Raw genomic sequence first — 72,089 nt, forward strand, 5'->3', positions numbered from 1 at the left:
TAATCCAACTAGCATCAACTACAAGGAGTAATTAACACTACTAGCAACCTACTATCACCAATCCCGGACTTGGAGACAAGAATTGGATACAAGAGATGAACTAGGGTTTTGAGATGAGATGGTGCTGATGAAGATGTTAGTGGAGATTGCCCTCTCCCAATGAGAGGAGCGTTGGTGATGACGATGGCGATGATTTCCCCCCTCTGGGAGGGAAGTTTCCCCGGCAGCACAGCTCTGCCGGAGCTCTAGGTTGGATCCGCCAAGGTTCCGCCTCGTGGCGGCGGAGTTTCGTCCCGAAAGGTTTCTTCTAATTTTTTTTCTCGAGGAAAGACTTCATATAGGAGAAGATGGTCATCGGAGAGCCACCAGGGGGGCCACGAGGTAGGGGGGGCGCCCTGGGGGGCGCCCCCCACCCTCATGAGAAGGGTGTGGGCCCCCTGGTCTTCATCTTTGGCGAGGATTTTTCATTATTTATTATAAGGTGTTCCGTGGAGTTTCAGGACTTTTGGAGTTGTGCAGAATAGGTAACTAATATTTACTCCTTTTTCAGCCCAGAATTCCAGCTGCCAGTATTCTCCCTCCTTATGTAAACCTTGTAAAATAAGAGAGAATAGCCATAAGTATTGTGACATAATGTGAAATAACAGCCCATAATGCAATAAATATTGATATAAAAGCATGATGCAAAATGGACCTATCATTTAGTAATAAATAAATTATTTAGCCTCTGTTTTGGTTGTGTTTTTTGTGTTTAATTAGTGTTTGTGCCATGTAGAACCGTTGGGAAGACTTGGGGAAAGTCTTGTTGAACTTGCTGTAAAAAACAGAAACTTTAGCGCTCACGAGAACTGCTGTCATTTTTATTTGGAGAGTGATATTTAGTTAATTCTTTTTGAAGATGATTAATAGATAAATTCCTCACGTCCAGAAATTTATTTTAGAATTTTTGGGGTTCCAGATCTTGCGCTAGCTACAGATTACTACATACTGTTCTGTTTTTGACAGATTCTGTTTTTCGTGGGTTGTTTGCTTATTTTGATGAATGTATGGCTAGTAAAATAGTTTATAATCCATAGAGAAGTTGGAATACAGTAGGTTTAACACCCATATAAATAAAGAATGAGTTCATCACAGTACCTTGAAGTGGTTTTTTGTTTTGTTTCGCTAACGGAGCTCACGAGTTTTCTACTTTAAGTTTTGTGTTGTGAAGTTTTCAAGTTTGGGGTAAAGATTTGATGGATTATGGAACAAGGAGTGGCAAGATCCTAAGCTTGGGGATGCCCATGGCACCCCCAATATAATCTAAGGACACCTAAAAGCCAAAGCTTGGGGATGCCCCGGAAGGCATCCCCTGTTTCGTCTACTTCTATTGGTAACTTTACTTGGAGCTATATTTTTATTCACCACACGATATGTGTTTTGCTTGGAGCGTCTTTTATAATTTGAGTCTTTGCTTGTTAGTCTACCACAATCATCCTTGCTGTACACACCTTTTGAGAGAGCCATACATAATTTGGAATTTGATAGAATACTCTATGTGCTTCACTTATATCTTTTGAGCTCTATAGTTTTACTCTAGTGCTTCACTTATATCTTTTGAGTTATATAATTTTGCTCTAGTGCTTCACTTATATCTTTTAGAGCAAGGTGGTGGATTTGTTTTATAGAAACTATTGATCTCTCATGCTTCACTTAGATTATTTTGAGAGTCTTAATAGCATGGTAATTTGCTTAATAATAAATATGCTTGGTATTCAAGATTTGTAAAACTTTCTTTTGAGTGTGTTGAATACTAGGAAAAAATTGATGATTGATAATTGTTTTGAGATATGAGGATGGTGATATTAGAGTCATGCTAGTTGAGTAGGTGTGAATTTGAGAAATGCTTGTGTTAAAGTTTGTGATTCCCGTAGCATGCACGTATGGTGAACCGTTATGTGATGAAGTCGGAGCATGATTTATTTATTGATTGTCTTCCTTATGAGTGGCGGTCGGGGACGAGCGATGATCTTTTCCTACCAATCTATCCCCCTAGGAGCATGCACATGATACTTTGCTTTGATAACTTCTAGATTTTTGCAATAAGTATATGAGTTCTTTATGACTAATGTTGAGTCCATCGATTATATGCACTTTCCTTCCTTCCACCATTGCCAGCCTCTCTAATACCGCGCACTTTTCGCCGGTATCTTACACCCACCAAATACCTTACTCAAAACAGCCACCATACCTACCTATCATGGCATTTCCATAGCCATTCCGAGATATATTGCCATGCAACTTTCCACCATTCCGTTCATTATGACACGCTCCATCATTGTCATATTGCTAGCATGATCATGTAGTTGACATTGTATTTGTGGCAAAGCCACCATTCATAATTCTTTCATACATGTCACTCTTGATTCATTGCATATCCCGGTACACCGCCGGAGGCATTCATATAGAGTCATATTTTGTTCTAAGTATTGAGTTGTAAGAAAAAAGAAGTGTGATGATCATCATTTTTAGAGCATTGTCCCAAGTGAGGAAAGGATGATGGAGACTATGATTCCACCACAAGTCGAGATGAGACTCTGGACGAAAAAAAGAGGCCATAAAAAAGGAGAAGGCCCAAACAAAAAAAATGAGAGAAAAAGAGATAAGGGACAATGTTACTATCCTTTTACCACCCTTGTGCTTCAAAGTAGCACCATGATCTTCATGATAGAGAGTCTCTCATTCTGTCACTTTCATATACTAGTGGGAATTTTTCATTATAGAACTTGGCTTGTATATTCCAATGATGGGCTTCCTCAAAATGCCCTAGGTCTTCGTGAGCAAGCGAGTTGGATGCACACCCACTTAGTTTCTTTTGTTGAGCTTTCATATACTTATAGCTCTAGTGCAACCGTTGCATGGCAATCCCTACTCACTCACATTGATATCTATTGATGGGCATCTCCATAGCTTGTTGATACGCCTAGTTGATGTGAGACTATCTTCCCCTCTTTTTGTCTTCTCCACAACCACCATTCTATTCCACATATAGTGCTAGATCCATGGCTCACGCTCATGTATTGCGTGAAGATCGAAAAAGTTTTGAAAATGTCAAAAGTATGAAACAATTGCTTGGCTTGTCATCGGGGTTGTGCATGATTTAAATACTTTGTGTGGTGAAGATAGAGCATAGCCAGACTATATGATTTTGTAGGGATAGCTTTCTTTGGCCATGTTATTTTGAGAAGACATAATTGCTTTGTTAGTATGTTTGAAGTATTATTATTTTTATGTCAACATGAACTTTTGTCTTGAATCTTTTGAATCTGAATATTCATACCACAATTAAGAAGAATTACATTGAAATTATGCCAAGTAGCACTCCGCATCAAAAATTCTGTTTTTATCATTTACCTACTCGAGGACGAGCAGGAATTAAGCTTGGGGATGCTTGATACGTCTCCAACGTATCTATAATTTTTGATTGCTCCATGCTATATTATCTACTGTTTTGGACATTATTGGGCTTTATTATGCACTTTTATATTATTTTTGGGACTAACCTATTAACCGGAGGCCCAGCCCAGAATTGCTGTTTTTTGCCTGTTTTAGGGTTTCGAAGAAAAGGAATAACAAACGGAGTCCAAACGGAATGAAACCTTCGGGAACGTGATTTTCTCACCGAATACAACTCAGGAGACTTGGACCCTACGTCAAGGCACGTAATAGGAGGCCACGAGGTAGGAGGCGCGCCCTACCCTACCAGGCGCGCCCCCACCCTCGTGGGGCCCCTGTTGCTCCACCGACGTACTTCTTCCTCCTATATATATCCACGTACCCCCAAATGATCATATACGGAGCCAAAACCTAATTCCACCGCCGCAACTTTCTGTATCCACGAGATCCCACCTTGGGGCCTGTTCCAGAGCTCCACCGGAGGGGGCATCGATCACGGAGGGCTTCTACATCATCATCCAAGCCCCTCCGATGAAGTGTGAGTAGTTTACTTCAGACCTATGGGTCCATAGTTAGTAGCTAGATGGCTTCTTCTCTATTTTTGGATCTCAATACAATGTTCTCCCCCTCTCTCGTGGAGATCTATTCGATGTAATCTTCTTTTTGCGGTGTGTTTGTTGAGACCGATGAATTGTGGGTTTATGATCAAGTCTATCTATGAATAATATTTGAATCTTCTCTGAATTATTTTATGTATGATTGGTTTGCAAGTCTCTTCGAATTATTAGTTTGGTTTGGCCTACTAGATTGGTTTTTCTTGCCATGGGAGAAGTGCTTAGCTTTGGGTTCGATCTTTTGGTGTCCTTTCCCAGTGACAGAAGGGGCAGCAAGGCACGTATTGTATCGTTTCCATCGAGGATAACAAGATGGGGTTTTTATCATATTGCATGAAACTATCCCTCTACATCATGTCATCTTGCTTAAGGCGTTACTCTGTTTTAACTTAATACTCTAGATGCATGCTGGATAGCGGTCGATGAGTGGAGTAATAGTAGTAGATGCAGGCAGGAGTCGATCTACTTGTCTTGGACGTGATGCCTATAGACATGATCATACCTAGATATTCTCATAACTATTCTCAATTTTGTCAATTGCTCAATAGTAATTTGTTCACCCACCGTAGAATACTTATGCTCTTGAGAGAAGCCACTAGTGAAACCTATGGCCCCGGGTCTCTTTCTCATCATATTAATCTCCATCACTTTATTATTGTTTTGCTTTTACTTTGCCTTTTACTTTTTACTTTGCATCTCTATACCAAAAATACCAAAAATATTATTTATCATCTCTATCAGATCTCACTTTCGTAAGTGACCGTGAAGGGATTGACAACCCCTAAGCGCGTTGGTTGCATTGAGCTATTGTTTTTGTGTAGGTACGAGGGACTCGCGCGTGGCCTCCTACTGGATTGATACCTTGATTACCAAAACTGAGGGAAATACTTACGCTACTTTGCTGCATCATCCTCTCCTCTTCGGGGAAATCCAACGCAGTGCTCAAGAGGTAGCAAAGGTCTTTCCCTTATCTTTGAGGGGAGATGCATCGACATGGTATAGGCTATGTGATGATATGAGGTCTTGGAATTACGAACGATTGAGATTGGAATTTCATCAGAAGTTTTATCCTATGCATCTTGTTCATCGTGATCGCAATTATATATATAATTTTTGGCCTCGCGAAGGAGAAAGCATCGCTCAAGCTTGGGGGAGGCTTAAATCAATGTTATATTCATGCCCCAATCATGAGCTTTCAAGAGAAATGATTATTCAAAAATTTTATGCTCGGCTTTCTGGTAACAATCGCACCATGCTTGATACTTCTTGTACTGGCTCTTTTATGATGAAGACTATTGAATTCAAATGGGATTTATTGGAAAGAATTAAACGCAACTCTGAAGATTGGGACCTCGACAATGGTAAGGAGTCAGGTATGACACCTAGTTTTGATTGTGTTAAATCTTTTATGGATACCAATATTTTTCGTAAATTTAGCACTAAATATGGACTTGACTCTGAGATAGTAGCTTCTTTCTATGAATCTTTTGCTGCTTTTGTTGATCTCCCCAAGGAGAAGTGGTTTAAATATCATCCTCCCATAGAAGTAAAAGTAGCTGCACCTATTAAAGTTGAAGAAAAGACTATCACTTATAATGATCCTATTGTTCCTACTTCTTATGTTGAGAAACCACCTTTCCCTGTTAGGATAAAGGATCATGCTAAAGCTTCAACTGTGGTTCGTAAAAGCAATATTAAAACATATACACCTCCTGAGCAAGTTAACGTTGAACCTAGTATTGCTATTGTTAAAGATCTCTTGTCTGATAATATAGATGGTCATGTTATTTATTTCTGTAATGAAACTGCTAGAATTGCTAAACCTCATGATAAAGATAAACCTAGACCTGTGGTAGGCATGCCTGTTATTTCTATTAAAATAGGAGATCATTGTTATCATAGCTTATGTGATATGAGTGCTAGTGCTAGTGCAATACCTTATTCCTTATACAAAGAATTTATGCATGATATTGCACGTGCTGAGATGGAAGATATTGATGTCACAATTAAACTTGCCAATAGAGATACTATTTCACCAATGGGAATTGTTAGAGATGTTGAAGTCTTGTGTGGGAAAACTAAATATCCTGCTGATTTTCTTGTTCTTGGTTCCCCACAAGATAGCATTTGTCTCATTATATTTGGTAGACCCTTCTTAAATACTATTAATGCTACCATAGATTGCAAAAGAGATGTTGTTACTATCGGTTTAGATGATATGACTCATGAATTTAATTTTTCTAAATTTAGTAGACAACACCGTGAAGAAGAATTACCTAGTAAGGATGAAATTATTGGTCTTGCTTCTATTGTCGTACCTCCTAGTGATCCTTTAGAACAATATTTGCTAGACCATGAAAATGACATGTTTATGAATGAAAGAAGGGAATTATATGACCTATTCTTTAAACAGGAACCTATTCTTAAAAACAATTTACCTATTGAAATCCTAGGGGATCCTCCTCCACCCAAGGGTGATCCCGTGTTCGAGCTTAAACCATTACTCAATACTCTTAAATGTGCTTATCTTGATGAGAAAAAGATATATCCTGTTATTATTAGTGCTAACCTTTCAGAGCATGAAGAAGAGAGATTATTGAAAACTCTGAAGAAGCACCGTGCTGCTATTGGGTATACTCTTGATGATCTTAAGGGCATTAGTCCCACTCTATGTCAACATAAAATTAATTTGGAAGATGATGCTAAACCAGTTCGTGATCATCAACGCCGGCTGAATCCTAAAATGAAAGAAGTGGTAAGAAAGGAAATACTAAAGCTCCTTGAGGCAGGTATAATTTATCCCGTTGCTAATAGTCAATGGGTAGGCCATGTCCATTGTGTCCCTAAGAAGGGAGGTATTACTGTTGTTCCTAATGATAAAGATGAATTTATTCCTCAAAGAATTATTATAGGTTATAGGATGGTAATTGATTTCCGAAAATTAAATAAGGCTACTAAAAAGGATCATTACCCCTTACCTTTTATCGATCAAATGGTAGAAAGATTATCTAAACATACACATTTTTGCTTTCTAGATGGTTATTCTGGTTTCTCTCAAATACCTGTGTCAGCCAAAGATCAATCAAAGACTACTTTTACATGCCCTTTTGGTACTTTTGCTTATAGACATATGCCTTTTGGTTTATGTAATGCACCTGCTACCTTTCAAAGATGCATGATGGCTATATTCTCTGACTTTTGTGAAAAGATTTGTGAGGTTTTCATGGACGACTTTTCCGTCTATGGATCTTCTTTTGATGATTGCTTGAGCAACCTTGATCGAGTTTTGCAGAGATGTGAAGAAACTAATCTTGTATTGAATTGGGATAAGTGTCACTTTATGGTTAATGAAGGTATTGTCTTGGGGCATAAAGTTTCTGAAAGAGGTATTGAAGTTGATAAAGCCAAGGTTGATTCTATTGAAAAGATGCCATGTCCCAAGGACATCAAAGGTATAAGAAGTTTCCTTGGTCATGCCGGTTTTTATAGGAGGTTCATTAAGGACTTCTCAAAAATTTCTCGGCCTCTGACTAATTTATTACAAAAAGATATACCATTTGTCCTTGATGATGATTATGTAGAAGCATTTGAAATACTTAAGAAAGCATTGATCTCTGCACCTATTGTTCAACCACCTGATTGGAATTTACCCTTTGAAATTATGTGTGATGCTAGTGATTATGTGGTAGGTGCTGTTCTAGGACAAAGAGTTGATAAGAAACTAAATGTTATTCAATATGCTAGTAAAACTCTAGACAATGCTCAAAGAAATTATGCTACTACTGAAAAAGAATTATTAGCAGTTGTATTTGCTTGTGATAAGTTTAGACCTTATATTGTTGATTCTAAAGTAACTATTCACACTGATCATGCTGCTATTAAATATCTTATGGTAAAGAAAGATGCTAAACCTAGACTTATTAGATGGGTTCTCTTACTACAAGAATTTGATTTGCATATTGTTGATAGAAAAGGAGCTGAGAACCTCGTTGTAGACAACTTTTCTAGGTTAGAAAATGTGCTTGATGACCCACTACCTATTGATGATAGCTTTCTTGATGAGCAATTAAATGTCATAAATGCTTCTCATACTGCTCCATGGTATGCTGATTATGCTAATTACATTGTTGCTAAGTTTATACCACCTAGTTTCACATACCAGCAAAAGAAAAAGTTCTTCTAATATTTGAGGCATTACTTTCGGGATGACCCACATCTTTATAAAGAAGGAGTAGATGGTGTTATTAGACGTTGTGTACCTGAGAATGAACAGGAACAGATCCTACGCAAGTGTCACTCCGAAGCTTATGGAGGACACCATGCTGGAGATAGAATTGCACATAAGGTACTGCAATCTAGTTTTTATTGGCCTACTCTCTTCAAGGATGCCCGTAAGTTTGTCTTATCTTGTGATGAATGTCAAAGAATAGGTAATATTAGTAGACATCAAGAAATGCCTATGAATTATGCACTTGTTATTGAACCATTTGATGTTTGGGGCTTTGACTATATGGGACCTTTCCCTTCCTCTAATGGTTATACACATATTTTAGTTGTTGTTGATTACGTTACTAAGTGGGCAGAAGCTATTCCAACTAGTAGTGCTGATCATAACACTTCTATTAAAATGCTTAAAGAAGTTATTTTTCCACGATTTGGATTCCCTAGATATTTAATGACTGATGGTGGTTCACATTTTATTCATGGTGCTTTCCGTAAAATGCTTGCTAAATATGATGTTAATCATAGAATTGCATCTCCTTATCACCCTCAGTCTAGTGGGCAAGTAGAATTGAGTAATAGAGAACTCAAATTAATTTTGCAAAAGACTGTTAATAGGTCTAGAAAGAATTGGTCCAAGAAACTTGATGATGCATTATGGGCCTATAGAATTGCATATAAAAATCCGATGGGTATGTCTCCATATAAAATGGTCTATGGAAAAGCATGTCACTCACCTCTCGAACTAGAACACAAGGCTTATTGGGCTATTAAAGAACTTAATTATGATTTTAAACTTGCCGGTGAGAAGAGGTTATTTTATATTAGCTCACTTGATGAATGGAGAACCCAAGCCTACGAAAATGCCAAGTTGTTTAAAGAAAAAATTAAAAGATGGCATGACAAAAGGATACAAAAGCGTGAGTTTAATGTAGGTGATTATGTATTTCTATACAACTCTCGTTTAAGATTTTTTGCAGGAAAACTTCTCTCTAAATGGGAAGGTCCTTACGTTATCGAGGAGGTCTACCGTTCCGGTGCCATAAAAATCAACAACTTCGAAGGCACAAATCCGAAGGTGGTGAACGGTCAAAGAATCAAACATTATATCTCAGGTAATCCCATAAATGTTGAAACCAATGTTATTGAAACCGTAACCCCGGAGGAATACATGAGGGACACTTTCTCGAACGTTTCAGACTTCAAAAAGGAATAGGTATGTGGTACGGTAAGTAAACCAACTCCAAAACAGTCTTTAAGGCAATATTTCTTCGTTTTGGAATATTTAGAAAAATAGAAAAATAAGCAGCAGGACGAGAAGGACACGAGGGCTCCATAAGAGTGGAGGGCGCCCCCTACCCTACTGGGCGCGCCCCCTACCTCGTGGGCACCTTGTTTGCTCTCCGGACTCCGTTTTTTTACACGACACGTATTTTGGTCGGTAAAAATTCATTATATAACCTCCCGGGGGTTTTGATTCCCGTATCACGCAAAAATCTCCGGTTTGTGTTTCGAGCTGTTGCTGCTTCAGATTAGAGCAGGATGTCTTCGCAAGAGTCAGTCGGGGAGAGCCAGGTGTCTCACCCGGCACCAAAATCAACGACAAACAATCATGTTGACCCCTTTTGGCCAGCCACGGAGGAAGAGATGGAGGCTAATTTGAAGAGGATAGATGCCATGGAAGAGGATCAAGAAGTCACTTCATGCCTCCAAGCTGGATTCACAATGGGAGAATTGCAGAGCTCAGCTATTCCAAACTCGGTTATCCCTTCCAATGTTAGATTTCTTTCTTATGAGAATATGAAAAAGAGTGTCACTGGTTCTCCCGCAGCTATGCAGCACCCTTGGGTGTAGGGAGCTTTGGCTGTTACAGGAAAACTCCGAAAGGAAATAATGGACCTCAAGCAGCAAGTCAACAAGCTTGAGGAGGAGAATCGTATCTTGAGGGGCATCATCGCCAAGAACATCACATCACCATCCCCGAAAAGAGAGACATAATCACATGGGTATGGGCACTCCACTTGGCAACTGCCAAGCTTTGGGGAGTGCCCCGGTATCGTATCACCATCACTTTTATCTTTACCATTTTTCTTAGTTCGATCCTTTTGGTAATATCTTGATCTAGTAGAATAAAAGTTCTTAGTATGATCTAGTTGTGAGTTTTGCTTTATTATTCTTCTATGTAATCGAGTCTGTGAGCTATATAATAAAGATTAGTGTTGAGTCAAGGGCTTGATTATTTTGCCATGATCCTAAGTGAATAAAAGAAAAGAGAAAGAAATAAAAAGGAACAAAGAGATCATATGAGTCTTATGGAGAGTAATGAGCTCACATAGAAAGAGTATGATGAATAAAAGTTATTGAGGGTTGACAAACACAGTTTTGGTCATCGTTGCAATTAATAGGAAGTAATGAAAAAGAGAGGTATTCACATATAAATATACTATCTTGGACATCTTTTATGATTATGAGCACTCATTAAAATATGACATGCTAAAAGAGTTGACATTGGACAAGGAAGACATCGTAATGGGTTATGTTTTCTTACATCTGAGATAAATTATATTGTCTTGGATCTTCCAACATGATGAGCTTGCCTTTCCCCCTCATGCTAGACAAATTCAATGCACCAAGTAGAGATACTACTTGTGCTTCCAAATACCCTTAAACCAGTCTTGCCATAAGAGTCCACCATATCTACCTATGGATTGAGTAAGATCCAGCAAGTAAGTTGTCATCGGCGCAAGCAATAAAAATTGCTCTCTAAATATGTATGATTGATTGGTGTGGAGGAAATAAGCTTTATACAATCGTGTGATATGGAAGTAATAAAAGCGACAGACTGCATAATAAAGGTCCATATCACAAGTGGCAATATAAAGTGACATTTTTTCGCATTAAGATTTTGTGCATCCAACCATAAAAGTGCATGACAACGTCTGCTTCCCTCTGCGAAGGGCCTATCTTTTACTTTTATCTCCTACATTGCATATGAGTCATGGTGATTTTCACCCTTCCTTCTTATACTTTATCCTTTGGCAAGCACAATATGTTGGAAAGATCCTGGTATATATGGCTAATTAGATGTGAGTTTTCATGAACTATTACTGTTGACATTACCCTTGAGGTAAAACCTTGGGAGGCAAAACCATAAGCCCCTATCTTTCTCTGTGTCCGATTAAAACTCCATACCCATAAGTATTGCGTGAGTGTCAGCAATTGTGAAAGATTATATGATAGTTGAGTATGTGGACTTGCTGAAAAGCTCTTATACATTGACCCTTTCCTATGTTATGATAAATTGCAATTGCTTCAATGACTGAGATTGTAGTTTGTTAGTTTTCAATGAAGTTTACGATTCATACTTGATATTGTGATTGAATTATTACTCTAGCATTAGATATTATATGACAAAGAGTTATATGAGTTGCTGTTCTAAGAATAATCATGATGCCCTCATGTCCGTATTTTATTTTTATCGACACCTCTATCTCTAAACATGTGGACATATTTTTCAATTTCGGCTTTTCGCTTGAGGACATGCGAGGTCTAAGCTTGGGAGAGTTGATACGTCCATTTTGCATCATGCTTTTATATCAATATTTATTGCATTATGGGCTGTTATTACACATTATGTCACAATACTTATGCTTATTCTCTCTTATTTTACAAGGTTTACATAAAGAGGGAGAATGCCGACAGCTGGGATTCTGGTTTGGAAAAGGAGCAAATATTAGAGACCTATTCTGCACAGCTCCAAAAGTCCTGAAACTTCACGGAAGATGTTTTCCAAATATATAAAAAATATTGAGAGCAAGAACTTCACCAGGGGGGCCACACCCTCTGCACGAGGGTGGGGGCGCGCCCTACCCCCCTGTGCACGCTCCCCTACCTCGTGGGCCCCCTGGTGGCCCTCCGGTGGCCATCTTCTGCTATATGGAGTCTTTCGATGGAAAAAAAATCATAAGCCATCTTCTCGGACGAAAATCCGCCGCCACGAGGCAGAACCTTGGCGGAACCAATCTAGGGCTCTTGCGGAGTTGTTCTGCCGGGGAAACTTCCCTCCCTGAGGGGGAAATCATCGCCATCGTCATCACCAACACTCCTCTCATCGGGAGAGGGAAATCTCCATCAACATCTTCATCAGTACCATCTCATCTCAAAACCCTAGTTCATCTCTTGTATCCAAATCTTGTCTCTAAGTCCGGGATTGGTGCTAGTAGGTTGCTAGTAATGTTAATTACTCCTTGCAGTTGATGCTAGTTGGTTTAATTGGTGGAAGATCATATGTTCAGATCCTATATGCATATTAGTACCCCTCTGATTATGAACATCTTTATGCTTTGTGAGTAGTTACTTTTGTTCCTGAGGACATGGGAGAAGTCTTGCCATTAGTAGTCATGTGAATTTGGTATTCGTTCGATATTTTGATGAGATGTATGTTGTCTCCCCTCTAGTGGTGTTATGTGAACGTCAACTACATTACACTTCACCATTATTTTGGCCTAGAGGAAGGCATTGGGAAGTAATAAGTAGATGATGGGTTGCTAGAGTGACAGAAGCTTAAACCCTAGTTTATGCGTTGCTTCGTAAGGGTCTGATTTGGATCCATATGTTGCATGCTATGGTTAGGTTTAACTTAATACTTTTTTTGTATTTGCGGATGCTTTTAATAGAGGTTAATCATAAGTGGGATGCTTGTCCAAGTAAGGATAGTACCCAAGCACCGGTCCACCCACATACCAAATTATCAAAGCACCGAACGCGAATCATATGAATGTGATGAAAACTAGCTTGACGATATTCCCATGTGTCCTCGGGAGCGCTTTACATCATATAAGAGTTTGTCCAGGCTTGTCCTTTGCTACAAAAAGGATTGGGCCACCTTGCTGCACCTTATTTACTTTTGTTACTTGTTGCTCGTTACAAATTATCTTATCACAAAACTATATGTTACCACTTATTTCAGTACTTGCAGAGAATACCTTGCTGGAAACCGCTTATCATTTCCTTCTGGAGAAAATTCCTTATTTGACACTGTCTTAAAATCCGATTACTTATTTGACACTGGAAAAGATTTTCTTCCTTATTTGACACTAGTCCTAAATTTTATTCCCTATACGACACTTCCGTCCATTTTGAGCCTAAATGACACCTAAAAAGACGATTTTGCCCCTCATGCGGTATGTGTGTGCACGCGCGTGTGCTGTTGCGTGTGTGGGTACACACGCACATGTGTGCTGCTGCTGCATGTGTGTCTGCATGTGTGCCGTTGCGTCTGTGTTTGCTACTGCGTGTGTACGTGTGCGCGCATGTGTGTGCTGTTGCATGCCTATGTGATGCCTGCGTGTGTGCTGCTGCTGCGTGTGTGTGTGTGTGCTGCTTGCGTGTGTGTTGCTGCGTGTGTGCGCACGTGCATGTGTGTTGCTACGTGTGTGTGTGCGTGTGTGTGTGCACGTGCGCGTGCGTGTTGTTGCGTGTGTGTGTGTGTGTGTGTGTGTTGGTGCGTGTGTATGTGTTGCTGCGTGTGTGCTTCTACCCTCGCACTGGTATTGTGTGTGTGCGCTATTGCCCTCCACACACATACCACATGAGGGGCAAAAGAGTCTTTTCAGGTGTCATTTAGGCTCAAAATGAACGAAAATGTCATATAGGGAATAAAATTTAGAACTTGTGTCAAATAAGGAAGAAATTTTTTTCCAGTGTCAAATAAGGAAGCAGATTTTAAGATAGTGTCAAATAAGGAATTATCTCTTCCTTCTGCTCCTCATTGGGTTCGACACTCTTACTTATCGAAAGGACTACGATAGATCCCCTATACTTGTGGGTCATCAGCGGTCGATGAGTGGAGTAATAGTAGTAGATGCAGGCGGGAGCCGGTCTACTAATCTTGGACGTGATGCCTATATAATGATCATTGCCTGGATATTGTCATGATTATTTGAAGTTCTATCAATTGGCCAACAGTAGTTTGTTCACCCACCATTTGCTATTTTTCTCGAGAGAAGCCACTAGTGAAACCTACGGTCCCCGGGTCTCTTTCTCATATATTTGCCTTTGCGATCTACTTTTCCTTTGCATTTATTTTCAGATATATTAAACCAAAAATACAAAAATACTTTGCTGCACTTTATTTTACTTAGCGTTCGATCTATCAATATACTACTATTTTCTCTCACGTCCGTTTGCCAATTTGTGGCACCGTTACCCGAAAGGGATTGACAACCCCTTTTACACGTCGGGTTGCGAGTAGTTGTTATTTGTGTGCAGGGGTTGTTTACGTTGTGTTGCTTGGTTCTCCTACTGGTTCGATAACCTTGGTTTCTTCACTGAGGGAAATACCTACCATCGTTGAGCTGCATCATCCCTTCCTCTTTGGGGAAATACAGACATAGTCCTAGCCGACATCAAAAGGAATTTCTGGCGCCGTTGCCGGGGAGGTGTTACCTCTTGAGCACTGTGTTGGTTTTCCCTTGAAGAGGAAAGGGTGATGCAGCAAAGTAGCATAAGTATTTCCCTCAGCTTTTGAGAACCAAGGTATCAATCCAGTGGGAGACTAAACGCAAGTCCCTCATACCTACACAAACAAATAAGAACCTCGCAACCAACGCGATAAAGGGGTTGTCAATCCCTTCACGATCACTTACGAGAGTGAGATCTGATAGAGATAATAAGATAAATATTTTTGGTATTTTTATGATATAGACAAGAAAGTAAAGATTGCAAAATAAAATAGATTGGAAACTTATATGATAAAAGATAGACCTGGGGGCCATAGGTTTCACTAGTGGCTTCTCTCAAGATAGCATAAGTATTACGGTGGGTGAACAAATTACTGTCGAGCAATTGATAGAAAAGTGCATAATTATGAGAATATCTAGGCATGATCATGTATATAGGCATCACGTCCGCGACAAGTAGACCAAAATGATTATGCATCTACTACTATTACTCCACACATCGACCGGTATCCAGCATGCATCTAGAGTATTAAGTTCATAAGAACAGAGTAACGCATTAGGAAAGATGACATGATGTATAGGGATAAACTCAAGCAATATGATATAAACCCCATCTTTTTATCCTCGATGGCAACAATACAATACGTGCCTTGTTGCCCCTGCTGTCACTGGGAAAGGACACCGCAAGATTGAACCCAAAGCTAAGCACTTCTCCCATTGCATGAAAGATCAATCTAGTAGGCCAAACCAAACTGATAATTTGAAGAGACTTGTAAAAGATAACCAATCATACATAAAAGATTTCAGGGAAGAATCAAATATTGATCATAGATAAACTTTATCATAAACCCACAATTCATCAGATCTCGACAAACACACCACAAAAATAATTACATCGAATAGATCTCCAAGAAGATCGAGGACAACTTTGTATTGAGATATAAAGAGAGAGAGAAGAAGCCATCTAACTAATAACTATGGACCCAAAGGTCTGTGGTAAACTACTCACACATCATCGGAGAGGCTATGGTGTTGATGTAGAAGCCCTCCGTGATCGATTCCCCCTCCGGCGGAGCTTCGAAAAAGGCCCCAAGATGGGATCTCTTGGGTACAGAAGGTTGCGGCAGTGGAAATAGGGTTTTCATGGTGCTCCTGGATGTTTTCGGGGTATATGGATATATATAGGAGGAAGAAGTAGGTCGGTGGAGCTGCGACGGGCCCATGAGGGTGGGGGCGCGCCTCCCTGCCTCATGACCACCTCGTTTCTTTCTTGATGTCTACTCCAAGTCTCGTGGATCACGTTTGTTCCAAAAATAACTCTCCTGAAGGTTTCATTTCGTTTGGATTCCGTTTGATATTCCTTTTCTACGGAACACTGAAATAGGCAAAAAAAAAACAATTTGCACTGGGCCTTGGGTTAGTAGGTTAGTCCCAAAAATAATATAAAAGTGTATAATAAATCCCATTAAACATCCAAAACAGATAATATAATAGCATGGAACAATAAAAAATTATAGATACGTTGGAGACGTATCAAGCATCCCCAAGCTTAATTCATGCTCGTCCTTGAGTAGGTAAATGATAAAAACAGAACTTTTGATGTGGAATGCTACCTAGCATAATTCTCAATGTAATTTTCTTTATTGTGGCACGAATATTCAGATCTAAGAGATTCAAGACCAAAGTTCAATATTGACATGAAAATGATAATACTTCAAGCATACTAACTAAGCAATCATGTCTTCTCAAAATAACATGGCAAAAGAGAGTTCATCCCTACAAAATCATATAGTTTGGTCATGCTCCATTTTCGTCACACAAGAATGCTCTCATCATGCACAACCCCAATGATAAGACAAGCAATTGTTTCATACTTTAGTAATCTCAAACTTTTTTCAACTTTCACGCAATACATGAGTGTGAGCCATGGATATAGCACTGTGGGTGGAATAGAATATGATGATGGGGGTTATGTGGATAAGACAAAAAAGTAGAAAGTCTCACATCGACGTGGCTAATCAACGGACTAGGGAGATGCCCATCAATTGATGTCAATGCAAGGAGTAGGGATTGCCATGCAACGGATGCACTAGAGCTATAAATGTATGGAAGCTCAACAAAAGAAACTAAGTGGGTGTGCATCCCAACTTGCTTGCTCACGAAGACCTAGGGCATTTGAGGAAGCCCATTGTTGGAATATACAAGCCAAGTTCTATAATGAAAATTCTCCACTAGTATATGAAAGTGACAAAACAAGAGACTCTCTATCATAAATATCATGGTGCTACTTTGAAGCACAAGTGTGGAAAAAGAGGATAGTAGCATTGTCCCTTTTTATTTCTCTTTTTTTTTCTTTTTTTGGGCCTTTTTTGGCCTTTCTCCTTTTTATTTTTTTATTTCGGACAATGCTCTATTAATGATGATCATCACACTTCTATTTATTTACAACTCAATGATTACAACTCGATACTAGAATAAAATATGACTCTATATGAATGCCTCCGGCAGTGTACCGGGAAGGGCAATGAATCAAGAGTGACATGTATGATAAATTATGCATGGTGGCTTTGCCACAAATACGATGTCAACTACATGATCATGCAAAGAAATATGACAATGATGAAGCATGTCATAAATGAAACGGTGGAAAGTTGCATGGCAATATATCTCGGAATGGCATAATAGGTAGGTATGGTGGCTGTTTTGAGGAAGATATAAGGAGGTTTATGTGTTATAGAACGTATCATATCACGGGGTTTGGATGCACCGGCGAAGTTTGCACCAACTCTCAAGGTGAGAAAGGGCAATGCACGGTACCGAAGAGGCTAGCAATGATGGAAAGGTGAGAGTGCATATAATCCATGGACTCAACATTAGTCATAAAGAACTCACATATTTATTGAAAAAATCTACAAGTCATCAAAAACCAAGCATTACACGCATGCTCCTAGGGGATAGATTGGTAGGAAAAGACCATCACTCATCCTCGACCGCCACTCATAAGGAAGACAATCAAAGAACACCTCATGTTTCAAATTTATTACACAATGGTTACAATACGTGCATGCTACGGGACTTGCAACCTTCAACACAAGTATTTGTCAAATTCACAACTACTCAACCAGCACACTCTAATATCACCATCTTTATATCTCAAAACAATTATCAAGTATCAAACTTCTCATAGTATTCAATGCACTTTCTATGATAGTTTTTTTTATACCCATCCTGGATGCCTATCATATTAGGACTAATTTTATAACCAAAGAAAATTACCATGCTGTTCTAAGGGACTCTCGAAATAATATAAGTGAAGCATAAGAGATCAATAATTTCTATAAAATAAAACCACCATTGTGCTCTAAAAGATATAAGTGAAGCACTAGAGCAGAATTGTCTAGCTTAAAAGATATAAGTGAAGCACATAGAGTATTCTAATAAATTCCAGTTCATGTGTGTGTCTCCCAAAATGTGTGTACAGAAAGGATGACTGTGGTAAACTAAAAATCAAAGACGCAAATCATACAAGACTCTCCAAGCAAACCACATATCATGTGGTGAATAAAAATATAGCCTCAAGTAAAGTTGTCGATGGAAGAAGAAGAAAGAGGGGATGCCTTCCGGGGCATTCCCAAGCTTAGGATTTTGGTTGTCCTTGAATTTTACCTTGGGTTTCCTTGGGAATCCCCAATCTTAGGCTCTTGCCACTCCTTATTCCATAATCCATCAAATATTTACCCAAAACTTGAAAACTTCACAACACAAAACTCAATAGAAAATCTCATGAGCTCCATTAGTATAAGAAAACAAACCACCACTTAAGGTACTTTAATGAACCCATTATTTATTTATATTGGTGTTAAACCTACAGTATTCCAACTCCTCTATGGTTCATACGCTCCGATAGTAGCCATAGATGCATCAAAATAAGCAAACAACACACGAAAAACAGAATCTGTCAAAAACAGAACAGTCTGTAGTAATCTGTAGGTTTAGAATACTTATGTAACCCCAAAAATTCTTAAATAAATTGGTGGCCGTGAGGAATTTGTCTATTAATCATCTTCAAAAAGAATCAACCTAATCGCACTCTCCAGTAAAAAAAAATGGCAGCAAATCTCGTGAGCGCTAAAGTTTCTGTCTTTCACAGCAAGATCGCAAAAACTTCCCCCAAGTCTTCCCAAAGGTTCTACTTGGCACAAACACTAATTAAAGTCATAAAACCACATCTAAACAGAGGCTAGATTAATTATTTATTACTAAAAAGAACCAAAAAACAATAAACAAAAATAAAATTGGGTTGCCTCCCAACAAGCGCTATCGTTTAACGCCCCTAGCTAGGCATAAAAGCAAGAGTAGATCTAGGTATTATCATCTTTGGTATGCAATCCATAAATGGCTCTCATAATAGATTCATAAGGTAATTTAATTTTATTTCTAGGGAATTGTTCCATGCATTTCCTTAATGGAAATTGGAATCTAATATTCCCTTCTTTCATATCAAAAATTGCACCAATTGTTCTAAGGAAAGGTCTACCAAGAATAATAGGACATGTAGGATTGCAATCTATGTCAAGAACAATGAAATCTACGGGCACATAATTCCTATTTGCGATAATAATAACATCATTAATCCTTCCCATAGGTTTCTTAATAGTGGAATCCGCGAGGTGCAAATTTAAAGAACAATCATCAAATTCACGGAAACCTAACACATCACACAAAGTTTTTGGAATCGTGGAAACGCTAGCACCCAAATCACATAAAGCATAGCATTCATGATCTTTAATTTTTAATTTTAATAGTAGGTTCCCACTCATCATGAAGTTTTCTAGGGATATAAACTTCTAATTCAAGCTTTTCTTCAAAAGATTGCATTAAAGCATCAACCATATGTTTAGTAAAAGCTTTATTTTGACTATAAGCATGTGGAGAATTTAGCACGGATTGCAACAAGGAAATACAATCTATCAAAGAACAATTATCATAATTAAATTCCTTGAAATCCAAAATAGTGGGTTCATTGCTATGTAAAGTTTTGACCTCTCCAGTCCCACTTTTACCAATTTTTGCATCAAGATCTAAAAACTCCGAATCATTGGGACGCCTTTTAACTAAAGTTGACTCGTCTCCAGTCCCATCATTATCAAGATTCATATTGCAAAACAACGATTTAATAGGAGACACATCAATCACTTTTAGATATTCATCCTTATCATCAAGTTCTTCCGGTTTGGCGGCCATCTTATTAACTAAGGTGGCCTGCTTATCCGAAATTTGGGCTATTAAGTTTTGAAGATGAGCGAACTGAGATTTCAGACCATAAAATTCTGTATACATATCATTGAGCTCTTTATTCATGTACCCCATAAAACTTTTTTGCTCTTTAAGCTCGTTTCTGAAGAAATTATTATGCTCAAAATGTAAGGACATAAAACTTCTAACGTTGTTTTCAATTTCTTCCAACATTCTAAGGTGAGGATCAACACTTTTTGGTAAAGACATCGTGGCAAACAATCCAACACACAAGCAAGCAAAAGGCAAGCGAAAAAGAGGTGAACGGAAAAAGAGGGCGAGCGGAAAAGAGGGCGAATAAAATGGGAAGGGTGAAGTGGGGGAGAGGAAAACGAGAGGCAAATGGCAAATGCGAGGGATAAGAGTTTGTGATGGGTACTTGGTATGTCTTGACTTGTGCGTAGATCCCCCCGGCAACGGCGCCAGAAATCCTTCTTGCTACCTCTTGAGAACTGCGTTGGTTTTTCCTTGAAGAGGAAAGGGTGATGCAGCAGAGTAGCATAAGTATTTCCCTCAGCTTTTGAGAACCAAGGTGCCAATCCAGTAGGAGACTACACGCAAGTCCCTCGTACGTACACAAACAAATAAGAACCTCGCAACCAACGCGATAAAGGGGTTGTCAATCCCTTCACGGTCACTTACGAGAGTGAGATCTAATAGAGCTAATAAGATAAATATTTTTGGTATTTTTATGATATAGATAAGAAAGTAAAGATTGAAAAATAAAATAGATTGGAAACTTATATGATAAAAGATAGACCCGGGGGCCATAGGTTTCACTAGTGGCTTCTCTCAACATAGCATAAGTATTACGGTGGGTGAACAAATTACTGTCGAGCAATTGATAGAAAAATGCATAATTATGAGAATATATAGGCATGATCATGTATATAGGCAGCATGTCCGCGACAAGTAGACCGAAATGATTCTGCATCTACTACTATTACTCCACACATCGACCGCTATCCAGCATGCATCTACAGTATTAAGTTCATAAGAACAGAGTAATGCATTAGGCAAGATGACATGATGTAGAGGGATAAACTTAAGCAATATGATATAAACCCCATCTTTTTATCCTCGATGGCAACAATACAATACGTGCCTTGCTGCCCCTGCTGTCACTAGGAAAGGGCACCGCAAGATTGAACCCAAAGCTAAGCACTTCTCCCATTGCAAGAAATATCAATCTAGTAGGCCAAACCAAACTGATAATTCGAAGAGACTTGCAAAGATAACCAATCATACATAAAAGATTTCAAAGAAGAATCAAATATTGTTCATAGATAAACTTGTTCATAAACCCACAATTCATCGGATCTCGACAAACACACCGCAAAAAGAATTACATCGAATAGATCTCCAAGAAGATCGAGGAAAACTTTGTATTGAGATCCAAAGAGAGAGAAGAAGCCATCTAGCTAATAACTATGGACCCGAAGGTTTGTGGTAAACTACTCACACATCAACGGAGAGGCTATGGTGTTGATGTAGAAGCCCTCAGTGATTGATTCCCCCTCCGGTGGAGCTCCGGAAAAGTCCCCAAGATGGGATCTCTTGGGTACAGAAGGTTGCGGCGGTGGAAATAGGGTTTTCGTGGTGCTCCTGGATGTTTTCGAGGTATATGGATATATAAAGGAGGAATAAGTAGGTCGGTGGAGCTGTGAGGGGCCCACGAGGGTGGGGGCGTACCCTGGGGCATGCGCGCCTCCTTGCCACATGGCCACCTCGTTTCTTTCTTGACGTCTACTCCAAGTCCCCTGGATCACGCTTGTTCCAAAAATAACTCTCCCGAAGGTTTCATTCCGTTTGGATTCCGTTTGATATTCCTTTTCTGTGAAACACTGAAATAGGCAAAAAACAGCAATTTGCACTAGGCCTTGGGTTAGTAGGTTAGTCCCAAAAATAATATAAAAGTGTATAATAAAGCCCATTAAACATCCAAAATAGATAATATAATAGCATGGAACAATAAAAAATTATAGGTATGTTGGAGACGTATCAGGAGGATCTTCAACATATACCAGGTTCCTAATCAAAAATCTCATCTCCTCGCAATTTACATTATTTGCCATTTTCCTCTCGTTTTCCTCTCCCCCACTTCGCAAAAATTTGTCATTTTTATTCGCCTTCTTTTCCGTTCGCCATTTTCTCGTCGGATATTTTATTTGCTTGTGTTGCCATGTGTCTTCTATATGCTTGCATCTTCGCTTGCTAAAAATCTGTTGATATGGATCTCCATCCACTTGCTAATCTTTTTAAAAGATCTAATCATGATGAACTAGTTGTTGGTGAGTTGAATGCACTAGTTTATCTTATGAAGTTTTGCTTGAGAATCGTGAATCTAAAAATTGTGATGAAGAAATTTATGAAGTTATTCATGATAGATCCTTGAATGAAAAGCATGATTGCAATGATTTTACTATAAATTCTATTAATTTCAATTGTGTTAATGATATGCAAAACCCCAAGCTTGGGGTTGTTGATCTTGTTATGTCCACTACTCATTGTAAAGATCTTGTTATGCCTCGTGATGAATATGTTATTTATAATAATGTTTGCAATAATATTGAAAGTGGGTCTGGAAGAGCGTCGACTTTAGGTAAAAATAATCCCACAAATTTAGAGAGTGTTCAATCTTATGAATTTTTTGATAAAAGTGGGTTTGGAGAGGTCATGACTTTAGTTGATGTTAATCCCACTATCTTGGAAGATTTTAAAACTTTTATGCATGTGGATCATGAAAAGAAAATTTTATATGATTGCTATATTGTTGAATTTGAGTATGATCCTACATGTAATTATTTTGAGAGAGGAAAATACGGTTGTAGAAATTTTCATGTCACTAAATTACCTCTCGTTTTGTTGAGATTTTCAATGTTTTATTCCTCTCCTTTGCATATGCTAGATATTTCATGTCTTGATAATTTGTTTGCTTATAAAATTCCTATGCATAGGAAGTATGTTAGACTTAAATATGTTTGGCACATGTTTTATGATGCTCTCTTTGTGTTTAAATTATTATGTTTCATGTGAGCATCATTGAAATCGCAAAGCCTATCTTAATGGCTATAAAGAAAGAGCTTGTTGGGAGGCAACCCAGTGAATAAAATTTATTTTTGCTTTTTGCTTTATGTTCTTGAGTGTTTGCACAATTATGCTATTGTTATGATTTTGTTTTTTATGTTTTAATTAGTGTTTGTGCCAAGTAAATCATTTAGGATCTTCTTGAGTGATAGTTGTTTGATCTTGCTGGAAAAAACAGAAACTTTTGCGCTCACAAAAATAATTCTCATTTTTAACCAGAGAGTGAAAAAATACCCATTCCTTTTGTAGTAGATCAATATATACAAATTGCTCAGGTCGTCCTAATGTTTCAGAAATTTTGGAGTTACAGAAGTATTCGAAATAGTCAGATTGCTACAGACTGTTCTGTTTTGACAGATTCTGTTTTCTTTGTGTTATGTGCTTATTTTGATGGATCTATGGTTTTCTTTGATGAGTTTTTGCCATAGAAAACTTAGAATACAGTAGATATAATGCAAAAACAAAATATGAATTGGTTTGATACAATACTTATAGTAGTGATTTGTTTTCTTATACTAACGGATCTCATGAAGGTTTTGTTGTGTTTTGTGTGATTGAAGTTTTCAAGTTTTGGGTTATCTTACAATGGATGAAGGAATAAGGAGTAATAAGAGCCTAAGCATGGGGATGCCCCGGCATCCCCCGCTATTATCCAAAAGAGGGCAAGCAACTAATCTTGGGGATGCCCCCGAGTGGCATCCCCTCTTTCTTCGAACGACCATCGGTATTTTACTCGAAGCTATATTCTTATTCGGCACATACTATGTTTTTTTCTTGGAGAGTCTTGTATGATATGAGTCTTTGCTTGTTTTATTTTGTGTTTTAAGTCTTGATTCCTTGCCGTACACACCTATTTGAGAGAGCCAAAATTATGTCATGACTTGTTAGAATTGCTCTCCATGCTTCACTTAAATCTTTTATGAGCTATGGACTTGCTCTAGTGCTTCACTTATATCTTTTTGAGCATGGTGTGCTTTAGTGTTTTTGGAGAAATGCTCTCCTACTTCACTTACATTTATTCGAGAGTTAATAAAACTTTCAAGAAATTCTCTCTTGCTTCACTTAAATTAATTTGAGAGAAAGAAAAAAACTATGCTCATGATCTTCACTTATACTTGTTTGAGCTTGTCAAAAGCAACATATGAAAATTATTGCCAAATTGATAGATATCCAAGAAGGATATAATAAAAACTTTAATGAAGATCATTGGACAAAATAAACTTGATTCCTAGTAATATTTTTGAGATATGATGATGTGATATGTCAGTTATGTTGATGAGTAATTATGCTTTAATAAGAATATTCATGTTAAGGTTTGTGATTCCCTATGCAAGCACGAAAGTCAAAAATTATGCAATGAAATTATATCCTACTTGTGGTGCATTATTCGGTGTTAATTATGCTTAATGCTCGCTTATGAGATTATTCATTTCTTGGTTGGTCGCTTCTCAATCTTTTGCTAGCCTTCATTTTGCACTAAGTATGACCTCTACTTGTGCATCCAAAAACCTTTAAACCAGTTTTGCCACATGAGTCCACTATATCTACCAATATGTGGTATTCTTTTGTCGTTCTAAGCAAATTTGTATGTGCCATCTCTAATTTTCAAAAAAAATCTCTTTTGTGTGTTTGTTTCGCTCGCGGAGCAGTGAGGGGTGGCTAATATTTTCCATGCTAGATGTGTTATTCTCACAATGAGTGTTTATTCACTTGTCATTGCACGAGAGTAAGGCAAAGGTCTTAGGGATGCCCAGTCCTGAAATAAAAATTGAATTTACTTTATGTTGTCAAATAATAAATTCCTTGGGAAGTGATGGTATGGAAGGCACCCGTGGATATGGTTAGCCATGGAAAGTGAAAGTATGGTGGAAAAAGGAATACACTTTATTTTCTATTTGGGAACCGCCTACAATATTCTAGCATTGAAAGTGTTGAGAACTCTAAGTCATTTTTGTTGGTGGGATGGATACACCTCCCAAAATATTTTTATCTCTAAATTTTTCTCTTTGAGCTCTAGCACCTCTACAAATCCCTACTTCCCTCTACGAAGGGCCTTTCTTTTACTTTATGCAATTTTTCTTTTGAATTTGAGTCTCCATCTTCTCTTATAAAAGCACCAACTAGGAGGCAATATAATCATACTTGAGTATTGGGTGTAGTTAATATGCGAGTGTGTTTCATGAATGGATCAATGATTGAGCATGATGGGCTAGGGATAGCTTATTTTAGCATTGATATTTTGAAATACATGGTTGCTTGTTGATATGCTTGAGTATTTAAGTTATCATGTCAAAACTAGACTATTGCTTTGAACAATATAAAAGTCCAAATGTCCATGCTATAAGGAAAATAATATGATATGACATGATAGCCAGCATTCCACATCAAAAATTCTGTTTTTATCACCTACCTACTCGAGGACGAGTAGGAGTTAAGCTTGGGGATGCTGATACGTCTCCAACGTATCTATAATTTTTTATTGTCCCATGCTGTTATATTATCAATCTTGGATGTTTCATAATTATTTTATAGTCATTTTATATCATTTTTTGGTACTAACCTATTGACATAGTGCCAAGTGCCAGTTGCTGATTTTTGCATGTTTTTTACATCGCAGAAAATCAATACCAAATGGAGTCCAAATGCCACAAAACTTTACCAAGATTTTTTATGGACCAGAAGACACCTAATGGGCCCTGGCTGCGCCTGGGGGTTCTCCGAGGAGAGCACAACCCACCAGGGCGCGCCAGGAGGCCCAGGCGCGCCCTGGTGGGTTGTGCCCACCTCGGTTCCCCCCCCCCCCGACCGCCTCTTTGCTCTATAAATACCCCAATATTCCCCAAACCCTAGGGAGTTCACAAAATATTGATCCAGCCGCTGCAGAGTCCAGAACCACCAGATCCAATCTAGACACCATCTCGGATGGAGTTCACCACCTCCATTGGTGCCTCTCCAATGATGCGTGAGTAGTTCTTTGTAGACCTTTGGGTCCGTAGTTAGTACCTAGATGGCTTCCTCTCTCTCGCTGAATTCTCCATACAATGGTCTCTTGGAGATCCATATGATGTAGCTCTTTGTGGTGTGTTTGTTGGGATCTAATGAACTTTGAGTGTATTTCTTGTCTGATATTTGGGTTTTGTTTGGCCAACTTGATCTATTTATCTTGCAATGGGAGGAGGTGCTTTGTAGTGCGTTCGCTCTTACGGTGCTTGATCCCAGTGACAGAAGGGGAACCGACACGTATGTATCGTTGCTACTAAGGATAAAACGATGGGGTCTATCTCTACATAGATAGATCTTGTCTACATCATGTCATCGTTCTTATTACATTACTCCGTTCTCCATGGACTTAATACACTAGATGCATGCTGGATCGCGGTCGATGTGTGGAGTAATAGTAGTAGATGTAGGCAGGAGTCAGTCTACTAATCTTGGACGTGATGCCTATATAATGATCATTGCCTGGATATCGTCATGATTATTTGAACTATCAATTTCCCAATAGTAATTTGTTCACCCACCGTCTGCTATTTTTCTCGAGAGAAGCCACTAGTGAAACTTACGGCCCCGGGTCTCTTTCTCATATATTCGCCTTTGCGATCTACTTTTCCTTTGCATTTATTTTCAGATCTATTAAACCAAAAATACTTTGCTGCACTTTATTTTATTTAGCGTTCAATCTATCAATCTACTACAATTTTCTCTCACGTCTGTTTGCCAATTTGTGGCACCGTTACCAGAAAGGGATTGACAGCCCCTTTTACACGTCGGGTTGCGAGTAGCTGTTATTTGTGTGCAGGGGTTGTTTACGTTGTGTTGCTTGGTTCTCATACTGGTTTGATAACCTTGGTTTCTTCACTGAGGGAAATACATGCCGTCGTTGTGCTGCATCATCCCTTCCTATTTGGGGAAATACCGACATAGTCCTAGCCGACATCAAGCTTGCACACTTTGTTAGCACCTTTAGGATCGAAAAAACCTTCTGGTTGGATCATATAAAACTCTTCTTTAAGAAACCCGTTAAGGAATGAAGTTTTGACATCCATTTACCAGATTTCATAATCATAAATGCGGCAATTTCTAACATGATTCAGACAGACTTAAGCATCGCAACGGGTGAGAAAGTCTCATCGTAGTAAACCCCTTGTACTTGTCAAAAACCTTTTGCGACAAGTTGAGCTTTGTAGACAGTGATATTACCATCAACGTCTGTCTTCTTCTTGAAGATCCATTTATTCTCAATGGCTTGCCGATCATCGGGCAAGTCCACCAAAGTTCATACTTTGTTCTCATACATGGATCCTATCTCAGATTTCATGGCCTTAAGTCATTTCTCGGAATCTGGGCTCATCATATCTTCTTCATAGTTCGTAGGTTCGCCGTTGTCTAACAACATGACTTCCAGGACATGATTACCATACCACTCTGGTGCGGTACGTGCTCTAGTTGACCTACAAGGTTTGGTAGAAACTTGATCTGAAGTTTCATGATCATCATCATAAGCTTCCTCTCTAGTTGGTGTAGGCGTCACGGGAACGGTTTTCTCTTATGTGCTACTTTCCAATTCGAGAGAAGCTACAATTACCTCATCAAGTTCTCCTTTCCCCCCACTCACTTCTTTGCAGAGAAACTCCTTCTCTAGAAAGGACACATTCTTAGCAACAAAGATCTTACCTTCGGATCTGTGGTAGAAGGTGTACCCAATAGTTTCTTTAGGGTATCCTATGAAGATGCACTTCTCTGATTTGGGTTCGAGCTTATCAGGTTGCAGCCTTTTGACATAAGCGTCGCATCCCCAAACTTTAAGAAACAACGGCTTAGATTTCTTGCAAAACCATAGTTCATATGGTGTCGTCTCAACGGATTTAGATGGTGACCTATTTAACGTGAATGCGGTTGTCTCTAATACATAACCCCAAAATGATAAAGGGAAATCGGTAAGAGACATTATAAAACGCACCATATCTAATAAAGTACGGTTATGATGTTTGGACACACCATTGCACTGTGGTGTTCCAGGTGGCGTGAGTTGTGAAACAATTCCACATTATTTTAAATGAAGGCCAAACTCGTAACTCAAGTATTCACCTCCGCAATCAGATTGTAGAAACTTTATTTTCTTGTTACGATGATTCTCCACTTCACTCTAAAATTCTTCGAACTTTTCAAATGTTTCAGACTTGTGTTTCATCAAATAGATATACCCATACCTACTCAAATCATCTGTGAACGTCAGAAAATAACGATACCAGCCACGTGCCTCGGCACTCATCGGACCGCATACATCGGTATGTATTATTTCCAATAAGTCATTAGCTCACTCCATTGTTCCAGAGAACTGAGTTTTTGTCATCTTACCCATGAGGCATGGTTCGCAAGTATCAAGTGATTCATAATCAAGTGATTCCAAAAGTCCATCTATGTGGAGTTTCTTCATGCGCTTTACACCAATATCACCTAAACGGCAGTGCCACAAGTATGTTGCACTAACATTATTAACTTTGCATCTTTTGGCATCAATATTATGAATATGTGTATCACTACGATCGAGATTCAACAAGAATAGACCATTCATCAAAGGTGCATGACCATAAAAGATATTATTCATGTAAATAGAACAACCATTATTCTCTGATTTAAATGAATAACCGTCTCGCATTAAACAAGATCTAGATATAATGTTCACGCTCAACGCTAGTACCAAATAACAATTATTGAGGTCTAAAACTAATTCCGAAGGTAGATGTACAGGTAGCATGCCGACGGTGATCACATCGACCTTGGAACCATTCCCGACGCGCATCGTCACCTGGTCCTTAGCCAATTTTTGTTTATTTCGTAGCTCCTGCTTCGAGTTACAAATATGAGCAACCGAAGTAGTATCAAATACCAGGCACTACTACGACCATTAGTAAGGTACACATCAATAACATGTATACCAAATATACCTTTGTTCACTTTTCCATCCTTCTTATCTGCCAAGTATTTGGGGCAGTTCCGCTTCTAGTGACCATTTCCCTTGCAGTAGAAGCACTCCGTTTCAGGCTTGGGTCCAGCTTTGGGTTCCTTCATGGGAGCAAAAATTTGCTTGCTATTTTTCTTGAAGTTCCCTTTCCTTCCCTTGCCCTTTTTCTTGGAACTAGTGGTCTTGTTAACCATCAACACTTGATGCTCCTTTTTGATTTCCACCTCCGCTGATTTCAGCATCGTGAAGAGCTCAGGAATTGTTTTTGTCATCCCTTGCATATTATAGTTCATCACAAAGCCTTTGTAGCTTGGTGGCAGTGACTGAAGAACTCTGTTAATAACACTCTCAACTGGAAGATCAATTCCCAGCTGAGTCAAGTGGTCATGATACCCAGACATTTTAAGTTTGTGTTCACTGACAGAACTGTTCACCTCCATCTTACAGCTATAGAACTTGTTGGAGACTTCATATTTCTCAACCCAGGCATTAGCTTGAAATATCAACTTCGGCTCTTGGAACATCTCATATCCTCTATGGCATTCAAAACGTAATTGAAGTCCCACTTCTAGGCCATAAAGCATGGCACACTGAACTATTGAGTAGTCATCAGATCGAGTCTTCCAGACGTTCATAACATCTGCAGTAGCTCCTGCAGTAGTTCTATCACCTAGCGGTGCATCAAGGACATAATTCATCTATGTATCAATGAGGATGATCCTCACATGATGGACACAGTCCGTGTATTTGCTACCATTATCTTTCTGTTGGGGAATGTAGTAATTTCAAAAAATTCCTACGCACACGCAAGATCATGGTGATGCATAGCAACGAGAGGGGAGAGTGTTGTCCACGTACCCTCGTAGACCGAAAGCAGAAGCATTAGCACAACGCGGTTGATGTAGTCGTACGTCTTCACGATCCGACCAATCAAGTACGGAACGCACGGCACCTCCGAGTTCAGCACATGTTCAGCCCGATGACGTCCCTCGAACTCCGATCCAGCCGAGTGTTGAGGGCGAGTTTTGTCAGCATGACGGCGTGGTGACGATGATCATGTTCTACCGAAGCAGGGCTTCGCCTAAGCACCGCTACAGTATTATCGAGGTGGACTATGGTGGAGGGGGGCACCGCACACGGCTAAAAGATCAAATCAATTGTTGTGTCTTTGGGGTGCCCCCTGCCCCCGTATATAAAGGAGCAAGGGGGGAGGTGCGGTCGGCCAGGAGGAGGCGCGCTAGGAGGAGTCCTACTCCCATCGGGAGTAGGACTCCCTCCCTTCCTTGTTGGATTAAGAGAAGGGGGAAAGAGGAGGGAGAGAGGAAGGAAAAGGGGGGGCGCCGCCCCCCTCTCCTTGTCCTATTCGGACTAGAGAGGGAGGGGCGCACGACCTTGCCCTAGCCGCCTATCCTCTTCTCCACTAAGGCCCACTATGGCCCATTAAGCCCCCGGGGGGTTCCGGTAACCCCTCGGTACTCTGGTAAAATCCCGATTTCATCCGGAACATTTCCGATATCCAAATATAGGCTTCCAATATATCAATCTGCATGTCTCGATCATTTCGAGACTCCTCGTCATGTCCGTGATCACATCCAGGACTCCGAACAACCTTCAGTACATCAAAACTCATAAACTCATAATATAACCGTCATCGAAACTTTAAGCGTGCGGACCCTACGGGTTCGAGGACTATGTAGACATGACCGAGACACGTCTCCGGTCAATAACCAATAGCGGAACCTGGATGCTCATATTGGCTCCCACATATTCTATGTAGATCTTTATCGGTCAGACCGCATAACAACATACGTTGTTCCCTTTGTCATCGGTATGTTACTTGCCCGAGAGTCGATCGTTGGTATCTCAATACCTAGTTCAATCTCGTTACCGGCAAGTCTCTTTACTCGTTCCGTAATACATCATCCCGCAACTAACTCATTTGTTGCAATGCTTGCAAGGCTTAAGTGATGTGCATTATCGAGTGGGCCCAGAGATACCTCTCCGACAACCGGAGTGATAAATGCTAATCTTGAAATATGCCAACCCAACAAGTACCTTCGGAGACACCTGTAGAGCACCTTTATAATCACCCAGTTACGTTGTGATGTTTGGTAGCACACAAAGTGTTCCTCCGGTAAACGGTAGTTGCATAATCTCATAGTCACAGGAACATGTATAAGTCATGAAGAAAGCATTAGCAACAAACTAAACGATCGAGTACTATGCTAACGGAATTGGTCAAGTCAATCACATCATTCTCTAATGATGTGATCCCGTTAATCAAATGACAACTCATGTCTATGGCTAGGAAACTTAACCATCTTTGATTCAACGAGCTAGTCAAGTAGAGGCATACTAGTGACACTCTGTTTGTCTATGTATTCACACATGTATTATGTTTCCGGTTAATACAATTCTAGCATGAATAATAAACATTCATCATGAAATAAGGAAATAAATAATAACTTTATTATTGCCTCTAGGGCATATTTCGTTCAGTCTCCCACTTGCACTAGAGTCAATAATCTAGTTCACATCACCATGTGATTAACACCCATAGTTCACATCGTCATGTGACAAACACCCAAAGGGTTTACTAGAGTCAATAATCTAGTTCACATTGCTATGTGATTAACACCCAAAGAGTACTAAGGTGTGATCATGTTTTGCTTGTGAGAGAAGTTTAGTCTACGGGGCTGCCACATTCAGATCTGTATGTATTTTGCAAATTTCTATGTCAACAATGCTCTGCACGGAGCTACTCTAGGTAATTGCTCCCACTTTCAAAATGTATCCAGATTGAGACTTAGAGTCATCTAGATCAGTGTCAAAATTTGCATCGACGTAACCCTTTACGACAAACCTTTTGTCACCTCCATAATCGAGAAACATATCCTTATTCCACTAAGGATAATTTTCACCGCTGTCCAGTGATCTACTCCTAGATCACTATTGTAATCCCTTGCTAAACATAGTGTAGGGCATACAATAGATCTGGTACATATTATGGCATACTTTATAGAAAATATGGCTGAGGCATAGGGAATGACTTTCATTCTCTTTCTATCTTCTGTCGTGGTCGGGCTTTGAGTCTTACTCAATTTCACACCTTGTAACACAGGTAAGAACTCTTTCTTTGACTGTTCCATTTTGAACTACTTCAAAATCTTGTCAAGGTATGTACTCATTGAAAAAACTTATCAAGCGTCTTGATCTATCTCTATAGATCTTGATGCTCAATATGTAAGTAGCTTCACCGAGGTCTTTATTTGAAAAAACTCCTTTCAAATACTCCTTTATGCTTTCCAGAAAATTCTACATTATTTCCGATCAACAATATGTAATTCACATATATTTATCAGAAATGTTGTAGTGCTCCCACTCACTTTCTTGTAAATACAGGCTTCACCACAAGTCTGTATAAAACTATATGCTTTGATCAACTCATCAAAGCGTATATTCCAACTCTGAGATGCTTGCACCAGTCCATAGATGGATCGCTGGAGCTTGCACATTTTGTTAGCACCTTTAGGATCGACAAAACCTTTTGGTTGCATCATATACAACTCTTCTTAATAAAACCATTAAGGAATGTAGTTTTGACATCCATTTGCCAGATTTCATAAAATGTGGCAATTTGCTAACATGATTCAGACAGACTTAAACATCGCTACGAGTGAGAAAATATCATCGTAGTCAATCCCTTGAACTTGTCGAAAACCTTTCGCAACAAGTCGAGCTTTATAGACAGTAATATTACCATCAGCGTCAGTCTTCTTTTTGAAGATCCATTTATTCTCAATGGCTTGCCGATCATTGGGCAAGTCAACCAAAGTCCACACTTTGTCCTCATACATGGATCCCATCTCAGATTTCATGGCCTCAAGCCATTTTGCGGAATCTGGGCTCACCATCGCTTCTTCATAGTTCGTAGGTTCGTCATGGTCTAGTAACATAACCTCCAGAATAGGATTACCGTACCACTCTGGTGCGTATCTTACTCTGGTTGACCTACGAGGTTCAGTAACAACTTGATCCGAAGTTCCATGATCATCATCATTAACTTCCTCACTAATTGGTATAGACGTCACAGGAACCGGTTTCTGTGATGAACTACTTTCCAATAAGGGAGTAGGTATGGTTACCTCATCAAGTTCTACTTACCTCTTGACTGTGTGTTTTGTGCTGAAAACGTATCAAATGTCCACTTGTTCTTTGGGTGCATGGTAGCTAGGAATGTTTGGTCATTTGTTGGTGAGTTCTTCCAAATCCAGATAGGCACGAAATCTGTCGCTCGTTTATGGGTTTCCAATAAGAAAAACACTAAGTTGAATACTATTAGTTCTGCTGTCCTATGGTGTTTGTGGAAATATAGGAACTCTATGATTTTTAACAACACCATTTGGACTTCCATTACATAGGTTTGGGGTATGATCCTCAGAATACTCAAATTCTAGGGTGTCTTGTCTCCGGAAGCGGGGAGATCAAAACTGGAGGAGTTTCTGGGAGCTCTGACTAGTTTCCTTCAACAACCCTTGCGGATCACGAGTGGCTGACACTAAGGAAGAATGAAGTTGATGCTCGCTGGAGTATGCTCAAGATCTTAGGAGAAGACGATGGCTTCCAATCCCCTGCCAAGAAGCGAGACCCGATGGACAAAGACACCACAGGCAGCCCGGCATCAACTCTCATGGCCTGCTGGTCGCCCCAAGCTGCTTTGGCGCGGCTGTTCAAGTTCGGGAGGTCTAGGGCCCTGGTCATGATGTGAAGGCACCTTGGGGGTGTGTTGCTAGGTTACTTTGGCCCGTGTGTTTATCCCTCCCTAACATGTGTGTCCTGAAGGGGTTTTTAGTTCTCCTCATCCCCCCCCCCCCTAGTTGAGTTTGCAGAACCTCACATGTTGGGTTTGAGTCCCCTTTTGCCTGTAATGTTGCACTGGATACTGTGGATTTGGTTTCATTCTGGTAATGGAACCGGGGAGAGACCTCCCAGTTCTTCTAAAAAATCCGTCGTGTCATCGGGTAGTTACCCACCGCCGATGGCCGTCTCGCCCCGTTGTCCTCTACTCCTGCACCTCGTCCCCTCTCCGCTCCGACGGCCTCCCCTGCCACAACACCTACTCACCTGCCCCGCTCTGACTGTGGTGCCGGCGCCATGGTCACCTCCTCCCCACCGTTGTTGATTGGCCACGCCGCCGCAGCTGATTGGTCGCGTCCTCCTGCTACCTCCCATGTGGTGCCGCGCTCCAACCCTCGAACGACAGGATTTGGTCGGAGGCGAGCACATGTCGACGGCGGTGAGCCCCTATACCACATGCCCGCGTCGTCATTCTTCTGCCATTGGGTCACCGGCGGGTGGGCCACGACAATCCATTCATTAGATTATGGGCCTAAAAAAATTAGAGAAAGAAGTTAACAGGAAGTGAGGAAAGTTGCTTCGAGATAACTTCCCCTAAATTTACGATCGTTCCGTAGAACATGTTTTACAGAAGAAGAAAAATTGGAGGAGTTGTTGGAGTTGCTCTAAGTTGGTTGTGTAGGGGGGAAGTGTGATAATATGGGAGGCACTATTTTGTAAACAAAAACCAAAAAGAAAGGTAGGCTACACCTCCAAAAAATGAAGAAAAATAAATGCTTGGATGTGTATCACTCACTGATACAGTGTACTACTACAGTCACTGATTCGTGTGTTTATTTGCTCCAAGAAAGCAAAACCGAGACGAATCCAAATGCAACACGTATGGCTGTGTGATGCTATTCCGTCCCCTACCCAACCGATGCGACGGTGCGCGAAGCTCCGCGGACGTGTCCCGGCAACTGCAAAGCAAAAGAACATTGCCAGAAACTGTCACGGTCAGAAGCAACTAGATGCACGAGATGGAGATGGCAACAGTAGCAGCACCGGCGGCCGGCGGCAGCGGAGGAGCGACGACGGCGTCAGGGGAGTACTGGAGCGAGGCGCTTAAGTCGTTCCTCGACCACATCCCCGTCTCCTCTCTCTCCGGCGCGCTCCGGCCCTCTCCCTCCCCAGGTACACGCGCCGAGCACGCATGCCACTCTCTTGCATCCTCATTCTGTGCGCCAGTCCGCTGGTGTCATGGCCGTCTTGGTGTGCAGCGTTGGAGCTCAACCTTGATGCCTGCGTGCTGGACGCCATCGGTTCCATGCGCCGCGCCAATGCGAGCGGATCCGTGATCGTCGACGAGGTCCACCGTAGCCTTAGCAAGTTCGTCGACCGTGACATAGGATACGTTGATTTCCCCAGCCTCGTCTTATGGGCACTCGAGGTAATTCTGCTTTGGCTATCTGTAGATTATTAGTCGCGAGGTTTTACTGAAAGCCAGGTCTGAGCATCTTCTTCGGCTACATTGCTTCTTCCTAGGAACTTGACAGGGTGAGCATTGAACGACAAGACAAGAGTTCCGACTTCCTCTCAAGTCTGAAACTGCATCCTCAGATTGCAGAAACCAAGGTACATTTTCCTCTACTTTGCAAACGTGTAGCCTACTGCTGGATGTTCATCGCTGCATTGAAATGGATGTGATCCAATGAAATATATGATTGCTTATGGTCCCGGTTCTTGCTCTGATGAACAAAACAGATTTCATGGTTAGCGAAGCTGTTCCTATGGGAGCCATTCTTCCCCGTTCGGTCCCATGATACGCTCTTCCATGCAATGCTGCTCTTCTCCAAACACCACAGGCTCAATGTGATACCTGCTGTTGAGTCGGTCAACTCCAGTGTTGACGGATTTGTTACTCAGGTACTAAGTTGATGCTCAACACTTTTGAAGGCAGAATTGAATTATGAAAATAACTGCCAATGAACCGCACTACAGAATGCAGTCATGGAGCTGCTTCTCCAGTCAAGTGGTCTTGAATGGCTCGATAAAATCGCAGATAAACAGCTATCTGAATTTAGGTAAGCCCTGCGCTGAAAATCAAGTACCAAAACTAATTTAGGACCGTTTGTTATCAGTAATGTACTTGCTTGTTGCCAGATTTGCCAATGCCGAGCAAGCCTGTTCTTGTGTACTCGGATGAGACTCTGGCCTATACATTTCGTGTTCTTTCGAAGGAGAAGACAGGAGTTGCAGTTATCGACCGAAAAACTCGGCGTTTGATTGGAATGATTCAGTGCAGCGATGTTTACCTGCTGTTGGACGATAGCTCCTTGTTCAGCAACAGAAAGCAAGTTTTCTGCTCTTTTTCTTCTCATCCCACTCAATGTTTGACTCAAGATAACTTTTGGTAACAAATAAAAACTGCACGTTGTTTATCAGGATCATGAGTGCTGAGGAATTCATCTTGCTGAAGAACAAGGATGAAAAATCCAGAACGGGGCATTCATCAGAATCTGATAGCATCCCCAGCCTCAGAAGCAGAGTGCAACAACCTGTTGTAACGAACCGGAGGTCCGACACCCTGAAGCAAGCAATGGAGAATCTAGCAGCCTCGGGAAGCAGCTGCAGCTTCATCGTGGACGAGCAGGGGCACGTGGAAGGAATCGTGACGCCACGAGACGTCATCTCTGTCTTCTCCCCGCCGTGCATGGACTCGAGGATCGATGGGGGCACCTTCTTCTCGGCCGCGCTTGAGCAGGCCGGCTGCCGCGTTGAGAATGGACAAATGATTAGGAACTCCTAGGCTCTTAGCTAATGATGATCGGATAGATTGCGTTTCGTTGGGGCAGAGTGCAGATAACTAACTCATCAGTTGATCTGTTTGCTCTTCACTAATAGGAGTATTTGGCACTGTCAAAAGCTACTGTCACTCTGTTCTTTTTGGTTAGTACTTGTTCACAAAAGATAAATCAGCAGTTCATAATGACGGTGGACATAATGTAAGAGGAGGGAATTGGTGGAATCGTTTCTTGTATTGCTGAGCCGGGCAAGTATATATTGCGTACATGTCTTGTAGGACAAAAAGGCATTGTAAAGGCGAATCAACCTGTGGTTGAGATGGTTAGGTGGACAGTGGTATCCCCAACCCACCAGGCTTCGTAAATCTCAAGATGATATGCCGGCTCAGGTGCTCATAAGGGTAGGGTGTGCGTGTGTGCGTTCATAGGGGTGAGTGTATGCATGTGTATATGAGCGCTTGTGTCTGTACTGCATTGTAAAGATAATACAGGAGGGATATGGATCGACTAAGGCAACTTTAACCGATCCCTATCTGGCGCTAAGAGATGATAAATTTGGTTATCCTCCCTTATGCCGCACCTAGCCGATTCCCTAAACCTCCTAAGGGGGATAAATTATCCTCCACTGCCAAAAAAGCCCTAATCTCCCAAAATATGCTCGTGCCGTGTGCGGCTGAGAAAAACTCCTGCCTCCTCTGTCATGCCACAGCCGTCGCCAACCCCCGCCGCCGCCGCCGATGACCGACCTGGCCGTCGGAAGTGGAGCCAGGACCATTCCTCCACCCCGCCGGCCATCGCAGCCCGCGCCGAAGAAGAGCTTGGGGATAAAAAAAAGTCCATCGGGTTCAAGCTCCGGCTACAACCGCGGCAAAGGTCGTCGGGGTGGAGAGCACCTCTCTGGCAACGGCCCGCTGCTCCTTACGGTGCCGAAAGAGCTCGAAAGGCGACGACGGCGACATCGGCCCTAGCCGAGGAGGCTGCGAGGAAGAAGAAGAAGAGAAGAAGAAATTGACTCTGTTAGAGATATGATAGGCAAATCAACACGACGAAGAACGAAAAGCAATCAGGGGACACGAGATTTAACATGGAAAACCCCTCCAACACGAAGGGGGGGATCATGAGCGCCAGCCAACAAATCTTCACTCTATCGGGGGAGGTTACAAACACCGGGGATTACAATTGATCAACTTGTCCCGTGCGGCGGCTTACAAAGGATATATATAACACATATGACCTAGGTCAATACTGATCCGTATTGCCGGGGGGCACCCCCAGCCTACCGGCGACAGGCCTCGCTCCGCCCGCTTGTCAGAAGTTAGCATTTCTTTTTATACTTGAATTTGGATCACAGCATAACAGACTCCGACGGCACGTGCGGCGTCTCCGACGACACCCACGGGCACTGCTCAGGCGCGTCCGGCGTCGGCAGCCGGTAAGAAAGGTCGCGGCCCCAAGTGCTCGATGAAATGTCTACATGGTAAAAAAACATGTTCAACATTTCGGCCGATCGGTGATTGTTGGTAGCCAGTGGTGATGTAGTTTCTTTGTTTCGTTGTTGTAGTGTGGAGATGAACACAAACGAATTCTTAGCTTCTTTGGAGTTGTCGGCCACGATGGGACTTGATGAGCTCTACTACGGCTCCATTTGTCACCATTTGGAGGTGGCCCAATACATGGAGCAAGAGGAGGTGGTCGGGGAAGAGGAGGTAGCCAAGGAAGAGGAGGAGGCCGATTAGGTGGTGGTCGTTGGGGAGGTGACCGATGATGAAGAGGAGGTTGTGGTGGTGACCGAAGCAAGCACGCGGCCGTCAAGGTCACACACCACCAACTACATTGCAAAAGAAGATGTTGCTCTTTGCAATGCTTGGATGAACATCCCCATGGATGCAACGATTGGAACGGATCAAACCAAGACTATGTTTTGGGAGAGAATTGCCGATCAACAACATATACATGCTATGTGTTGTGGTGATTTTGGATCAAACATTGTGTTTGAAGTCATGTCTTTTGGGTGAACTATGCATGTTTTATTTGAAAATTATGATGATGAAACTATATGTTATGTTATGCATGTTTGGATTTTAATGTTTTAATGATGTATATTGTGAAGTGCTTAAAGTTCATATGACTAAAACAAAAAAGCTATACAAAATATTTTTTTTACTTCACTAAGTTTATGGGACCGGCTAGATGTGGCCACCTATAAATGAGGATGATTTTCCTACACTAACTTCACTTGACCGGAATGCTCCACTAACTTATAAGGGATTGTTTAGAGTTTCCCTAAACTGGATAATTAGGATTTAGGACACGGTTTTGAGAAGAACAACACGAATATGAAGCAAAAGTTGTGCCATGTGTGCTACGCGCCCGTCGGCCGATGTACTGAAATTATCCGCCGCCTGAACAGCCGTTGGATCCCTGAGCTGTTAGCTGCCTGAGCTAGTGTGTGTGTGTCCTGCATGCTCCCCTCATTATTCCTGTAACTTGTGCATTGTTGCAGAAACAAGACAACAAACTTGTCCCCTGACCCGATAGAGCTACGCCCAGCTTACCACCGCCGCCAACCCGCTCCCAAAATCAGCCCGCCACCGACGTGCAGGAGCTAAGTTGAACTCTTTGCAACACCATGGTGTACCATATCATGCGTCTCATGCTTGGATCAGACGCAAAGTCAAGCTCACCGAGGGGCCCTGCTTGGAGAACAGGCACGGCCTCTACGCCAGCATGATGGCGACGAGCTCCCATGCCGGGCACCCCTTTGACGATTTCTGCAACTGAAGCTACGTTTCTGAGACATGCGTTGTGTTGCAATGCTTTGCCTTGTACGCTCTAACATCATGCGCTCCTCCAACGCTTTCTGCAACCGGGGCTATGTTTCTGAAGCAAGACCCCTGTCGCAGAAGAAAAATATCTTTGCTGTTGAATCATTTTTTTCTGAAACAAGACCTTTCTTGCAGAAACTTTCTAAAACTAGGCCCTGTTGCTAAAAAATACTTCACCACCGAATCATTTTTTATTTCTAAAACAACATCTCTGTTGCAGAAACCATCTGAAACAATACAGTTGTTGCAAAAAAAATTGGCTGCAGAGGACTTGTGAATGCTCGATCAAGACTGATCCGACAGCTATACAGGCGGCGGACTTTGCCATGCATCCGTCGGCTGAAGGATAGCTTTTTCCTCACAGGAAAGCCTTAAAAATAAATTAGCCAGATAAAGAGTAAAAGTGGGTTCCCCACAAAAAAAAAGTAAAATTGGGCAGTACGCAATCTCCAAACCGTGAGAAGAAGTCACTCTATGAAACGTCTTGTCTGGCCCCGTCTCACATCTTTGAAATACCAGTAAAATAAATACTGAAATATGGTTTTCAGCTTACTAATACTCCTTCTGTAAACTAATATAAGAGCATTTAGATCACTACTTTAGTATTCTAAACACTTTTATATTAATTTACGGAGGGAGTACGTTATGAGTTTTTCATCGGCCTCTTGGGGACGGGCGAGGATAAAACTCTTTGCCTCCGCGATGACATTTGGGACCCAGCCGAAAGGGTCTCACAGGAGGAGAACGATGGGCTCGCTCTTGCTTTCCTTCTGGAGGAGATCGATAGAGTTGTGCTCGATATAAAATCGGACACGGCGCCAGGGCCGGATGGGTGGCCGGTCGAGTTTCTCAAAAAAATTGGCCTAACCTTAAGCACCTTTTCTATGCCATTGTGAATGGTTTTGCATTAGGCACCGTCGACCTCGCTAGATTAAACTATGGGGCGATCAGCTTGATCCCCAAAGTAAAAGGGGCTAACGACATAAAACTCTTTAGGCCGATCACCCTGATCAATGTCCCTTTCAAGATTTGCACGAAAACCTACGCATCCTGCTTGGCGCCTGTTGCACAACGGGTGATTAGCCCTAGTAAGACCGGGGTTTTGAAGCATCGTAACATTCTAGAAGGCCCTCTAGCGCTTCTTGAAATCGTTCACGAGCTTAAACGAACCAAGTCGAGAGGCATTCTTCTCAAGTTAGATTTTGAGAAGGTCTACGACTGCGTGAACTGGGAGTTCGTGCGTGAGGTCCTCATCAAAAAGGGCTTTGATGGGGGCTTTGGTCACCGTATCATGCACCTGGTGAGTAGTGGACACATGGCGATGACCATCAACGGTGAAATGGGCAATTTCTTTCGCAACAAGCGTGGCCTTAGGTAGGGGGATCCGAGCTCGCCTTTGATTTTCAATTTTGTTGCGGATGCTCTAGCGGCTATGATTAAAAAGGCCAGGGCTGCGGGTCACATTAAAGGGTTAATCTCTGACCTCATTCCCGGTGGCATGACTCACCTGTAGTACGCAGACGACACGATGTTGTTATTCGAGCCGGACGATCATAGCATTGCTTCGATTAAGTTATTGCTACTAACTTTTGAGATATTGTCCGAGCTAAAGATCAATTTTCTCAAAAGTGAAGTGATCACCATAGGGATGGATGATCGCGAAAGTAGGCGGGTGGCTAACTTGCTCAACTGTAAGCTTGGGAAGTTTCCGATAAAATATCTAGGACTGCCAATTTCGCACAAGAACCTGACCATAGCCGAGTGGGCACCTCTTTATGGCAAAGTGGTGAATCGGGTTAGTCCGTGGAGAGGGAGGTTTATGTCTTCAGCCGCTAGGTTAATTTTGAGAAGTTCATGCCCAGCTTTACAATGGGCTTGTTCCTCCTTGCCGATGGAGTGCATGACCAGCTTGACACACCGCGCGCCCGGTTCTTTTGGGAAGGAACTGGGACGAAACGCAAATACCACTTGGTCAAGTGGGCTGCGGTATGTAGACCAAAGAAGTTCGGTGGTTTGGGGATCACGAACTCAAAACTTATGAATGTTGCCCTGCTCACCAAATGGTGGTGGCGACTCGCCCAAAATGAGAAGGGTCTCTGGGCGGACATCCTTCGGGCAAAATACTTCCCGGATGGCAATCTGTTTAAAGCCAAGCCCAAGGGATCGTCGTTTTGGAATGGCATCCAAGCAGTGAGACCAGCATTTGCGGTCGGGGCTCACTTTTCAGTCAATAGCGGAAAGTCTACGTGTTTCTGGCTGTATTGTTGGAGGGGCCAAACTCCGTTGTGGCAATCACACCCGGAGTTGTATCAGCTCGCCACAGACACGCACATTCTGGTAGCTGATGCCCTTAGAGTGCGCCCTCCGGCGATATCCTTCCTCGGGACTCTGGAGGCAGGAGAGGCCGAGGAGTGGAATGCACTTGTGGCTAAGGTCGAGGGGAAGAGGCTCAGCCAGGATAAGGACGAGATCTTGTGGAGGCTAACGACTTCACGGAAATTCTCGGTCAAATCCTTATACGAGAAGCTTACGGAGGGGAATGAGCTCGATATGGCTAGGGGGCTGTGGAAGGCTGGCATTCCCCTTAAGATCAAGATTTTTATGTGCATGTTCCGCAATCGCCTTCCAACCTCGGACAATGTGGCCAAGCGCAATGGGCAGGTGAATAGGACATGCGCCATCTGTGGTCTTGGGGAAGACGCTAACCACGTATTCTTCATATGTTGTCTCGCTAGATTTAAGTGGAGTGCGGTCAGAGACACTTTTAATCAGAATTGGAACCCGCAAACTAGCGTCGATATGCTTAACTTGCTATCCGCACAGAGGGGTGCGAATGCGAGGGTAGTTTGGCGCTGCGTAGGGGCGATGCTTTGGTCCATTTGGACCGTGAGGAACAAAATTACTATCAAGCACAAGTTTCCTGCTCACCCCGTTGAGATTCTTTTCAAATGTCATCTTTACCTACAGGCTTGGGCGCCATTGGGGAAGCAATGTGACAAGGATCGCATGATCGAGACGATGGAGCAGGTCCAGCTGTGCATGACGAGAGCAAGACTTCAAGAACAACAAGCTTGAGCCTTTTGCGTTTAGTTTATTGGTGTCGCGAACCTTGTTATGAAATATCAACGCGTGTTTGAACTGTTAGCCTTATCTTTACCGAGACGTCGAGCCTGCTGAACTGTTGTCTGTGATTTGTAAACCTAAAACTTATGTGAATGCTGCCTTGTGGCTTTATTAATTTAAAACCGGACGCTTCGTGCGTCTACATTTTAAACAAAAAAAGCCTTGCTGATTGTTTTGAACCACGGCGTCTGCTCTGCCGTCCATAGAGATATGTAGCTGTCGCGGTGTTCAGACCCGTATCTCTCGCTAGGAGATGACCACGTAAAAAAACAGAAGGAACTGCTTGGCTGAACGGAAGTCACGGCTCAAGCTCCCTCCCGCGTCGCCCATCATCGATCGCCTTGTGTCCGGTGGCTTTGCGGTCTGGCGGCGTGGCGGCCGCGCGCAACAACCAGCAAAATTGCTTGCGGCCTCAAAAAAAGCACTAGGTACCTGTGCTAGAAAATGCGGGGTGAGCGGTCCGAGCCGTCCCACTTGCACCCCTCCTCCATTGTTCATCGGCGCTTCAAACGTAAACCGGTGGGTGCACGTGCGATGCACCTACCTACCTTACTGGTAAATACCCTATTAGGTACCAACGGCACACGATGGCGCTCGCCTCGCGCACTGCCTCTGGAGCGCTCTTGCTTGCTCTCTCTCTCTCTCTCTCTTATATATAGTCAACCAAACGAAGCAAGTGGCCAAAGCAGCAGCAAGAGGAAGGCTCTTTGAAAGAAAGCTCAAGAAGGAAGTCGATAGAGAGAGACAAAGGGAGAAACAATGGACGGGAGCAAAGGGCCGGTGGTGGTGACCGGAGCGTCGGGTTTCGTAGGGTCATGGCTCGTCATGAAGCTCCTCCAGGCCGGGTACACCGTCCGGGCCACCGTGCGCGACCCGGGTGAGCCTCCTTCTCTCTCTCGACGTGGTAGCTAGCTAGCTTGACCGCATTCCTGATTTGTTTTTTTTTATGTCAGCCAACGTTGAGAAGAACAAGCCGTTGCTGGAGCTTCCCGGAGCCAAGGAGCGGCTGTCCATCTGGAAGGCCGACCTGAGCGACCAAGGCAGCTTCGACGACGCCATCGCCGGCTGCACCGGCGTCTTCCACGTCGCCACGCCCATGGACTTCGACTCCCAAGACCCCGAGGTAAATATCAATATCCGGGATAGCCACGGAAATACTGCTGCTAGTACGCAGTATCAAAAGCTGAGGTGAATGCAGAACGAGGTGATCAAGCCGACGGTGGAAGGGATGCTGAGCATCATGAGGGCCTGCAAAGAGGCTGGCACCGTGAAGCGCATCGTCTTCACCTCCTCCGCCGGCAGCGTCAACATCGAGGAGCGGCAGCGGCCAGCCTACGACCAGGACAACTGGAGCGACATCGACTTCTGCCGCCGCGTCAAGATGACAGGATGGGTGAGACGACAGCAGAGAGGCTTCTCTTCTCCACCTCTACTTGTTGAAGCAGCAATAATAACATGTGATGAGTCGGGTTTTGCAGATGTACTTCGTGTCCAAGGCCCTGGCAGAGAAGGCCGCCATGGAGTACGCCAGCGAGAACGGCCTGGACTTCATCAGCATCATCCCCACGCTCGTCGTCGGCACCTTCCTCAGCGCCGGCATGCCGCCCAGCCTCGTCACCGCCCTCGCGCTCATCACCGGGAACGAGGCCCACTACTCGATCCTGAAGCAGGTGCAGCTGGTCCACCTGGACGACCTCTGCGACGCCATGACCTTTCTCTTCGAGCACCCGGAGGCCAACGGCCGCTACATCTGCTCCTCCCACGACGCCACCATCCACGGCCTCGCCACGATGCTCCGGGACAGGTTCCCCGAGTACCGCATCCCGCACAAGTTCCCGGGGGTCGACGACGACCTCCAGCCCATCCACTTCTCCTCCAGGAAGCTCCTCGACCACGGCTTCAGCTTCCGGTACACCGCCGAGGACATGTTCGACGCCGCCATCCGCACCTGCAGGGAGAAGGGCCTCATTCCTCTCGGAGACGCCCCGCCGCCTGCAGCCGCCGGCAAGCTGGGAGCTCTTGCTGCGGGGGAAGGCCAAGCCATTGGTGCCGAGACATAATAAGCCAGCACTGCTGCTGCATGAATACTATTCTTGTGTTCGGAATTTGCATGGGCAGAGCCCTGTAACTGGTGGGATATCATGGACTATGAGTGCATCATTTTTTTTCCACCTCGGTAGTAGTATGAAATAAAATTAAAAATGACGCATAAACTTTATCAGTATTATTTTTCATATTCACTACTCCCTCCGATCCAAAATGAAGTGTCGCAGTTTTGAACCAGGCTTCAAAACTGCTGACACTTATTATTATGGATCGGAGGTGGTAACATTTACGCCTTTACTTGGGCTGAATGTTGCTGTTTTTCATGGGATAGAGAACAAAGGATGCTCTATTATTTAATTATTAATCTGGTAGAATGATGGTCAAAATTTGTTCCCCAGAACCACATATTTACATCTCTCTAAACGATTGATGATATGGCTATATAGATATTAACCTAATTTCCTGTTCTCCCAGGAAAAGAAAAGAATGAGCACCACTGCCTATCTCCCCTCTTAGCGCTCTGCAGAATTGAACTTGTTCCAAGCTTCCTGCACAACGGAAGCACGATGATTTAGTCTCGATTATTGCAATAAGTAATCACACATCAAATCATAGCCTCCATTAAACATAAAATTCCAGGTTTTTACTAGTTTGGCGTTCATGAAAAAGTCCGCATGTGGTTTTCAACTTTATGCAGTAGTACATCTTAACAACAAACGCACCTTAAGAAGATCAAACACCTTCTCACAGATGTACTTTTGTCTAATTGTAGCACCCCTTTGTTGTAATTTATCAGGATGGACACAAAGGGTTGCCTTCCTGTATGCTTTCTTCACGGCAGCAGCTGTAATGAGATCTGTGAGGGGAACTGACTGCCAGCCACTGTCTGAACCAAGTATCTGCCCACAAGAAAAGGATTAAAAGTGACTTTTTCAGGAAAGCTTTTAGATATAGTGATTTGACTATGGGTAGTTTAATTCAGCCAGAGTAATTCAAATTTGGTATCACTGCATAAATGATAAAGTACAGAATTGCTCAAGCATGAGTGAATTCAAGTAATTACATCCATGAGAAGATTTTTCTCCAAATGAAGCAGATAAACAGATGAACAACAAGTCAGATTTACAGATGATAACATGAAAATTAAATGGTTTGTAAATTTGATTCAACTGTGCTTCTAATACCTTTCATGCATGGGTAACCTTTCCTTTATTCTATAACACTATATAGTGTGACAATAACTTCAAATATTAGCCGTTACATATGCTGCATCCAACGGTTGAGAGATGGCAAATCCGAGCATTATCATCCGTTGGACAAAGTTTCAACACATAGAATTATGCCACTGTGTTCTAATTGAACTCCCACTGTATCATCTCATGTATTCTAGAAGCGTCTTTCCCCATGCTTAGCTGATTCTCTAATTAAAAGAAGAGACAGAACAACCTGGATTCTAGAGGATCCCTTGCGTTATTTGGGCCTTCCACTCTCCACACATAGTCTGAAGAAGACAGATTGTCAGTTCCTTGTGGACAAAGTGGCGGCCAAGCCCCCCCCCCCCCCCTGGCAAGGTAACAACATCAACTCGGCAGGTCGATCCGCACTTGTCAAATCGGTCTTGACATCACTTGTGATTTACCACATCACCGCGCTTGATGTGCTACCGGGCACCAAAGAAAGTATCACCAAGATTCAGCGGGCTTTTCTATGGGCGGGTACTGATCAGGTTTCGGGCGGCAAATGCAAGGTGAATTGGAGAACGGTTTGTCGCCCTACAAATCTTGGCGGATTGGATATCCTGGATCTTGACAAGTTTACCTGCGTGCTCAGGCTGCGATGGCTCTGGTTTGCTTGGGTGGACCCACAGAGGGCTTGGGTTGGCCTTGAAATACCTTGTGATGATGAAGACAAATACTTATTCTATGCCGCGATGATGATAACCATTGGGGACAGCATGACCGCAAGTTACTGGCACTCTCCCTGGCTCCATGGACCAAAGCCTAAAGACATTGCTCCGGGCATCTTCGCCCTTTCCAAGCACACCAATTCCTGCGTTGCCAAGTCCTTGCAGAATAATGACTGGGTCAGGCACATAAACCTGTAAGGTGGACTCTCCGTTGCCCGCATCCAGCAATTCTTCGACCTTTGGTCCAAATGCCAAGAGGTCCACCTTTCGTCGGGTACCAGTGATGGCATCCATTTGGAAGTTCACTGCCGATGGATGCTATTCTGCCGCCACCGCTTACCGGATGCAGTTTGCCAGTTTGATCAATTCAGAGATGCCACATATGGTTTGGAAGGTCTGAATTCCACCTAAGATTAAATTCTTCTCATGGCTTATTTTTCAAGATAGGATTTGGACGGCGGACAGAGACCAAACTACGGTCTTTGCCAACTTTGCAAAAGAGAACCTGAAACCGCTGCTCACCTGATGTTCAAATGTGGATTCACTATCAGAGTTTGGAACATAATTTACAATTGGCTGGGAATACAATCGGTGACTCCTAGCTGGAGCAACCTTCAGACAATCAAGCAATGGTGGAGATCTAATGAGGGTAGGCCAGGCTACTCCAGGAAAGCCAACAAGTGTTTACAGATGCTCATATGTTGGGAGATTTGAAACGAGAGGAACGCTAGGGTGTTCCATTCCAAAGCTTCCCATCCTACGAGAGTGGCTGCGACGATTAAGGATGAGGCGAAGACTTGTTGCCGGGGCTAGATTCTTGGGCGATTTAATTCCGGGAGAGTGATCCCTTTTGTTCGGACCTGCGTCGTCCTGTAACCTTAAAAACATTGTCTTACTCCTTAATTAATGAGATGAGGCAAAGCTTTTGCCTCCGTTCCATGAAAAAAGTTGGGATAGAGTTGGATCTTGTCCAATATGATTCGCAGGAAAGGAAATTAATATCGGGATTGTATTTTTTAATGCTATTATGTATCTGATGACCTGCAAAGCACGTACAATTTATCAGTTACTTGTAAAGATTGGAGCCCCATTCACTCATCTCCCATGCTTTTTCCTCTCTATTCTGACGGGTGGGGCCAGCAAACCTACAAAGACAACAGCAACAGAGCCCTCCCGAACCCCCCTCCTTTTGTCTCACATCACCCAATTACCTCCTGCTGTCTCCCACTGTCATGACCGGCATATACTACAGCCCAGGCTTCCGCGGCGCCCCAGTTTATCTTATCGTTATTAGGGGCTTAGCCCAGTTATCGTATTTGGAGATTATATAAACTCATGTACCCTCCCCCCCCCCCCCCCCCCCCCCCCCCTCCCTCCCTCCCTCTCTCTCTCTCTCTCTCTCTCTCTCTCTCTCTCGCAACGGCGGCGGCGCCCCAGCGACCACGCCTTCCTCCACGCCATCCCTCCTTCCACCCCTACAACCTAAGACCACGCCCTGGCAGGGACCCGATTCCTACCAATCCGGTATCAGGTGTCTCAGGCTTGATCATGTCCGCGCCACCACCCACCCCCTCCCTCCCGCTGCCGATCGCATCCTCGTCGCCAATGACCACCGTGGCCAGCACGCCGTCCCTGACCGGGCCGGTCTCCTCCGCCGCCTGGACGCCACCCGCGCCCGCCCCCGCCGTGCTCACCTCGGAGGAGATAACAGCGGCGCTCCGGGACCTGACTCAGGCGGTCCAGGGCATCTGCACCTTCCTCGCGGGGCACTATGGGCTGCCGCCGCCCGCCCCCCGTCACCACCATCACGGGGCCGCAGCAACTCCCGTGGCAGCCGCCACCACCGGCGACTTCCGTCGCATCCATCATGCCGCTGCCGCAGCAGCCGCCGCCACCGGCGATCTCAGGGCCGGGCCTTCCGTTGACGGCGCCCGGGGTGCCCATCCACCAGGTCTGTTTCCCCCCGTCGCCATCTCCGCTACCGGCCTGGCTCGCCGGGTCCATCGAGTCGGTCTATACGATGGCCTCAAGACAGCCGCACGTGATGTCACCGCCGGCGCCGCCCCCGACCATGCAGTTCGGCGGGTCCTCAGGTGCCGCGGGTCCCTACGATGGTGTGGACAGGCCCCTTTTCCATGGCGGTACTCTGCAGCCCGCACACTCGGCGCCGTCGCCCTCGCTGTTCCGCGCGGATGACACATACCCGCCCGTCGTCCACGCCCAGCCACCGCCGAGATTCTCCAAGCCGGAGTTCGCGACCTACGACGGCACCGTCGACCCCATGAATTGGCTCGACCAATGCGACCAATTTTTTAGGGGGCAGCGCACGCTCGCGTCCGGCCGCACCTGGATCGCCTCCTATCATCTACGCGGCACCGCCCAGATGTGGTGTTACGCCCTCGAGCAGGACGAGGGCGGCATGCCGCCATGGGAGCGTTTCCACGATCTGTGCCTCTTGCGCTTCGGTCCCCGCCCTCCTATACGCGGGAGCCGTCTGGCGAAGCTTGGGCGCCTTCCGTTCCTCACCACAGTGCAAGACTTCGCCGACCGCTTCCAGGCACTGGCGTGCCACGCCCCCGGCGTTTCGGCTCGTCAGCGAGCTGAGCTCTTCGTCGGCGGCCTACCGGACCACATCCGCGTGGACGTGGAGATGCGCGGGCCACAAGATCTCCAGACGGCCATGTACTACGCCCGCGCGTTCGAGCACCGCGTTGTGGCCATGCAACAGGCATCACCGCCCCAGGCCGCTGGGCTGCCGCCCTAGCCGGAAGTTCCCGCGCAGGGTCGGCTTGCTCAGGCTTCCGTGGCCAAGCAACTCAAGCGTCACCGCCAAGGGTTGTGCTTCAACTGCGACGAGCCCTACGTGCCCGGCCACGTCTGCCCGCGACTCTTCTACCTAGAGACTGCTGACTACATTGAGGAGGACGCCGCCGCCGCCGGGCTCGGCGACCTGCCCGCCCCAGCTGACACGGAGGTGTTTGGCGCCCGTTAATCACCCCGAGTAGTTCCGCAAGCGTTTCCCCGCCTTCCAGCTCGAGGACGAGCTGTTTGTGCAGGCGGGGAGAGATGTTATGACCGGCATATACTACAGCCCAGGCAGTTAGGGGCCTGGCCCAGTTATCTTATCGTTATTAGGGGCTTAGCCCAGTTATCGTATTTGAAGATTATATAAAATCATGTAAAGACTCGTTTCAAGTTAAGCAGAAGCAATCATATTTGCTCGGCTTCCTGAAGGGAGCCGGGAGACCTAACCCTAGCCGCCGCCTCCTGCGCCCTCTCTCTCGCGAGCGCGCACGCAACGACGGCGCCCCAGCGCCGGCGACCACGCCTTCCTCCATGCCATCCCTCCTTCCACCCCTACAACCTGAGACCACGCCCTGGTAGGGATCCGGTTCCTACCACCCACTACCAATGCCAGTCGTGCCAACTGCCAAAACTCATCTAAGCTAGCATACAATGTTTTCGAGTAAACCAAATTACACCTTGCTAGATTGGCATGTGGGGAAGAGTGTATCTATTTATTGTGAAGGTTGTTCGACCCACATGTGAACTTACCACCAACTCTAATCTTTATAAGTAGGAAAGAAATGAAGCAGACAAAAGGAAAGCAACAAATAAAATATTAATAAATCATACCATAAAAATTAAATGGTTTGTAAATTTGATTAAACTTGGCATCTACTGTAATATCTTTCATGCATTGGGTAATATATGTTCAGAATAGACTTCTAAAAGCTATAACAAACTGGAAAACTGTCCTCTAAAGCTCTCGACTACTCACCATACACAGCCTTCCCGGTTTAGACATCTATCTTCTGGATAAACTGGATAAGTGGATATGTATACATATATTCCACGACCAAACTGTTACTCCATAGTTTTCGGGTAACATATTATTTTAGCTGAAGGAGATTCCGTACCAGATTTCTGTGATAGTGTTTCTTTGTATTGTGCAATAATTCCAAACCCAACTAAATTCAAAATTTACTGAATTGAGTTGTCTAGAACTTCTTGTGTTTTCATCATGGATTTACAGTGTCCCATACTGATTGATAAACTCAATATTTTCTACCATTTACCCAAAAATAAATTAAATTGCAAGAATGTTACGATGTTTGATTTTCATATTTTCCTTTCAGCTTATGTGGTTAATCAGTTATGCTTAGTGCATTACAGTACTTTCTGGTACTACTGTAACAGCATAAGCATGTAAAGGAAACTGTTAGGTATAATTCCATAAAAAGTGGAATTACAGAAGTTGACTTTAGAGAGTTGTGTTGTGGATGTTTTGAGTCATTTCTTAAGCTGATCATTTCTGTAACTGAGTAATAAGTGGAAGCTCCCAACTCTCAAAGTCATTTCTTAAATTTCCTGAAATCAATTTAGCACAGAATTTATTGGAAGTCAAAAGTAATATATATTCTAAAACTGAAAATGGACATGCGAAAGGTATACAAGGCTCAGCAAAATTTATAAGCAACAAAGAAAAATGGTTGAAACAGAAGTCATGTAAGTCAAAATACGTACATATTGCAACGTAGAGAGCAATGCTCGTAGATTTCCTTCCTTTCCATTTGACCATCTCTTGACTTCAGGATCAAGGAATTCAGCCAATCTCTGTATCAAAGATATATGAACACCAGATTGCAGAAGAAAAGACTATTAAGAAACAGTGCAATATGTTTGCCTTCCTGGTGAGTGATAACTTATTGTCTTACGTGTTTTTCTGTTTGCTCCCTCTGAGCCAGCATGTCCCGCATATTCTTTTCGGCTAGAGCTTTTTCCTGAAAATTGGTGATGATGAAACTACCAATAGATGTCAAGACTAACAAGTGAAGGAGAAAACAAAACATCTGAGTATACCGCTCGTTCAGCTGTCCGTTGGTGCCTCTCCGATCTTGCTTTGTGTCTTAGCGCTGATTCAAACTCAGTTGCTGTAAATAAATGCCAAAACATTCAAATAAGGCAAAGAACATAAAGTTCCCACAAATCATCATCACATAACATACTGTAAAAAATATTACAGGAAAAGGTTACGATGACATGACAAAAATTGTCCCCCCTTATACAGGGAAAAAGGTTAGAAACACTTCTGGATATCAGCAGTACCTTGATTACAAGAATCTGTGCTTCTTCCATGGTCGTTAGAAGCTGTCTTCTGAAATTGTGTGTCCTATTTATTATCCAGCATCAAGACCAAGGATGAGAAATTACTTAGGGCATCATTAGTAGCTGCTTAGAGTAAATAAAAAAAATAGTTTGGTAGCTGTGCCAAAAAGTCTTTTGTAACAACATCAGTTACCTGATTAGTAGCCTTAAAACTATCTTTGAATGGGACCCTGGCCTTTTCTATTCGCTCCTTAGCATCTGCAGCAGCCTTTGCCTTTTCAATTGCCCTCTCTCGAGCTTCTGCAGTTGCTCTCTCAACTGCTGCACGTTCCACTTTTATTCTAGCTTCTCTAGAAGCCTTCTCTGCAACTGCCTCATCACTTGCCTTCTCTTTAACTCGTGCTTCTGCAGACGCTCTTTGTCGTGAAGAGGTAATCCTTTCTAATGCTATTCTTTCAGCCTTTGTACGAGCCTCAGCGAATGCCCTCTCATGAGCTTCTCTGGTAGCCCTCTGAACAGCAAGCCTATCTTTTGCCCGCTCCCTCTCCCTCTCCTTCTCTTCTTCTAGTTCTCTAATTGGTTTCTCCTTACTTTGTTCTTTTTCCATTTTGTATTCCCTTTCTTTATCTTTATCTGGTCTTAGGGAGACATCCTTTTCAATTTCAATTTCTGCCTTTCTTATATCATCTCTCCCTTCAATTCTCTGGGCATCAGAGGTCTCTTTTCTTGATTTCTGAACAAACTTTGATGCACTACCCTCTCCAAAAGATTGCTGATCCTTCAAATTTACACTCGATATTTTGTCTTTGCCATCTCCTTCACTTTTGCCGCCTGTCTTTTTCCCTTGTAACGCTGTGTCTCTTATTGTCGAATATTCACTATCTGCTTTTATGCAGTTCTCTTCAAGATTTACAAGGAAAGATATGCTTTCTTCAGACGTCAGAGCAGAAATAGATTCAGCATTTTGAGGCAAGTGATGCATGCTAGCGCATGCTTCTGAGAATGAAGCATGCATATCTTTAGAACATGTGGTATAATTATTGTAATCATCGGTGATAACTTCAGCTCCAGAATGAAGTACATTACCCACCCTATTATTCTTTGCAATTATTTCTGCATATACATCATTTAGTCCTCTGGTGGCACCAGTTTCCGTGGATGTCTGGCCTTCCACCGTATCATGGTTTAACGTTTTTTCCACCAGCTCACTGTTCCCTAACAAGGTATTCTTTGCTTCTTTTCCGTTACCATGGGATACAAAATCCTCAATTGTATCCATATTGTTTGCCAACTCTTGAGGTTCCAATAATGACTCCTGAGATTCTGGGAGTTGATCTGAGTGTTTGGCAGAAGTAGCACATGTTCTAACATTGTTTTCCATCAAGTCACTGTCTGCCACAAATACATTCAGCACCTCTGCTTCGTCATTTTCATCAGCATCGGTATCAGAAGTAACACTAGTTTCCTTTTCAGGAGATCCCGCATCCCAGTATACATCTTCATCTTGGGAATCTTCATGCAGGCTTTCTTTCTCCTCAATTACAAATCTCTCCATTTCTTTATAGATGAGCGTTTCTGAAGGTAGTTCAGTTATTTTTTCTTGTTCACTTTGCAGGCATGCTTCATCAACAAAACTGAACATCTTGTCTTCCTCATAAGTTTTAGCCTCCCTGTGAACTGTATTTGACAGCTTTGGGGACCACTGGTCTTCGTAATATTCTGCAGGCTCTTCTAATGTGGCTACTTTCGCTTGAATCGTCTCAATTTCATCAATGATAGGAACTTCCGGATGTTCATCTGATATTTGATTCCTTGCGGAAGTGCAAAGTGTCTCATCAGCACATGGAATCTCAAGTCCCTCTTTATTGTTGTTTTCTTTGTCATATTTTCCTACTGGTGGAGTTTCTTCAGTACTAGCATCAGAACAATTTTGGTTACCATTGGCATGACCTACCGGTATACAAACCTTCAAAGACAAACTGGATGTATCTGGAACAACATGCAGCTTTGGAGGTATGCCATTCATACATGAAGCCTCAAATATCCCATCATCATCATGACCTTTTGGAGAATTGCTTTGCCCTACATGTTCTTTGATATGAGAATCGTTTGTTTCTTGGTATACCACCCTTTCCTCCCATAGTGAACCTTCAGGAGCTGTAGGAGCCTCATGTTCAACCACTAGAGCAGCTATATCATCTGCTATAAGATTTACATGTAACGTTCCCAGCTCTGTTATTTCATTACAACACAACAATTTCCCATCTCTTTCCAAATCACCTGCATTAACCCCTTCTTTTACTTTCTCAGAATGGCCATGCTTAGTGAAGGGATTTGTTGTCGGACCATTATCACCTTCACATGCAGCTGTGCTAGTTGCAGATTTCCGATGATGGCTAACCAGATCGTAGAATTCAGCATCTGATGCCCACTTGCCTAGTTGATCAACTTTACTGTCACTTTGTATTATCTGCTGAGGCTTCCCTGGAGATAGAACCCCTTTTCCGTCTTGATAACAGTCAGCTATCTTAACTGCACTACTGCCTCTGTGTTTATCCAGGAAACTTAGATTCTCATAGTTTTCCTCTTCTGCTAACTTTCTTGAGGTCAGCTTCTCTTCAAATATATTCACCTCTTCAGGACTCTTATCTTCCTTGATTTCTGTCGATTTTGTGCCTCTATGATGACCTGGCCTCTTCCGAAGTTTAAAACTGTCCCCTTTTCTCTCCATCAGTTCTTTTGCAGCTTTTAACCTCGCTTCAGCAAAATCCATTGCTTCCTTTATAGCATCAGCAGCAGCAGAGTTAGGATTGACCTCAGAATCTCTGTCAGATTTACTTTCCTTGTTATTAAGAAAATTATATGGTAGGATTGATGGTGGCTGTACTTTGATGGGCGGTGTTTGAATATGGGTGTTGGACACCCTTAAGAATGGATAGTCGGGGGAAGGCACTTCCTCACTTGATGCTGAATGAGTGCTAGATCTCTTGTGGTCCTTTTCATCTTCATAGAGATTTTCAGAATTGAGAAGACAAGTTGAGATATTTTGCTTCACATCCGTTGCTTCCTTTATAGCATCAGCAGCAGCAGAGTTAGGATTGCCCTCAGAATCTCTGTTAGATTTACTTTCCTTCTTATTAAGAAAATTAGATGGTAGGATTGATGGTGGTTGTACATTGATGGGCGGTGTTTGAATGTGGGTGTTGGACATCCTTAAGAATGGATAGTCTGGGGAAGGTACTTCCTCACTTGATGCTGAATGAGTGCTAGATCTCTTGTGGTCCTTTTCATCTTCATGGAGATTTTCAGAATTGAGAAGACAGGTTGAGATATGTTGCTTCTCATCCGTTACAGCATCACCATTTACAGGGAGTTGTGGTGGGCTAGTCTCCTTATTTTCATCATTAGCAGTTGCGCCATTGCTCTCCTCACTTGATGCTGAATGAGTGCTAGAGCTCCTGTGATCCTTTTTATCTTCATAATGATTTTCATAAATGGGAAGGCATGGAGAAATATGCTGCTTCTCATCAGCTACAGAATCACCGCTTGCAGGGAGTGGTGGTGGGCTCATCTCCTTATCTTCACCATTAGCAAGTGCACCATTGTCCATTACTGGAACATGATTCGTTGCTGAATCATTTGACAAATTGCAAGAGTCAACCACGTAACTTATTGAAGGCTCCACCATGCAAGTAGTCATTTCAACTAGATCATCTAGCCTTCCCCTGGTTGCCTTATTATATGACATGTTGAACTGTTGTTCACCATCTGGAGGAAAGGAGATTGGAGAAAACTGTTCCTCATCAAACTGTTGGTCATAGACCACATTTGGATAGTGTTGATAGAGTAGAGATGGCTCAGAATCCATTTCAGCAGATTCTTTTCTGATTGATGATCTGTAGAATTGAAAATAATGAAGAATGAGTCAGAAACAAAGCGTGTGCATTCGCTTTTTCCAATAGTAATGGAAACAAGCTTCTGTCAAACAAATGTAAAGAAGATGATGACAACACAACATTCGCAAAGCAAGTTGTCAGGTATGCCACATGCATAACACATGCTGCTTAAATGAAAACAAAGGATTTAACTTCTGCACTCGACCTCGGTAACAGTTGAAGGATTGATCTTACAGCAAAAATGGTTAATAATGAACAGGGTCAAATCCACAAGTAATGGTTTCACATTGATTTTGAAGCCCTGTCAAGATCAGATTTCAGGAAATAAAATCCTGCTTATTTGTTGTTTTGCAGGGGGAAATCCTGCTTGTTTAAATCAAAACTCAAAAGATGACACAGATGATGTGATATCTGGGCCCGGGCAGCAATTCAACACTAACAGTGTGCTTCCATTAAATCTACGTGCTTCCATGGACCACATGGAGCTGATTGTTGGCTGTAGGCTCTATGCATGAGTAGTAGTCGATGGAGTTCATCCACACACATGGGCAATCATGAACTAACAAATGTAAGAAAGAATTTGCACTGTGTGTCAAATTACAAGATCTATATATGGAAAGCAAGTATGATTGGCCTGGTCCAAGCATTACTAATTTACACAAAAAGGGGGTATGAAAAGGCCAGGGGATGTGGGATTTCCGATAGAAGCCGAATAATCAAGCCGCTTGCCAACAACAACAACAACAACAACAAAGCCGTTAATCCCAAACAAGTTGGGGTAGGCTAGAGGTGAAACCCATAAGATCTCGCGACCAATTCATGGTTCTGGCACATGGATAGCAAGCTTCCACGCACCCCTGTCCAAGGCTAGTTCTTTGGTGATACTCCAATCCTTCAGATCTCTCTTTACGAACTCCTCCCATGTCAAATTCGGTCTACCCCGACCTCTCTTGACGTTATCCACACGCTTTAGCCGGCCGCTATGCACTGGAGCTTCTGGAGGCCTGCGCTAAATATGCCCAAACCATCTCAGACGATGTTGGACAAGCTTCTCTTCAATGCCATTAGTGAAAATTGCTCCTACTCAGTAATAACTACTTTTGCTTTAAGATCTGTAAACACTTTAAGGTGGACTGCCCAAGCAAATTCTAACCAACTTAATCTCACATTAAAGGCCAACTTGGCATATTTGTTTTGTCCTATAGAAGAAACAGAATAAAGTTTGATATTTATTCTAAAAAAGGAATAAAGTTTGATATTCCTTCATGGCTTTAAGAGAGAGGTTACCAATTAGTTCATATGTGAAGAGAATTAGAAATGGCCAAGCAAAAGCACCTTTAAGAGTCACCACTCGCCAAAATGCTAAAGGCACCCTATTAGTCTATGAATCAGCTTGGTGGCAGTTGGTTACCTTCAGCAAGTTAAAGTGGATATTCATGGCATGGGAGTTAAGAGACAAGCATTTGTATTTTGGAAGATCCAACAAATTCCCAAGTGGCAAACCTTCATAAGTTGACTAGTACCACAAATATGTGAGGCCCTTGCTCAAAATAGACAAAGGAAGTCAGTCACATTTTACCACGGAACTACTGCTAAATTAGGCGGTGAATCGCAAATAAAATGCAGGAGCAGTAAGGGGAGAATTTGGTGGAAAAAGGGGTGAATACACTACATGAATAGATCTGATAGATAAATGTTTCCTTAGGAATCATGTGCTATTTCCAATCTGATAATATCTTTCCGTGAAATTGTAGTCTCCATATAGTAACTTTTAATTCATAAGTGACCATCACTGAGACGAACGTCTCACAGAAAATTCCTAGCAACAAGTACACGTACCACGCATGTGACTGATTATACTAGAAATAAGCCCTGAACAGCAGCATCTGAAATAAGATCTGAAGGTGGAGTTATGGTTTGTGCGTAACCACCCAAATTCTTCTAGTTCAAACCAACTGGAAAGGTGACGAGAAAAGGCACCACTTGGCCCAAAAGGAATCACCTTTCTGCAAAAGAAGTGCACCCAAAACAAACAGAGGTACATATAGCGTAGCTAAACTATCCAATCGCATAGTTCCACAGTATGCATGGAGCTTAAATGGTGACAAAAGTTAGCATCTCTACCCAGCAGAGGCATTATAGTACACGTAGCTCGCAAATGACATGCCACCACACTCACCGAAAGACAAGCAGAAATTGAATAAAATCTTATAAAGGAAAAATAAAGCTACAAAGTGGTCGTGTATAGGTATAGCAACATTTGTCCTAAAAAAGCGGTGGCATTGACGCGTCATATATCGCGTAGGAAACATTCTGGGATACACGAGGAATGGCTTTATGGTGTCCAGTGTCCACCCCACGGCTCGTCGCCTCTAAACCACGATCAAACAGGGCCTAAAAATGGCGTGGAAGGCCAGCATTCTTATCCCCAAAACACAGGGCACGCAACAGTAGCACAGCGAGGGTCATAGAGAAGAAGAAACGCAAAATTCCAAGAATGAGCACAGAATCCATACCTCGAGCTCCCGCTCCATGACTCGATCTCGTCCGGCATTCCCTCCGGCTCCGCGAACATGTCCTCGTACGGCGCCGCGTACTCCCCGAAGCCGGCCCGCGTGAAGATCTCACCGTACCTCCCCGCGCCGCCGTCGCTCCCCGCTGACGCCGGGGGCAGGTCGAGGTACGGGATGGAGCAGGAGGCCGCGACGCCGCCGAACACGTCCGCGTAGTCCGCCGGAGCCCCTGCGAGAGGGGGCGCGAACCGCGGGCCCCCGCCGAACACGTCCCCGTACGTGGCCGAGTCCGACGCCTTCCTCCGGTGCCTCCGCGCCCGGTGCCGCGGTGGCGGTGCGGTGGCGAGGTCCTCCATGCGGGCCTCGCGGCGAATTGGGGAATGGGGGGAGAGGGGAGCAGGCACCAGCAGTCCAGCAGGCAGCAGGCAGCAGCCTCGCGTCGCACTGATTCAAATAGCTTTGCTACGCTACGAGTAGAATTTGGGTTCGAGTACGGGGGGAGGAGCGGAGCTTGGGGCCTGGGGCGATTTGGGAAGTGGGCGCGGGGGGACGAGTGGTAGGTCGAGCCGGCGCCTGTAGAGCTCTTTTGTTTTCTTTTTTGTTTCTTTTTTGATTGATGATTGGTGACATGGTTGTGCCGGTAGAGAATCCGCGTATATTTTGGGTCGACACATGGTGGAGCCCGGATGTCCAGTCACCAGCGTCCTCGCCGTCGGCCCAGGGAAGGCCAGGTTGTCTTGAACAATTTACTGGAGAGGCGACTTGACTTCTGTCCGGCAGCGGCCCCAGCACACCTACTTCTACTGCAACTCACATACTCCCTCCTTCCATCTATATAGGGCCTAACTTTTGAACCTCTCGTATCAAGGCATGTGCGCAAAATGAGGAGCAGATTTTGAAAGTAGTATTTGACCAACCGAATCGCAGGCAAACCAAATTTTGGGTCCCGTGTAAATCTTGCAGGCGGCCTCTTTTAAATGCCTAGCCGCTGGCCTCCCTCACTTAATCCCCCGCATGCAAATTTATCTCTTCCGTTCTCTACATGCATGCCCAATCATAACTCCTCAAATGATGCATGCACTGGCTGAAAGATAGAGCTAGCTGCTCCATTGGAAATATGGTGGCGCTATGCATGCAAGCAAATCAATGTGGCGGCCAGCGCATTTTCACGAGAAATGGACCACACACGACTTGCAAGAGAGAATTAAAAGGGAGACACATCGGTTAGCTCATTTGGCCTTGTATAGATGGAAAAATGAAATTTAGGGTTAGGCCTTATATAGATGGATGGAGGGAGTACTGTAAAAAGAAAACTACTACTCCCTCCGTTCCAAAATAAATGACTCAACTTTGTACTAACTTTAGTACAAAGTTGGGTCATCTATTTTGGAACGGAGGGAGTACTACTGTATGGCAACAGCTTTTCGTTTCGGCTCCCAGACTACAATTTCACTGCTCAGAATAGATCAAGAACAAATGGGTAAAACTTCAGCTCACTTGTGTGTTTAATGGCATCTTGTAATCAATCAAATATACTAACATCACTTTTCTCGGCCATGGTTGTTGTCATCACCTCCCTCTTCCTTTCTCCGCAACATCCAGCAGCTACAAAGAACATGCCAAGAGGTTCATTGTAATACCACAAATGGAACGGAGTTTCATATCTAGCATGAACATTGCTGGAAATTTTGTATATCCTTGCGGATCTTACTAGTTGTTGCCACTCTAGCAAAGCACTCATGCTGGTAATAAATTAGACTTTCAAAAAGCTTTTCACTCACTTTCCAAGGCCTCGGTAGCAAAGCTCCTACAATATAAGCCCCCCCCCCCGGCCCCCCGCGCGCCAACCCAAAAGAAAGCTCAAAGGTTGGATACACGATATTATCTCCAATGGCAAAAACAGTGATCCTACTAAAATGGAGTTCTAGATGCATGGATCAACTGTAAGAATCGGCTTCCTCAAGGTGATCCTTTCTACCCCTATCTCTTCATTATGGTAGTTGGTCTGCTTCAACAACTTATATCGCACAATCTACATACCGAGTATCTATGTCACGTAATTTTTACTCATCTACCAGCTACGACGCTTCAATTTTCGACAATACTCTAATCGTCGCAGCCGCTTCACCTTCAGCTACTTCATCCCTCAAAGCCCTCCTCAAGGAATTTGCTCTCTCAAGTGGCCTCACCATCAACTTAACTAAAACAAGCTTTGTACCCTTACACATTGACCAATCTAGCGCGACCACCATCGCAAACATCCTAGACCGTTACGTTTCTTCTTTCCCTCAAATTTACCTGGGCATCTCCTTGTCTCCCATTCGCCTGCCACCGAATAACTTTCATCCAATACTTGAACGCTACAAAAAGTTCCTCGCCGGTTGGCGCGCTAAGCTCCTTGCCAAAGGAGACCTCCTAATCCTTATCATAGTTGTTCTATACTCACTCTTAACCTACTCCATGTACATTTTTCAAATCCCCAAAATTTTCTAAAAGCTATTCATGCGCTTAGATGTGCCTTCTTTTGGATGGCTGAGGACACCTGCTAGGGAGCTCGGTGCCTCATAGCTTGGAATAACGTTTGCAAACCTAAAAAGTATGGTGGTTTAGGAATTAGAAACTTGCACATTCAAAATATTTGCTTACTAATGAAATTTGCTGTTAACTATCACATTCCAGATTTTTTTTCCCCAAATATGGTATGTTAAATTTTTATAGTGAATAAAAACTTTTCTAGGAAATACCTATGGTTGCCTAGGAATGCTTGTCAATGACTTTGATTCATTTGATTGTTTGCCTAGAAGGATGAAAATCCAAATGCCACTAGTGAAACCCTAGCTAGCTTTGGTAGAGACCAAGCCATTTTAAAATATTGTTAGGCAAAATGCTAACTTAAATAAGTCCCAAGAATATCAAAGCCAAAATGATTCCCCTAAAAGAATTTGAGTTGGTTTTATTTTGAAATCATTTCAAAGGCCAAAGGGAATTATTCAAAAATAGTTTTGTATTTTATTTGGCAGGAAATAATATATCATAAGTCCAAATAATAGTCTTGGACCTCTACCATTTTCCAGATTGAATTTGAAACACTTTTGGTTTTGAAACCAAGTTCGAATTCAAAATGAAAATGTAAGTGCAGTAAAAATATGTCCATTTTGTCCCAATGAAATGTTCAAACATTTCTAAATATTCCATTTGGAATTTAGAAAACAATTACTGTTTGAAGAAAATTCAAATTCAAATTCATTTGAAAAAGACACAGCAAAACAGAAAAGAAAAAGGAAAGACCAAACAAAAAAGGATAGGACAAAAAAGGGCCCAACTGGACCAGCCAGCCGAGCCGAGGCCCCACTAGCCAGCCCAGCTCATCCCGCGTCCCTCTCTCTCTCTCTCTCTCTCTCTCTCTCTCTCTCTCTCTCTCTCTCTCTCTCTCCCACTGACTGGTGGAACCCGCGCGTCAACACCTCCTCCCAACCTCCGGCACCCAAGCATGCACGTCGCCCGCAACAGTCGTGCACGCCCGCGCCCACGTCTCCCACGTCCATGCGCTCTGGCCGCCCCAGCGCCACCGCACCTATTTAAACCCAGGACCCCCTCTCCATTTCGCCCAACCTCACAGCCCACATTGCCGTCGGCGAGACCCCCGAGCACCGCCTCTGACCTAGCCACCTTCGGCCAATTTTCTGAACTAACATAGAGTTGCCCGAAACACTTTTCCCACCGCTGCAAACTTCTGTTCTTCCACGATCCCATCTGGAGGCCTTTTCTGGTACTCTTCCGAAAGGGGAATCGATCACGGAGGGCTTCTGCATCATCCTTGCTAACTTCCGATGATGCATGAGTAGTTCACCACAGACCTACGGGTCTATGTCTAGTAGCTAGATGGCTTCTTCTCTCTCTCTTTGATCTTCAATACCATGTTCTCCTCGATCTTCTTGGAGTTCTATCCGATGTAATCTTCTTTTGCGGTGTGCTTGTTGGGATCCGGTGAATTGTGGCTTTATGATCTGAATATTCATGAGAGGTAATTGAGTCTTTTCTGGATTTTATTATGCAAAATTATTATATATTTGTATTTCTCTTCAATCTATCCATTTGGTTTGGCCAACTAGATTGATTTATCTTTAGTGGGAGATGTGCTTTCTGATGGGTTCAATCTTGTGGTGCCCAATATCCCAGTGACAGAAGGGGACAAGACACATATTTGTATTGTTGCCATTAAGGGTAAAATGATGGGGTTTATTCATATTGATTGGGTTTACTTTGTCTACATCATGTCATCTTGCTTAAGGCGTTAATCTGTTTTATGAACTTAATAGCATAGATGCATGCTGGATAGCGGTCAATTGGTGAAGTAATAGTAGTAGACGCAGGCAGGAGTCGGTCTACTTGGCTCGGACGTGATGCCTATATACATGATCATTGCCTTGGATATCGTCATAACTATGCGCTTTTCTATCAAGTGCCCAACAGTAATGTGTTCACCCGTCGTATGATATGAGTTCGAGAGAGAAGCCTCTAGTGAAAACTATGGCCCCCGTGTCTACCTTAATCATATTACAAAACCAAAATTCATTTGCTGCAATTTTATTTCTTTTATTTTGTTTTGCAATTTATCCATCTACCTATACAAGATTTAATCCTTGCAGGTAACGAGTTCAAGGGGATTGACAACCCTCTTGCCTGTGTTGGGTGCAAGTATTTGCTTTTGTGTGTGCAGGTGTTATTCATGAGGCTTTGTGTGATTCTCCTATTGGTTTGATAAACCTTCGTTCACACCGAGGAAAATACTTATCTCTATTGTACTGCATCTCCCCTCCTCTTCGGGGAAAATCCCAACGCAGCTCACAAGTACCAGTCCGAGGACTACATCGGTGCATAGACACATCAAAAATATCATCATGCATGATTGCCTCTAGGGCATATATCCAACAAGGGTGTCATGTATCCCGACAAGTTTGACCAGTCGTTGGCGTCCTGGCCGTTCTGGCCTTGCAGGCGTTCATGGATCGTCTGCTGGTACGTGGTCCTGGTGTTTCGGAGCCCGAACGGCCCTCTTGGGCCAGGGTTTGGTGGTGAAGATGCCACGAGGGATGGCGAAGAAGCCGATGCAATCTGAGGGATCAGCGGGACGCACATACGAAGATCGTCGTGGTTGCTGATGACGAAAGCCACGACGCTGATGTAGATCATGTAGAAAGGGCGGTACGGTGGGTTGATGTTGACCTAGCCCGCCCAGTCGATGGTGAATGTGACGGAGCCAAATGTTAGGCTCTCTCGTGGCGGGAGGCCACTTGAAGCTGAGGAAGATCCGATCTGAGATCGGTCTCCAGCCGAAACAACCCATTAAGGGAGTCCTGGATTAGGGGGTCCTCGGACAGCCGGATTATATACTTTGGCCGGACTGTTGGAATATGAAGATACAAGATTCAAGATTTCGTCCCGTATCCGGATGAGACTCTCCTTTGCGTGGAAGGCAAGCTTGGCGATTCGGATACGTAGATCTCCTCCCTTGTAACCGACTCTGTGTAACCCTAGCCCCCTCCGGTGTCTACATAAACCGGAGGGTTTAGTCCGTAGGACAACAACAATCATACCATAGGCTAGCTTCTAGGGTTTAGCATGTCCGATCTCATGGTAGATCAACTCTTGTAATACTCATATCATCAAGACCAATCAAGCAGGAAGTAGGGTATTACCTCCATCGAGAGGGCCCGAACCTGGGTAAACATTGTGTCCCCTGCCTCCTGTTACCATCCGCCTTAGACGCACAGTTCGGGACCCCCTACCCGAGATCCGCCGGTTTTGACACCGACATCGGTGCTTTCATTGAGAGTTCTACTGTGTCGTCACCATAAGGCTTGATGGCTCCTTCGATCATCGGCAACTGTGCGATCCAGGGTGAGGTTTTTCTCCTCGGACAGATATTCGTATCCGGCGGCTTCACACTGCGGGCCAACTCGCTTGGCCATCTGGAGCAGATCGAAAGCTACACCCCTGGCCATCAGGTCGGGTTTGGAAGCTTGAACTACACCGCCGACATCCGCGGAGACTTGATCTTCGATGGATTCGAACCCATGTCAGGTGCGCCGCACAGTCACGATGAGCATGATTTAGCTCTGCCGTCAGACAGTGTTCGGGAGATCACACCTGTAACTACTCCGGCCCTCAATCCGGAACAGATCGCGCCATCCGAGAACGGGTGGATGGACCCCGCTACGGAGGCCACACACTCAGCGGCGATAGAGCCGAATACTGACTTCACTTCCTACGAGACTTGTGTTGCCGGACCTTTGGATTTGTCCCTGGCCATGGTCTCCAAACTGCCTGCGTCCGTACCTATCAAATCTGATTGGGCGCCAATCACGGAGTTTTCCTCCGCGGATATCTTTCAGCACTCGCCCTTGGGTGATGTGCTAAATTCATTAAGGTCTCTCTCCTTGTCAGGAGGCCCTTGGCCGAACTGCGTTCGGCTCGAGTGGGAAGCGGACAACGAAGAAATTCGTTCCCCACCCACCACCCACTTAATAGCCACTGTCGACGACTTAACCGACATGCTTGATTTAGGCTCTGAAGACATCGACGGTATGGACAACGATGCGGGAGACGAATAGGAACCACCGCCCGCAGGGCGCTGGACTGCCACTTCATCACATGATGTATACATGGTGGATACACCCAAAGAAAATGACGACAAGGAGAGGGAGGAAGCAGCGAAGGACAATTCCCTCGAGAAGCAACCAAAGCGACGGTGTAAGCGCCGCTCTAAATCCCGCCCCGACAAAATAGCGATAACAGTGCAAGAAAGAGTAACACCCCGGTCGACCCCAAAGGAGACAACGACCACATGAACCTCGCGGTGGAGCAGGGTGAACCAGCGGACGGCGAACATAGTACGGAGCCGCTGTCCGGTCACAACGACCCCGAGGGTAAAACTCATCAACCTGTCTCCGGAGACATGAATAGTCCGGACGGCGATGCACACATCATCCCTGAAAGACACTTGGAACAAGAGAACCTTCATAAAAGGCTCATTGAAACCGCGCGGAGCCTGAAGAAGCAGAAGCAAAGGCTTAAGACCGCGCAGAATACGCTCAACAGCAGATGGAATAAAGTGCTTGACACGGAAGAAAAGTACGGCAGTAATCGCCACACAATAAGCTATCCAAAGCGCAAGTTGTTGCCTGAATTCGACGACGAGGCCTTAGAGCCCACTCGGCCGGAAAATAAAACTGCAGATCAATCGGACCGACCACCCCGTGGTTGCGACAGGGCGGCTAACGATGACGTACACAAGTCAGCACACAACCTACGTGAGGACCTACACAAAAAAGCCAATTTGACCAGGTCCATTTACGGACCTAGGAAGCACGTTTCGGCACAAAATCATCACCGCCCAAATGACTATACTGACAGAATATTAGTTCGGAATCAAAATCGAACACTACAACCGTCAGACACACCCAAATACAGGGGTGTCACGCACCCCCTATGCTTCACCGACGAGGTACTGGACCATGAATTCCCAGAAGGATTCAAGCCCGTGAACATAGAGTCATACGACGGAACAACAGACCCTAGGGTCTGGATTGAGGACTTTATCCTTCACACCCACATGGCTCATGGAGATGATCTCCACACCATCAAATACTTACCCTTAAAGTTGAAAGGACCAGCTAGGCACTGGTTGAAAAGCCTCCCCGAAAACTCAATTGGAAGTTGGGAAGAGCTCGAGGACGCTTTCAGGGCTAATTTTCAAGGGACCTATGTCCGACCTCCGGATGCAGACGATTTAAGTCACATAATTCAACGACCCAGAGAGTCAGCCCGAAAGCTTTGGAACAGATTCCTCACTAAGAAGAATCAAATTATCGACTGCCCGGACGCCGGAGCCTTAGCGGCTTTCAAACATAGTGTCCGGGACGAATGGCTTGCCAGACACCTCGGCCAGGAAAAACTAAGGACAATGGCAGCCCTAACAAGCCTTATGATCCGCTTTTGCGCGGGCGAGGATAGTTGGCTGGCCCGCAGCGGCACCAGTGACCCAAGCACATCCGAAGTCAGGGATGGCAATGGAAAACCACGACGCAATAGAAGCAAGCGTCGAAGCAATGAAGTCAGCCCAGACAATACGGCGGTAAACGCCGGATTCAGGGGCTCTCGACCTGGTCAACGGAAAAAGCCATTCAAAGGCAGCAGAGATGGACCGTCCAGCCTAAACAAGATTCTGGACAGATTATGTCAGATTCACGGCACCTCCAATAAACCTGCAAAGCACACCAACAGAGAATGCTGGGTCTTTAAGTAGGCCGGCAAGCTAAACGCCAAACATAAGGGGAGGGAGACACCAAGTGAAGACGAGGATGAGCCTCACCAACAAAACACTAGGGACAGAAAAAATTCCCACCAGAAGTCAAAACAGTGAACATGATTCACATAACGAAGAGGAGGAGCACACGCGACTCCGAGACGTACGCGCCATAGAGCCCGTTACCCCCAAGTTCAACCCTTGGTCGGCCTGCCCAGTCACTTTTGATCGCAGGGATCACCGGACTAGCATCCGGCATGGAGGATTGGCCGCCTTGGTACTAGACCCAATAATTGACGGATACCATCTCACTCGAGTCCTTATGGATGGTGGCAGTAGTCTTAATCTGATATATCAAGACACAGTCCGCAAAATGGGGATAGACCCAACAAGAATCAGCCAAAGCAATACTACCTTTAAAGGAGTAATACCATGCCCAGAAGCCCGATGCACGGGCTCTATAGTACTAGAGGTTGTATTCAGTTCTCCCGACAACTTCCGAAGCGAAGAATTAACCTTCGACATCGCTCCATTCCGAAGCGGCTATCAAGCACTACTCAGAAGAACAGCCTTCACTCGTTTTAATATAATACCGCATTACGCGTATCTTAAGCTTAAGATGCCCGGTCCACGTGGCATCATCATAGTTAGCGGAAACTCAGAGCGTCCCTTACATGCGGAGGAAAGTACGGCGTCTTTCGCAGCCGAACACTGAACGACCCCTCCAACCAGAATAAATGATCGGTCATCAAGACCGCGGACACGGCTAGACGAGTCCGGCGCACCCCTCACTATAACAGTTCAGACAAACCCGAGATTGGGTCGATGGATATACCCTCATAGGTGGCGCTAGGGGCTTCCCGCATGTATAAAAGGACTATAGTTCAGTTTGACCTTACTTAGATCGAATTTCAATAGTCTATTAAAAATATCCAATTTTCCGCACGTAGAATTTCACCTGGGTTTTTCTCTCTTGTAGATGACAATCGTGCTACACCCTTCTAGGACACGGCACAACGGAGACACAGGCGCAGACGTGCAGCAGGGCCCCGCTCAAAGGTTTCTTTCTAGATTAAGACCCTGTGTAAACCTTTCTCACTGTCTCTTGTTGCCTCACGCCCTCCGGATACTTAGCACAACCGAGAGGGATGCTGACGTTATAGGCATTTTTGCCACGTCGGACTGATGCACATACCTGGAAATTTAGGGTTCATTATCAAGGGCTTTGCTCAGCCCGGTATATGTTGTAAAGTCCGAATACCTTAGGGAGTGTTCGGCGTCGCGAGTTTGGCCTTATATGCATCAGCTCCGAATCATGTCTTTGGTCAAATGTTGGGTTTGCCCGGCTCCCGTGTTTTGCTACCTTACGTTCCGCTCTATCGGCTAAGGTGGCACCGGGAGAACTACTGCGATTGTGCCCTGGTTCATCTGGATAAGCACCTCAATAGAGAAAGCTGAAACCTGACTGTCATGATAAAGCGCGAGACTAGTCAACCACTCGAGGACTCAGCGGAATCTTCGTGATTCCTCCGCATTAACGAAGGACCGGTTTCCCGGTCAGTATGTACGCGCACCATATTCGGATAAGCGCGGAAGTACCAGGGGCTATATAGTAGCCCTATTGTCAAACTCCTATGGCTAAGTGAAAGTGTTAAAACAATATAGTCTGATTGCCTTGTTCGTCGCGCTATCACCTCCTTAATGGACCAAGACATTGGATCAAGTGTGAATACGCGCTTAACACCCCCGCATTATATGCGTGGGGGCTGAAGCCGACGACTGCAAACTTTCAGGTTATATACATACATAAAACGGCCGCACAGGAGGCATCATAATACTTTCAGGCAAAAGTATAAACACAGCCTTTATAATCCAAATAGCATCATTTTTACAATTGGGATACATGTCACTCGAACATGATACTCTTCGAACACTGAGCCTCCATTAAACGAGCGCCTTCTAGGACTTCTTCTAAATAATGCTTGATGTCTACTACACAACCTTCTTCTTGTAGACGTTGTTGGGCCTCCAAGTGCAGAGGTTTGTAGGACAGTAGCAAATTTCCCTCAAGTGGATGACCTAAGGTTTATCAATCTTTAGGAGGCGTAGGATGAAGATGGTCTCTCTCGAGCAACCCTGCAACCAAATAACAAAGAGTCTCTTGTGTCCCCAACACACCCAATACAATGGTAAATTGTATAGGTGCACTAGTTTGGCGAAGAGATGGTGATACAAGTGGTATATGGATAGTAGATAATGGTTTTTGTAATCTGAAAATATAAAAACAGCAAGGTAACTAATGATAAAAGTGAGCGTAAACGGTATTGCAATGATATGAAATAAGGCCTAGGGTTCATACTTTCACTAGTGTAAGTCCTCTCAACAATACTAACATAATTGGATCATAAAACTATCCCTCAACATGCAACAAAGAGTCACTCTAAAGTCACTAATAGCAGAGAAAGAATGAAGAGATTATGGTAGGGTACGAAACCACCTCAAAGTTATTCTTTCCAATCAATCCGTTGGGCTATTCCTATAAGTGTCACAAACAGCCCTAGAGTTCGTACTAGAATAACACCTTAAGATACAAATCAACCAAAACCCTAATGTCACCTAGATATTCCAATGTCACCTCAAGTATCCATGGGCATGATTATATGATATGCATCACACAATCTCAGATTCATCTATTCAACCAACACAAAGGACCTCAAAGAGTGCCCCAAAGTTCTACCGGAGAATCACGACGAAAACGTGTGCCAACCCCTATGCATAGGTTCATGGGCGGAACCTGCAAGTTGATCACCAAAACATACATCAAGTGAATCACGTGGTATCCCATTGTCACCACAGATACGCACGGCAAGACATACATCAAGTGTTCTCAAATCTTTAAAGACTCAATCTGATAAGATAACTTCAAAGGGGAAACTCAATTCCTTACAAGAGAGTAGAGGGGGAAGAAAACATCATAGGATCCAACTATAATAGCAAAGCTCACGATACATCAAGATCGTATCACCTCAAGAACATGAGAGAGAGAGAGAGAGATCAAACACATAGCTACTGGTACATACCCTCAGCCCCGAGGGAGAACTACTCCCTCCTCATCATGGAGAGCACTGGGATGATGAAGATGGCCACCGGAGAAGGATTCCCCGTCTGGCAGGGTGCCGGAACGGGTCTAGATTGGTTTTCGGTGGCTACGGAGGCTTTTGGCAGCGGAACTCCCGATCTAATCTCCGTTCTGGAAGTTTTAGGGTACGACGATATATATGGGTGCAGGAAGTACGTCGGAGGAGCCACAGGGGCCCCACGAGGCAGGGGGGCGCGCTCTAGGGGGGGGCGCCCCCACCCTCGTGAGCACCTCCCATATCTCCTGACATGGAGTCCAAGTGTATCTGGTGGCTTTCGTTCCAAAAATAACTTCTCCAGTTGATTTCGTTCCGTTTCGACTCCGTTTGATATTCCTTTTCTTCGAAACACTGAAATAGGCATAAAACAGCGAATCTGGGCTGGGCCTCCGGTTAATAGGTTAGTCCCAAAAGTAATATAAAAGTGGATAATAAAGCCCAATATTGCCCAAAACAGTAGATAATATAGCATGGAGAAATCAAAAATTATAGATACGTTGGAGACGTATCAAGCATCCCCAAGCTTAATTCCTGCTCGTCCTCGAGTAGGTAAATGATAAAAAAATTGATGCGGAGTGCTACTTGGCATAATTTCAATGTGATTATTCTTAATTGTGGTATGAATATTCAGATCCATAAGATTCAAGACAAAAGTTCAATATTGACATAAAAACAATAATACTTCAAGCATACTAACTAAGCAATTATGTCTTCTCAAAATAACATGGCCAAAGAAAGCTATCCCTACAAAATCATATAGTCTAGCTATGCTCTATCTTCACCACACAAAATATTTAAATCATGCACAACCCCGATGACAAGCCAAGCAATTGTTTCATACTTTTGATGTTCTCAAACTTTTTCAATCTTCATGCAATACATGAGCGTGAGCCATGGACATAGCACTATAGGTGGAATAGAATGGTGGTTGTGGAGAAGACAAAAAGGAGAAGATAGTCTCACATCAACTAGGCGTATCAATGGGCTATGGAGATGCCCATCAATAGATATCAATGTGAGTGAGTAGGGATTGCCATGCAACGGATGCACTAGAGCTATAAGTGTATGAAAGCTCAACAAAAGAAACTAGTGGGTGTGCATCCAACTCGCTTGCTCACGAAGACCTAGGGCATTTTGAGGAAGCCCATCATTGGAATATACAAGCCAAGTTCTATAATGTAAAATTCCCACTAGTATATGAAAGTGATAACATGAGAGACTCTCTACTGTGAAGATCATGGTGCTACTTTGAAGCACAAGTGTGGTAAAAGGATAGTAGCATTGCCCCTTTTTATTTATTTTCTCTTTTTTGCCCTTTTTTCTTTGGCCTTTTTTTGGGACAATGCTATATTAAATGATGATCATCACACTTTTATTTACTTACAACTCAAGAATTACAACTCGATACTTAGAACAAGATATGACTCTATATGAATGCCTCCGACGGTGTACCGGGTTGTGCAATGACTCATGAGTGACATGTATGAAAGAATTATCAATGGTGGCTTTGCCACAAATACGATATCAACTACATGTTCATGCTAAGCAATATGACAATGATGAAGCATGTCATAATAAATGAAACGGTGGAAAGTTGCATGGCAATATATCTCGGAATGGCTATGGAAATGCCATAATAGGTAGGTATGGTGGCTGTTTTGAGGAAGGTATATGGTGGGTGTATGGTACCGGCAAAAGTTGCGCGGTACTAGAGAGGCTAGCAATGGTGGAAGGGTGAGAGTGCGTATAATCCATGGACTCAACATTAGTCATAAAGAACTCATATACTTATTGCAAAAATCTACAAGTTATCAAAGCAAAGTATTACGCGCATGCTCCTAGGGGGATAGATTGGTAGGAAAAGACCATCGCTCGTCCCCGACCGCCACTCATAAGGAAGACAATAAATAAATCATGCTCCGACTTCATCACATAACGGTTCACCATACGTGCATGCTACGGGAATCACAAACTCCAACACAAGTATTTCTCAAATGCATAACCACTCAACTAGCATGACTCTAATATCACCATCTCCATATCTCAAAACAATTATCAAGTATCAAACTTCTCATGGTATTCTTTTTTTTTGGTTTGCAAAAAAAAAGAATACCATGACAAGTTTGATACTTGATAATTGTTTTGAGATATGGAAAGTATTATTATTCTTGAATACCTAGCATATTAGGATTTTAAGAAAATTATCATGCTATTTAAGACTTTCAAAATGATATAAGTGAAGCATGTGAGTCCATCTATTTCTTCAAAATAAAACTACCACCTTGCTCTAAAAGATATAAGTGAAGCACTAGAGCAAATGACAAACTACTCCGAAAGATATAAGTGAAGATCAATGAGTAGTCGAATAATTATGCAACTATGTGAAGACTCTCTAACATTTAATAATTTCAGATCTTGGTATTCTATTAAAACAGAAAGCAAAGCAAAATAATATGACATTCTAAGAATGGCAAACATCATGTGAAGAAGCAAAAACTTAGGATCAAC

General features: G+C 43.4%; 2 protein-coding genes and 1 pseudogene across 3 annotated transcripts; 2 read left to right on the forward strand and 1 right to left on the reverse strand.

Moving 5' to 3' along the window:
- Positions 1-34,829: 34,829 nt before the first annotated feature.
- LOC123058391 (SNF1-related protein kinase regulatory subunit gamma-1-like) lies at positions 34,830-37,229 on the forward strand (annotated as a pseudogene).
- Positions 37,230-43,249: 6,020 nt separating this feature from the next.
- On the forward strand, positions 43,250-44,884 carry LOC100125685 (dihydroflavonol 4-reductase). Its single transcript, XM_044484717.1, has 4 exons — positions 43,250-43,543; positions 43,620-43,789; positions 43,865-44,059; positions 44,145-44,884. The coding sequence occupies exons 1-4, from the start codon at positions 43,426-43,428 to the stop codon at positions 44,724-44,726; spliced, it is 1,065 nt and encodes a 354-aa protein (XP_044340652.1). The 5' UTR covers positions 43,250-43,425; the 3' UTR covers positions 44,727-44,884.
- Positions 44,885-45,040: 156 nt separating this feature from the next.
- Positions 45,041-58,718, reverse strand: LOC123061556 (uncharacterized). Of its 2 annotated transcripts, none has more exons than XM_044484714.1 (8): positions 58,140-58,718; positions 51,921-55,623; positions 51,728-51,791; positions 51,482-51,552; positions 51,337-51,402; positions 51,146-51,235; positions 45,435-45,611; positions 45,041-45,260 (listed from the first exon to the last, which is right to left on the reverse strand). In XM_044484714.1, the coding sequence occupies exons 1-8, from the start codon at positions 58,490-58,492 to the stop codon at positions 45,225-45,227; spliced, it is 4,560 nt and encodes a 1,519-aa protein (XP_044340649.1). In that variant the 5' UTR covers positions 58,493-58,718; the 3' UTR covers positions 45,041-45,224. The 2 variants fall into 2 exon arrangements, with proteins under 2 accessions (XP_044340649.1, XP_044340650.1); XM_044484715.1 differs by lacking the exon at positions 58,140-58,718 and adding an exon at positions 57,035-57,339.
- Positions 58,719-72,089: the final 13,371 nt, after the last annotated feature.

Source organism: Triticum aestivum, chromosome 3A, assembly GCF_018294505.1.
Source record: "Triticum aestivum cultivar Chinese Spring chromosome 3A, IWGSC CS RefSeq v2.1, whole genome shotgun sequence".
NCBI lineage: Eukaryota > Viridiplantae > Streptophyta > Magnoliopsida > Poales > Poaceae > Triticum > Triticum aestivum.

Excerpts from the sequence above, each read along its gene's own strand:
- LOC100125685 (XM_044484717.1), top strand. The coding sequence starts at position 43,426 with ATGGACGGGAGCAAAGGGCCGGTGGTGGTGACCGGAGCGTCGGGTTTC. Across the intron at positions 43,544-43,619 it reads GGCCACCGTGCGCGACCCGG|CCAACGTTGAGAAGAACAAG; the intron begins GTGAGCCTCCTT and ends TTTTTATGTCAG. Across the intron at positions 43,790-43,864 it reads TCGACTCCCAAGACCCCGAG|AACGAGGTGATCAAGCCGAC; the intron begins GTAAATATCAAT and ends AGGTGAATGCAG.
- LOC123061556 (XM_044484714.1), bottom strand. The coding sequence starts at position 58,492 with ATGGAGGACCTCGCCACCGCACCGCCACCGCGGCACCGGGCGCGGAGG. Across the intron at positions 51,553-51,727 it reads CACAGATTCTTGTAATCAAG|CAACTGAGTTTGAATCAGCG; the intron begins GTACTGCTGATA and ends ATTTATTTACAG. Across the intron at positions 51,236-51,336 it reads GGGAGCAAACAGAAAAACAC|AGATTGGCTGAATTCCTTGA; the intron begins GTAAGACAATAA and ends TCTTTGATACAG.